The following is a 72,089-nucleotide window of genomic DNA, read 5'->3' as shown; positions in this document are numbered from 1 at the left end:
ATTTCCTGAATAAGGATCAATGGGAAATCAAACCAAAGTGACCAAATTCATTCTCCTGGGATTTTCCAATGACCCACAGATGCAGATTTTCCTCTTCCTGGTGTTTTTAATAGTTTATCTAATCACCCTTTTGGCGAACATGGTGATCATGCTGGTGGTAAGGACTGATCCTCACCTTCACACCCCTATGTACTTTCTCCTGTCTCATTTATCCTTTGTGGATATTTGCTATTCCTCGGTCATTGTCCCTAAGATGTTATGGAATTTCCTAGCAGAGCACAAACCATTTCTGTCCATGGCTGCCTTGCCCAGATGTTCTTCATTTTCCTGCCAGCTGTTACTGAAGTTTTCATTCTCTCGGCCATGGCTTATGACTGCTACACTGCCATCTGTGACCCGTTGCGTTACTTGGTGTAGTAAGAAGTGAGAGCTTAAGGCCTGTAAAACAGGCTAAGGCCTAAACGGAAAAAGCCGAGTGAACAGAAGTATGAGGGGTCACTCAAGTTAACTGAGACTGGTATAGGAAAGTGCTGATTCTGCAAGGTTGTAAGACTGCCAAAATATTACTAAAATATGTAGTAGGTATAAGAGGTACCAAGATACTAACTCTCTGAAATGACACTTTGATGGGTAGAAATGATACATGGAGTGGCGGTGCCCAAATCAGCCAATCAACGGAAAAAGGTGGCATTAGACTACGTCAGGAGGGTGGCAACTACCTACGTGAAAGGGGGCAGACCGAAAGTGTATGTAACAGTGTATAAAAAAGGGTGTCAGAGAGAATACCGGTGTCCGGTCTAGGGGATAACAGACAATCCCGCCTTTGGGCCAAGACCATTGTAACGCCGCCAATATGAAACTGACCCAGAGATACTCTGTAAGTCATTTCTCATTGTGCCGCATGCAATAAACCTGGCTTGGGCGCCTTCGTTACTCAGCTAATCTGTGGTCGTGTCGACTCATTCGATCGTGAGAGCTGTCTCAGTTTCCTGGCCAAGGCTGGGACAGCATCTACACAGGGACACATGCACGCAGCCTACACTGATAAACACTGGTGACCAACACACCGAGTACCACATGTAGCATTTTCCGTTATCCCCTAGACCTAATACCACCTTTTACTTTGGGCCAAAGCCTCAGTTGGTCTAAATCAGTGTGGCTCCCTTGTGCTCAGTAGGCCAGATCCCCATTGAGTAGAAGAGACACTGGAGCAAAGGGGACTGGATCCTGGGTCTCGATTTAGGGTGAGTGCTACAGGTGCCAGGTTCTAGAGCCATTCATGCTCTCTCTCTCTCTCTCTTTGCCAATATCTCTTTCAGTCTGGCCCACTGACTGCAATGGTGCTATGGTCTATTTATTCCACTGGAGGATCTGTCCAGTTCTATACAATGAACATTTTGGTCTATTACACTCTGTAATTCTTCCAGAGTATTTTGTTGAAAACCCTATTTAATATCTGTAGAACCTGATAGGATTCATTAATGCCTACGGATGTCTCTAGGATTTTCCAATGATAATAGTAAATTATAATAATAATAATAAATTCACAGCATCACAGCTTGTGGAAAGGAGCGTGACTACTCTGATATTTGCCAACTGAGGACCTTGCTTCAGCAAATGAAGTTATGACTCAGAATCTACCTCTTGTCAAAGTTGGATTTACAGAGCTATAGATGGGGGTGAATGAAGAGTCAACCAATAGGGTGGGATTTTCAAAACAATTTAGGGGAATCAGGTGCTAACTCCTATTCACTGGGAAAAAATGCGGTCCCAGTGACATGCCCAAGGTCAACTGGAAAGTCTGAGGAGAGCAAGACATTGAATCCTGATCTCAACCATCCCTGTCCCTGCCTTGACTCACAAGACCATCCATGTGCCCACTGGGAAGCTCTTCTAATGCCAGCCACTGAATGTGGCCCTGTCCCTGTTAAGAAGGACACCACCCTCCCCTCCGATTTTCACAGGGAGAGTTTCATCTTTCACATCCTTCACAAAAAATGAACAGAGCTGGTTGAAAATGGTAATGATTTCATGAAAAATATCACGTCCTTTTCATCAAAATTCAAAACTTTTGCAACCAGCTCATTGAATAGAAAATAGCAAGATTTAGCTACTGCCACCTGCAAATTTTGCAGGCTGTCCTGCCTACTGAATGTCAATCTGTCGGACTGTAATTTTTTTAAAACAGGAATGGTGACTATTTCTATGTTTGTTAATTCTGTTCAAAATTTTTTCCATGATTTTTTTTTTAAATCTGAAAGTGTGCTTACATCAAGATACTAATTTTCTGTGGTAAAATCTTAATTTTGAAGATAAATAATTCATTTTTATTGGGGGGGGGGAAGATTTCATTTCAATTTGACATCTCAAATGGAGGCTTTTTTTCAAAATGTCAGATTGAAATGAAAATTTCTTGTTTGAATTGACATTTTCACTAATTTTTTTTTAAAAATGACTCACCTCACGGGTCATTTTAAATAAAGATGTTCTTTCAAAATGATTGTTTTCATTTGAAATGGACATTTCAAGAGAAGATGTATCATTATAAAAAAATTTCCAAATGAAATGTTTCAACATTTCTGCATCCAAACCTTTTAATAATTTTTCATCTTATCAAAATTTCATTTTTTTGGCCTATGTTGCGATCAAAATACCAAGCTTCCTGTGTGGTGGAAAATCCTTTTTCATATTTAATGTTTTTATACTACCAAGTATAACAAGGAACTGATTTCATAGACAGAAAGGCCAGAAGGGAACATTTTGATCCACTAATCTTACCTCCTGTACAAAACAGGCCAGAGGACTTTCCCAAAATAATTCCTAGAGCAGATCTCACTCTACTGTACTATACATGTAAAAATAACAAGGAAGTGGTTTCTCCAGTTTCTCAGTTGTTATATTTAAACTCTTTGGATTGTAGACTCTTTCTGATCTCACCTTAAACACTATGATTGGTATTTTGTTTGTGCTTAACAGATAATTGATGGTAATAAGCCTCTATAATTTGGGGATACATAACCTCACCAGTGTATTTAATACATGTTGTAATAATCAGGCCTACAAATTTACCCTCATTATGTAAAACGTATGTGACAATTGTGAGATAGTGAGGGCAGAGGGCAGTAGGAGAGTGCAGGAAGGGAGGTATGTGAGCCCAAGAATGCTCAGGGCTCTGTTCCCTGCAGATTAGCTAGGTGCCATTAGGGGGCAATTAGGGGCAGCTGGGGCCAGTGAAGGATCAGCCAGGAGCCTCATAAAAGCCCTCCGCCCCAAACAGTCAGAGCACAAGCAGGAGGAGTGTGCTGTGCTGTGCTGTGCTGTGCTGTGCTGTGCTGTGCTGTGCTGTGCTGTGCTGTGCTGTGCTGTGCTGTGCTGTGGATCGGATTGAAGTGAAGGGGAGTGGTGAAGTGAAGGTGGAGGAGCAGAACGGAGTGCAGAGGCCGGTGGACAAACGGAGGTATCTGGCTCAAGGAGCCAGAAGGAGGGGGAAAAGTAGCCCAGGGGAAGACAGTGCAGCTGGGAACACGGTGCCAGCAGCACATAGCTGCCTCTTCTAGGGCCCCTGGGCTGGGACCCGGAGGAGCGGGTGGGCCCGGGTCCCTACACCCCTCCTTAGGGAAGACGGGGTGACTGGACACGTCTGGCCCACTAGAGACAGTACAAGCGTGGGACCCACCAGAGGGGAGCTGACGGCTGCCACACAATTCATAAGATGTCAGAGTAGCCTGTAATAGCAAATAGTGACAGAAAAAGGCACAAAAGCAAGAAAGAAAGAGAATGAATTAGTCCAAAGGAAAATGTCTCCTGATAGAGCTCACAAACTGTGTTAAGATTATGCCTCATGAGTAAGAGAGTGTGACATCAAAAAATCAGTGAACCAAAATCAGTGTATCAGAAACTAGGCCTAACTGGTGGACAAAGTAATGAGGAGATGGGCTATTGCACCCATCACGCCCTTTTGAGGTTCTTAAATAAAGAGACTTTGGGAAGAAAAATCAACTACTGGAGTGACCTTCCCCATCATGGCTGCCACACCAACCTTCTCATGGGAATGTGGATCTTCTTCATCCTAATCCTGAGAAACATCCCGACCAGACCAGCCCAGGGAGCAGGAGGCAGATGATACCTTCAATACCTCCAGCTAAATCCCAGATACAACCTGAAACTTTCTCTTGCTCCGTCTTCCTCGCCAATAGAGTCCATATTCTAAAATGATTTTGTTTTCCTCAGATTTCACTCACCATTGAGTGTGAAAGTCTGGTGTATCACTTAAGTGTGGAAACACTTAAGCTATAAACATAATAGGAAGTGGTGCTGGCAATCCGTTACCAGGTGAAATTCATCCTTCGATACAGCATCCCAGCTGATGGACAGCAGCATAGCTCTACTGAAATAAACAGAGCTACACTGATATATGCCAGCTAAGAATCTTGCCTCAGTGAATAAACCTATTGTCCAAGATGGCTTTATAGAGACATAGTTTGGGTTAAATGAAGAGTGAACGAACGGGCTGGGATTTTCAAAAGAGTTAAGGAAGTTAGGTATCCAACTGTTATTGCATGGGAAATAACTAGCCCAAGTGACATTCCCAAGGTCAGACAGAAAGTCTGTGGAGTGCAAGACATTGAAGTGGGAACTCTTCCAGCCCTATCCATTTCATTTAGCTATAATACCATTCATCTGTGCACTGGTTGTCCCATCACTTTTTCCATGCCAGCCTACTATTGATGGAATGCGCTTCTTGTCCCAGTTAACAAAGACATGACCCTCTCCTCCCATTTTCACTAGGAAAATATCTTCTTTCACATTCTACACAACAACAACGACAAAGAAGAGCAGAGCTGCTTGAAAAAGGGAATATTTTCATGAAAGAATTGTGTCCCTCTTTCTCATCCAAATTAAAATCTATTGCAACCAGCTCATTTGAATATCAAATTGCATGACTTAGCTACTCCCATCGGCAAGTTTTGCAGACTGTCCTGCCTTCTGAGCCTCACTGTGTTGGACTGTAAATTCTTCAGGACAGGAATGATGATAACGGCTCTGTTTGTTAGTTCTGGTCAAAATTTTTCTCATACTTTTTTTTTATATGGAATTTTCTATGGGAAATGCTTAATTTTGGGGAAAAAATGTATTTGATTTTCTCTTGAGAAATTTGCTTACTCAAAATGAAATTATTTTTTTAAATGTGAAAATGAAATGAAAACTTCCATTTTGAATTGATTTTTTCATTTATATTGAACATAAAATAACTTATCTCAATGTCATTTGAAGTCAATATGTTCCTTCCAAATGAAAGTTTTCACTTGAAATGCACACTTCGCGAGGAAATATTTTGTTTCAATCAAAATTGCCAAAAGGAAATTTTTGACAGTGCGGCAGCCACATATTTTACATTTTAAAATTTTTCACCTTTTGGCCCATATTGGGATTAAAACAAACTTCAAAATATGGAATTTCCTGTGTGACAGAATTTGTTTTCTTCCTAAATATTTGCAGACCACCAAGTGAAACAAGGCACTAACCTCATAGATTCATAGATCAAAAGGGACTATTCTGATAATCGCATCTGACCTTCTGTATAACACAAGCCAGAGAATTTCCTCAGCTCCTATAGTGTTTCTTGCCCTCTTATATTATAAGTTCTATTATATTACCTGGGACCACTGTAGGCCAAGAGCAACTATTTTACCAGTGTTCAGGAGACAGGCGCAATTGTGACATCCTAACATCCTAGACTATGGCTGCAATCACGTTTTCCTGTGTTTGGAAACTCTGTGCTTGGAATCGCTTGCAGTTCTGTGTGCATTGCGTCTGTAACCTCTCACCGTTCAGTTTGTTGCTTAGAAATATTTTGAGATCTTTTATTACACAAGCAACTGCCTTGCTCGTATCTGAGAACAGTCACCGTGAATGTGCTTTGTTATTTTATGTCAGTGGAACGATCCATATTGATGCCTAATTCCACCCTAGCATTTCTAGTATTAGAATAACTTGTACTCCCCTTTTTTGTAATATATATATATATATACATATTGTTTAGGGGGAATGCAGCTTTAATTGAAAGTTGTAATTTTTGTTTTAAGTTTGTTTGTGTGTTTATTGAAGTAGAAGTTAGCTAGTGTGACTGAGGAATAAATGGTGTGTGTGTGATAATGAGGTAAAAGGTGACAACTCTAAGTCTCCCTGATAACAGGAAGGGAGTGAAGCAAGATTTCATTGTAACAACGTTTATGGTCCAGATGGCCAAAGAACGCGAGATCAAGATAACCCTGGGTCCAAAAGGGTCGACCCCGCAAGGACAGGAACAAGACAAAGTGTGAAACAGGAATTGAGATAAAGGAAAGCAGTCATGTTTGCAACATGACAAGTGATTAATATGATAAAGCAACATAACACAGCAAGATCCATAGACCCGAATGGGGATGGACCACTATAAAGATGGGGTAAAAAGATGAGGACTTTGGGTTTGGTTCTACAATCATCCTCCAGGAGCATCGGTGTGCACCGGAAGACCCCTGCTCCCTCCCTCATGTCTTAGCCACCTGGCCTGTGGACTAACACGAGCAACTGAGGCTGGTAACTGCACTCTACCTCTGTAGAACTTTGTGTGTGTGTGTGAATGTATTAGAATAAATGTATTGCAAATTGTTTTTGTTGTAAAGAATTTTAGTATTCACAATAAATGTGGTGTATTGCCTTGTCCCCCTGAATAAGATCCTGCTGTTTATTTTACAAGTATAATACTACCCACCACGGGCAACACACGCACACCCCTCTTCAGGTTGCGAACCCTGACCAGTCTGAGTATCCCCCCGCAGTGTCCAGCACCTGGTCTAGTGGACACTCACAGAATCCCCAGGTCTTGTATCCCCAAAGGAACAGGACACCCCAGATCTGATTAACACACAGCACTTAGATGGGATGAGGGGAAAAGCAAGTATACATTTATTTAACAAAGATCAGAGATTCAAATGTTAGCCAGCCGAAGTGTTGGAAACAAAGGATGACACATATAACGAAACGTCAACAAATATAGACCATACACTTAACTAACACAAGACCATTCTGCCTATGAAGTTTAGCTCGCCCAAAGCTCTTCTGCCAGCATTTAACAGCCAGACTGGCTGTGATCCTTTTTTCATGAAGCAAACACATTGCCATCTTATCCCCTAAGTGAAGGACGTGGATTGAGTTTCTGTACCTGTTGTTATAGTCCAAAAGTCTATTGTCTTCGCTTGTAAATAGATCTCTTTCCCGCAGGTTTAAAACTCCCTTTTTCTGAAGATTTTACAGTCCCTTCCCTGGCATTCAGCTGACTGTAAATGGCAGTCCACTGTGAAGCAGGTCCTACTTAATGTACGTGTGTTCCAACTGAGTAATAACACAGCTGCCTGAAGGAAACTTGTTTATTGACTACTGGTGACTGGCCACAACTCACAGACCATAAGAACATAATTTTCAGTATAGATACATAACTCCTTACATATTATCCATACATACCACTCACAGTGTTTATGATAACCACTGGGACACAGGCTTTCTGGAGTAACCTTCCATAGCACGCTTTGGCACACTAGTTTGTGGGTAGTAGACCCAGGGGATCCATGCACCCTGTGACTTCTGCCAGTTGGCAACAAACAGTCCCCGGGTCACACTATGCGATGGGTAGGGAGAGAGAGATGACTGAGAATGGGACCCACCAAAGCCCGCACCTAGGCTGGGAGCTGCTTCCTCTACCCAAAACCAGATTCTGACAAGAGGAGCGTGTCCCAAGCCATGCCCCTCTCAAAGCAATAGGCACCTACATCTGGGCTGCAGGGAGGTGCTCTTCTTCATTGGCGATCCACGAATGGGAAACACAAAACAGTTAGGGGGGAGAAGCTCTCCTTTATCATTTGTAGCCTCCGCAGTCAAGGAACTTACCCGAGGTGTAGGAAACTCTGCTTCAATTCCCCTGACTGCCATAGCAACGTGTATGTCCACAGCCAGAAAGTTAGGCCCTTAGAGAACTTACAGCAAACAATTAGATGTCTAGTGAACTTAGGGTGAAGCAGCACCTGAGTGTGTGTGTGGGGTGGGCAGGGGGTTGTGGATCATAACAGTGCCTAAATCTGGGGCTTAGGGGCCTAAGTCCCTAGGTGGATCTCACCTTTAGTGACCTTCTCAGCAATTATGGAAACATCTGAGCACATGTCACTTCAAGTAACTCAGTAGGTGCCATTTTCCTTCCACCCAACTCTGATTTCTAGCACAAGCTTAGATAACCAGTCAAGTGACATCCTCATCACCTGTCACCCACTTTGAGCAAGTTACAATGCACACCTCTGACAAACAGACCCGCCAGATTCTGCTCCTCTGACTGATGGGCTGGGATCACTTGCTCTCCATTTCATTTCAACTCCAGCCTCCAGTGCCTTAATTCACGAAAGCCACACACTTCCTGACTGCTTTTCTCAAGGCCACCTTGACTTCCTTGTTTCTCAGGCTGTAGATGAGAGGATTGAGCAGGGGAGTTAGGACCGTGTAGCAAAGGGAGAATGTTTTGTTCAGCTCTTGTAGCACCTCGGTTTTTGGTAACAGATAGACAATGAGCAGGGTCCCACAGAAAATTGTAACCACAATAAGGTGAGAGGAGCAGGTGGAAAAGGCCTTTTGCTTTCCATCAGTAGATGGGATTCTCAGAATGGCAATTATGATATAAACATAAGATGTCATGGTCAACAGAAAAGGAGGTAAGGTGAATAAGACGGAACCCCCAAAAGTCACAAGTTCCATGTTATGGGTGTCACTGCAGGACAGTTTTATCATTGGGGCGAGATCGCAAAAGAAATGGTCCACCTCATTAGGGCCACAGAAGATTAATTGTGACATTAAAAATATTACAATGGTAACAGCCAAAAATGCACTTATCCAAGACCCAACCGCAAGTTGCAGGCAGAACCTGTTATTCATGTAGCTTGAATAATGCAGTGGCTTGCATATTGCTAAATATCGATCATAAGACATCACAGCTAGGAGGTAACATTCTGTGTCTACTAGAGAACCAAAGAAATATAATTGTACGGAGCAACCAGTAACAGAAATGGTTCTGTCCCCAGTCAGGAGACTGGCCAGCATCCGGGGCAGGATGGTGGAGGTGTAGCAGGTCTCCAAGCAGGACAGGTTCCCCAGGAAGAAGTACATGGGTGTGTGAAGGTGCTGATGAGCTACAACTAGTACAATAATGAGGATATTCCCGGCCGTGGTCACAATATAGATCACTAGAAACAGCAGAAAGAGAACAATCTGCAGTTCAGGATGATTCCCAAATCCCGGGAGGATGAATTCTGTGATGGACGTTTGGTTTCCCCATTCGGTGTTTGCCGCGGATTGCATCTAAGAGTCACAGAACAAATCAGAATGGAATTTGAAGATCACGTTTCATTTCAATGTGTGGCCTTGTATATCACTCTATAAATGTTCAAAACTTCGCTGCTCTTGCAGTTTACCTTTGAAAAAGTGCAATCAAGAGACCAGGCAATAGAAATGAATTGCCTCAATTTGGAGTAGTTTTTTAAATATTCTGGTGCCCTGCTTCATACAAAAAGAAATCAGACTGGTAATTCTCTAGTTAGAGACCTGACTGCTGCTATGAACTTTTAGAACATATCTTGATCTGCTCTTATGTACTACCTTTTGAGATGAAAATTATCCCTCTTTGTATAGGTTTCCCATACAGTGTAGACATACCCATATCATCTACCCCAGGGATTGTGAATTCCTTGATTTTCAAGGCACACCTAAATGTTAAGTCTTGTAATGGTGATGCCTATGTCCCTTTGTGGATCAGGGCCTACAGATGGGCCAGATTGTTAAAGGGCATTTGGATGCATAATGGGATTTTCAAAGGCACTTAAGTGCCTAATTCCCATTGATTTTAATGAATTTTATATCCCCGAGGTTCTTCTTAAAACTGCTCAGAACAAAACCTTTACCAATATGGCCCCACATACCTACTTGGGGCACAAATATTTGGCTCTTCAGTCTAGCAGGTACAACACAATCCAATGGTTGGTGGTTGAAGCTACATACATTCAGAATGGAAATAAGGCATACATTTTTAACTGTGAGGGTAATTAACCCTTTGGAGAACTTACCAAGGTTTGCTGTGTATTCTCCATCGCTGGCAATTTTCTGTCCCAGTTGGGTGTTTTTCTAAAAGTTCTGCTCTAGTTCAAACAGGAATTCTTTTGCAGAACTTCTATGGTCTGTGTTTCTACAGGAGGTCAGCTGATCACAGTGGTCCCTTCTAGACTTGGAAATTAGGAGTCTATGAAAGTTTGTCTTTGTATTTCCTCATCTGATTTCAAACATGAAAAATGAGGAAAGGCTGTGTTATCTCTACGGCTGATCTGGATGTTCTTGTATCTCTGATGTGACCCCTCTTCAGTCAAAGTTTTGGAAACCAGGATACTTGTTGCACTCTCTGCCTTCAGTAAAAGTTTTCTTCACTTGCTTCCATTCTCCCAGCAGACAGCCTTGTTTCTGTTAGAAAAAGATTCCAAATGAGGTTCGTTTACCCTGCACCAGATAGAAAAGAGTTCCACGCAGGTAGTTGGGCAGTCTCCAAGCTTTGTTTCTGCAGAGGTCAGACACTTCCCAGCAAGTGGTTAGTGTGAGACCCCGAAGGCAAGCTCTTTTGCATATTTATACAAACAAGATAAAGAAATTACATATGCATAAGTTCTTAATGCTTATAGGTACATTCAAATTATTACCAACATTGTTATTGGCTTATGCTTTTCTACTTCTTCTAATTATAAAGGTATGCATAACAAAAACATGTAGACAGACAATTTCAGCATATCTATCAACATTACCTGGTCTATCTCCCAAGGCTGTATAACTAGCTGAAACCAGTTGGGGCTATCTCCTTGCCTCTTCTAGGAAACCTGTCTCTGACCCTGGCACAAGATAAGCACTACAATATAAAAAGAGGAGGGGGTGGGAAAGCAGAACACTAAAGAAGACCAAAATGGAGTAGCTGTGGTCAAGCAAAAATAACTATGGTCAAGCAAACAATTATTTTTCTTCAATCCCCCCTTTGAGCCATAAATGTATTACCACTCCAGCTCACTTATGATAAGCCTGATCTACTTTCTGCTTAAGTTCAACAATTTTAAACTGAGTCAACATTTGCATGGCAGGAACTCTGGGTTTCAGAAGCTGGCAAAAGGCAGAGCAAACAGAGGGTAAAGTACCTAGGCATTGGAAACAACAACATCCACAAATACAAATTGCGACAAAAAAATAACATAAAAAAACAAATACTTAAGCCATTGCATATCCAGTAACCAAGCAGTTAGTCAACCCCACAAATCAAGTGTACCATCAGACTGCTTGATGTTTTCTGCTAAATGGTGGAGATCAGCTAATCGTTTTTCAATCAGTGTGCTGTGATCGGATAAATTAAAGCAACACATTCCTTGGAATTCTTTGCACCCATGATTATGACGAAGCAAAAGATAATCTATTGCAAGCCGATTTTGCAGGGTGGCGTGGCAAACGTCTTGTAAATCCTCAGCCATGGCTTGAATCAAAGTGGTTGTTAGATTAAAAGATTTTGCCAAGGCACATGCCACCTTGGATATTTCCCTGTAATTAATAACAGTAAGTCCGGGGACACCCACTAAGGATGTAGCCAGGGAAACGGCCTCAGCTTTAGAAAGCAAATCAACTGAATCATCACAATCAGGACCCAACTGCTGCAGGGTACGCCGTAGGCGAAAGGGATAGGAACGGTTAGGGGGCAGCACTGCCAAGGCAGAGGTTTTTCTGCCTATAGCACAGGGACCCCCAGTAGCGTTTGCAGGAATATAAGTATAAGCGGTTAAACCACAAAATAAGAGCCACCCCTTTGGTAAATAGAGGGGAGAGGTAAAATAACTACTATAACTAACACTAATACATTCTAATTAATTAATAGTGGTCATACTAACACACTTCTTAGTACAATTAACAAACTGGATACAATCGTGGGCTCGAGTTACATTATGTAGCTGAAAGGTGAGGCGATGGGCATTGGTCCATTCTGGTTTGGGCTTAAGAGTGGATCCCCACCAGGGCAGGTCCCCAGGTACCCAGGCTGGTTTGTCATAGCGAGCTAGTTTGGTGTGAGCACGGATATTGGAAAAATTACAGGCTACTCCAATAAAGCAAGTGGTCAAAGACAACCCCACATTGTCTCCCCCCGTCATACAGAAAGCAGTGGAATTTAAAGCAGTACGAGCCATTTCTACCCACCAATTGTTATAGGATGGATGGATCTGGCTTTGATAAGGAGTATCTGGGGTGGAGTCTGGGGTGGAGCTCCCATGCCTTGTAATCAGCAAGAAATGACAAAGGGTGAAAACCAGAGGGGAGGCAGAGGACTTGAGAGCCTGGAATTTCACCATTTTCTCTATTCTCCAGCACAGTAAAATGAAATGTCAATAATAAGCCCACTGATCACACAAACAAAAAAAATATCTCAGTAGTATTTCAGCTCAATACGCATATTCTAGGTTGGTTGAGTAAATAGAGCAATAGTCTATTCAATACAGTCAGGCTGTCGGGTTAGCTTCAAAGGTGGTACCACAGCTGGGATGCTGTCATCATATACTGCTGGCTTCACTTGGGAATGGTGGATCCAGGCGGACTTCTCTGCAACCTTTACTGCTGTATGGGTAGTTAGCAGCACCTGGAATGGTCCTTCCCACACTGGTGTTAGGGGACTGGAACGTCTGGGCGTCTTTATCCACATGCGGTCACTGGGTTGGTAAGGGTGCACCTCACAATCCAGGGGAACTGGCTGGAGTAGAGCTCCTGCTTTCTTTAAGAGTAAAAAACGCTTACGCAAGGACTTCACATACTCATATAATTGGTGATCCCCTCCCATAAGAGTTCTAGTGAGAAACTGAAATTGCTTTGCCATAGCAGGGGAATGTCCAAACAATATTTCATATGGGCTAAGACCAATATCTTTCCTTGGCCTATTTCTTAATTGAAACAAAAAGCAATAGGTAGGACCTGGGGCCACTTTAATTGTGATTCACGGCAAAGTTTTCCCAATAGGGTTTTTATTTCCCAGTTTACCCTTTCCACCTTTCCCGAACTATGTGGATGGTATGGGGTGTGTAGTTTCCTGGTAATTCCAAAAGCTGCATACACCTCATTCAGGGTTTCTTCAGTGAAATGGCTGCCTTGGTTTGAGTTCACCACCTGAGGGAGCCCGAACCTAGGGATGATCTCCTTTAACAAAAAATGTCTTACAACAGTTGCAGTTGCTTTTCTGGCAGGGATAGCTTCAACCCAGTGGGTTAACTGATCAACAATCACCAGTACGTATTTGTAACCATGGCAAGCTGGCAAGGAAATAAAATCCAATTGCAAGTTTTCAAACGGTAAAACTGTCCATGGCTGGGCACCTTCTTTTAGATCTTTCCGGGATACTGCATTAAAGGCTTGGCAAGTGGGGCAGGATTGGGTTACCCTTTTTGCTACCTGATGGACTCCAGGAGCGAACCATATATGCAGGATGGTATCTGCGATGGCCGCCGCCCCATAGTGCCCCTGGCTATGAATATGCTGGCACATGGGTCTTAACAAAAGAAAGGGTAAAATGGGCTTACCTTGGGGAGTCCACCATAATCCCTCCTTTTCCACTGCCTCATAAAGTCTAACCCACTGGGCTTTCTCTTCTGCAGTTATGGCATTTGATATTTCATTCTCTTGTAATCCTGGCACGAACACTGGAGCGCACACACTCAGGGGAAGTGGCTTCAGAGCTACTTCCTTGGCTGCATAATCAGCTTGTCTATTCCCTTGGCTGATGTCATCCGTAGCATTGGTGTGAGCTCCACAGTGCATGACTGCAATTACTTTGGGTAACACGATGGCATCCAGAACGTCTTCCACCTGTTTGGCATTAGCGATTTTACTCCCCGTAGAGGTGAGAAAACCTCGCTGCTTCCATAAGGCTCCTACAGCATGGCAAATTCCAAAGGCATATTTAGAGTCAGTGTAAATGTTGACAGATAGATCTTTGCTTAACTTACACGCCTTAGCTAGTGCTACTAGCTCTGCTGCCTGGGCGCTGAGTGACTTCGGTAGTGGTTCCGCCCACAGCACTGCGAACAGGGAGGTCACTGCTGCTCCTGTGTATTGGTGACCCTCCCGCATGAATGAAGAGCCATCTGTAAATAGAATCTGGTCTGGGTTAGAAAGAGGTACATCTGTTAAATCCGATCGTGGCTGCTCCACCACATCTACTACCTTGCAGCAATCATGGGACTCTTCTATCAGGTCAGGTTCCGGTAATAGTGTTGCTGGATTTAATATGGAACACCTTTGAAAGGTGATGTTTTCTGCTGCCAGTAAAATCACTTCATACCGGGCGATTCGTTGGTGGGAGAAAGCTTGGGTCTTCTCCCGTGTCATAAGGGCTTCCACCTCATGAGGCATAAACACAGTCAAAGAATAGCCCAACACAAGATCTTTACTCTTGGTAATCATCTCAGCTGTGGCTGCAACAGCTCTTAAACAGCCCACAGTTCCTTTGGCTACTGGATCTAGCTGGGCAGAGTAATAAGCTACAGGTCGTCTCCTGGACCTGAAACTCTGGGTTAGGACTCCGGAGGCCACCCCCCTTCGTTCGTGCACAAACAGCTGGAATGGCTTTCTATAGTCAGGGAGTCCCAAAGCTAGAGCTTCACTTAACACATGCTTTAGCTTATGAATAGTTAATTTCAGCTCAGCAGTTTGCTCAAGAGGCTCTGGGACAGAGGCTTTAGTTAACTCAACTAAGGGTCTCACAAGTTCCCCAAAGGCAGGAATCCAGGGTCTGCAGAAACCTGCGGCCCCCAAAATAGCCCTTACCTGTTTCTTGGTGCGTGGAAGAGGCATATTTTGTATGGCTTGGATCCGCTTAGGAGAAAGCTTCCTTACCCCTGGTCCAAAAATATGACCCAAGTATTCCACTTCTGATAGACAGAATTGTAGTTTATGTGGTGACACCTTGTGGCCTCTCAGTGCCAATGCAGCCAGAAGTGTAACAGTATCCAGCCTACATGCTGCTTCAGAGGAGGAAGCAACAAGCAAATCATCCACATATTGGACTAGTGTAGATTCTTCTGATAAAAAAATAGATGCCAGATCTTGTTGTAGGATCTGGGAAAAGAGGGTGGGGCTGTCGACATAGCCCATAGGTAATCTTTGCCAGGTGAGTTGACGCCCCCTCCAGGTAAAGGTGAACAGGTACTGGGAAGCCTCATCTATTGGAATGCTGAAAAATGCTGCACACAAATCAATACCAGAATAACAACATGACTCGACAGGGACAGCAGTCATGATGGTGGCGGGATTGGGCACCACAGCGTGTCGTGGAATGACATAGGCATTTATTGCTCTTAAGTCCTGAACAAATCTGTACACAGGATTTCCTTGGTCATCTAGCTTAGGTTTTTTAACTGGTAGAACCGGAGTGTTACAAGGCGAAATACAAGGCTTTATAATTCCTTGTTCCAGGTAAGCATTAATCAAACGCTCCAAGCCCTTCTCTGCCTCTCTGGAAATTGGGTATTGAGCCACCACAGGTGGGGGTCCACAATGCAAAGTGGCTGTCAGTTTACACAGCAGATCCCTCCCCAACAAAGTAACTGGAGAGGATTCGGTCAACAAAAACTGATGTTCCACAGTTAAAGGTCCCACAGTAACCAATGCTGGCGCAGTCTTAGGAACTTGCATAATTGTTCCCCCGACCCCCCTATAACTTCATTCCCATCAAGTTTGTACCCTGCTTCCTTTGCACCTACCGCCAGAACCGACTTTGTTGCCCCTGTATCAATTAAACATTTGTAGTTTGCATTCCCCACGGTTATGCTTACATATGGTTCCCCCCTCCCCCTTTTTTATAACTCACAGGTACACTTAAACAACACAAATTATCATCAAATGCACTCTCAGCATCCTGGAGCTCGAGGTTTCCCTTTGCGAGTCATTGTGAATAAGTATCCCTGGTCAGGCATAGTCGGTTGCCCTCCAGAGGGAGGTGGAGGAGGAGGTGGGGGTTCCCCTTGCTGGTATGGTGGGCTGTATGGAGCTGGCATGGCAGTGTAGGCATTAGCTTCCGAAGCTAGGCGAGTTGGGCAATCTCGCTTAAAATGTCCTGGCAGCTTGTACCAAAAACATACTGGCGTTTCTCTTGTATTTGCAGCTTGCCCCCCCCGCTCTTCCTCTTGCTCTGCCTCTGTCTCTAAGGAAATGTCCTCCTCTTCCTCTCTTGGTCAACATTGCATTATGCATGGTCACAGCTAACAGCTTGAGCTCATCTGTTTTCTTTTCCCTTCTTTCAATTGTTTTTTACCTTCCGTCCTTCGAACACATATGTGGCAATCCCCCTAATTTCCGATATACTTTTTCCATTCCATCCTGGACAAGATTTGTGAAAATAGTTTTGTATATCACTAGCTGACTGATTTACAAATGCTGCAGCAATAGCCTTGCAATCCCTTGCATCGTCAGGTTTTAGCTGGGCATATCGAGTTGCCCCTTCACAAAGTCGCACATAAAAGGCATCTGGGTTTTCATCAGGGGCTTGAACAATCTCATGAAATTTTTCCCAATTTATAGGTTTCTGCCCTGCTTTCTCCATAGCTTTAAACAAGGTTTTGCGAGCACGGATAAACACATTCCAGTCAGTGTTGTTGTTATAGTCCCACCCAGGGTCTATCTTTGGCCAAGTGGCATTGTTTGTATTGTCCTCCCCATCAAGCTTAATAGTTTCATCCACAATAGTTACCTGCTCGTCAGTGGTAAATAAGGCTTCCAATAATTGATCTATGTCTGCCCAAGATGGATTATGCATTCGGACAATAGTCCGGATTGTCTGATGACTGTAACAGGGTCTTGTTGAAAGAAGGGGGTGGTTTTTTGCCAAATAATCAGATCCCCAGGTGCAAAAGGTGTGTGTACCCTCACTGAACGCTGTGTGTGTCGATCAGGTATATATTGCATGCGTAATGGGGCAACGGTGGTGGTGTGCTCTGTAGGTGTCCCAGTTCTGCCATCGGGGCGGAATTGGAGACCCGTGCGGATATGGGGGGGGGCTGAAGTCAGAAGGGAAGTCAAGACTCCTTGTACTGTTTACTCTTCTCGGACCAGCCTTCTCCCTCCCCTTTGCTTCAGTTTCGCTGCCGAAGCTGTTTTTATCTGGATCATGCTTCCTCTCTCTCTCACTGCCGCTTTTCTCACCCTGGTTTCCACCGCCGCTTTCCTGAAGTGGTGAGGGAATGAAAGGGGAGGGGGTGGCTGTCTCTCCTGTGGCAGGTCTGCTAACTTGTGAGGCAGGGGTTGGTTGAACAATAGCTGGTAGGGAGGCAATACGGGGTAGAAGGGGATACAAAGGCTCAGGTGGTTCCTCTTGTCGGCTTTTGAATATCAAAGATCTTGGAATATAAGGGGGTGGAGTTTCTTCCTTAATTGCAGGCATTGTCGTTACAGGGCAAGCTCCATTAGAGAGATGCGCCCAGCAATACCAATAGTCCATCTGCCTCGGGGCTTTTTCTTCTAACTTAAGCCTTAATTGTTGTAGTTTACAATAATCAAAGGTACCGTAGGTGGGCCAAATTTGGGTATCCTTGTAGTAGTATTTCTGCCATTCTGTATTCAGTTCGAGGACTCGAGTTTTCTTCATTCCCTTTTGTACCGGTAGTTTACCCTCAGCCCATGCTGCTAACATCGTCCCTAGGGGACTGTCCTCAGGGATTTTACTTCCTCCGAGCCCCATTTCCCATCCACTACACTATCACTCCACTCTCTCTCTCTCTCTCTCTCTCTCTCTCTCTATGTTAACACAGCCTCGGCTTTTGTCCTCTTAAGGACAGGTCAGTGAATCTGATCCGAGCCCTTATCCTAGTACTTAAACTAGCACTTATTTCTCCCGTTCACACCCTGTGGACTACTTGTGCACTGAACAATTGGGGATGCGCTTATATCTTAAAAAAAGGAACACACCTCCGGAGCAATTTGCAAAATCAGAAACAAAGTGACAGAATAGAATAAGCTATGGTCTCTTTGCGGGAAAGGAAAACAAAGTCCGCCACTCAGTGTTTCTGGCCCTAGAGGACTTGCCTCGGACCAACTGGACTGCCTGCAGATAGGTCAGCCTGTGTGCCCAGTATTCAGAGAGACCAGGGAAGGACCTAATAATTGATCCTAGACAAACCAGATAGAAAAGCTGAGGAGATTCCATGCACGAAAGAACCTTGTGCCACCCAGGACTTTTGCGCTAAATAGCCCTTAGGCCCAGCGCATGGCCACTGTCAAGGATAGTGCTAGGGTGCCCGTTTTGGAATCTCCTAAGAAAACCTGACAGACACAACACAAAACATACAGGTACCTGAATCCCTTGGAGACTGTGAGACTGCAAAGGGTCTCAACTGCTTTACAGCCTTCCCTCGAGTTCTAAACCCAGTCCAAAAGCCTTCGGGGTGAACTCACCCTATTGCTGGCTGGGGCATTGGCTGGTGCAGAACTCAGGGTTGGAATGCAAGGTCAGTCCGTTTCGTCGTCGCCAGAATTGTTGGAAAAAGATTCCAAATGAGGTTCGTTTACCCTGCACCAGATAGAAAAGAGATCCACGCAGGTAGTTGGGCAGTCTCCAAGCTTTATTTCTGCAGAGGTCAGACACTTCCCAGCAAGTGGTCAGTGTGAGACCCCGAAAACAAGCTCTTTTGCATATTTATACAAACAAGACAAAGAAATTACATATGCATAAGTTCTTAATGCTTATAGGTACATTCAAATTATTACCACCATTGCTATTGGCTTATACTTTTCTACTTCTTCTAATTATAAAGGTATACATAACAAAAACACGTAGACAGACGATTTCAGCATATCTATCAACATTACCTGGTCTATCTCCCAAGGCTGTATAACTAGCTGAAACCAGTTGGGGCTATCTCCTTGCCTCTTCTAGGAAACCTGTCTCTGACCCTGGCACAAGATAAGCACTACAAAAGAAAAGAGGAGGGGGTGGGAAAGCAGAACACTAAAGAAGACCAAAAAGGAGTAGCTGTGGTCAAGCAAAAATAACTATGGTCAAGCAAACAATTATTTTCCTTCAGACCTGTACATTTGCTTTGTTCATCATAAGGTATCCTCTTTCCTTCAGGGTTCTGTGGAGGAGGGAGCCTGAGAAGGAGCTGTGAGAAAGGCCTAGGGACAGGTCAAGGTGGGAATTAGCTCACGGAGTAAGCAGTAGGTCTTTACAGACAGACCGGAGTTGCTTAAGACCTGGTACCTGGGCTGGAACCCAGAGGACTGGGCAAGCCTGTGTTCCACTATCAGAAAGTTGACCTGGCTGGAGGGCTGATTCACAGGTAGTAGCCCACCACATGGCCAGAGTGACAGCTGGCAGGGGGGTGCCAGAGAAGAAGACCCTGCTACGCCATGCCCAGCACCCCAGCTAGGGAGTCGCTCGTCTAGAGAAGATGATGAACCATTGGAATAAGCTCCCATGGGTAGCGCTGGATTCTCCATCTCCTGATGTCTTTGAATCCAGCCTAGTTACTTGTCTGGGTGAGATGTAATGCCCTGTTAGATACAGTATATTGGAGTAGAGGATTCAATGTCCCTTCTTGCCTTGAGGTCCATGCATCTATGAACCTTCTTCTAAACAGTTGGTACTAGCCACTTTAGAGACAGGAGAGCAGACAAGGGAGATGACTGGACTCCTCTGGAGTGATAAATCCTTAGCAGTTAGCAAAGAAAATATCTCCTTTGAGGTTAGGCATTTCTCTATCTCTACAACTTTCTCACTGAGTGTAGAAGTTTCCCTATTAAATTTGTTAGTCAGTTCCAATAATAAATGTAATAATAATCCCGCCTTCATGGTGGTTGCAAATTCCCTTTAGTAGGAATGTCCAGGGAGATGTTTCTCTCTTGTGTAATGAATGAAAGGAGGCATTCACTCTTTGGTATCAGGTAAAAGCCAGCTGTGAGAGGCAGGAAAATAGAGCACTCTGTCCTTTTCAGCACTCTCTGGTCTCATTACACAGGTCCAGGAAGAGGATGGTGATAGGATATAGACCCTAGATCCTGTATCCTGGTCTCTGAAAGGCTGCATGAAGAAGTCACATCAGTGATTCCAGCTTTTATTATTCCTGTTTTGGAGGAAGCACAACTTTTCTCATCAGATAAACAGAAGGTAAAGGAGAATGTATATTCTTATACCTGATCCCTCCTGTCCAGTACATAGTTTTCCAGGACACAGTAGGACCTGTTAGGGTTTGGTGACATTTTTCCATCATAACGCTTCATGAAGGGAAATTGGATTTTCAACACAACAAAAATGTTCATAGAAAGTGTCTGCTTTTCTTCAATTTTATTTTAAAAAGTTTCATTGAAAATTCAAAAACCCAAATACCAGCACATTTTCAGTTTTTTCTCTGATAAAAAAGAAATCAGATTTTGGCTTTACATTTGGGAGTTTATAGCTGCTTTTGCTCTTGGGATTTTTGTTTTTATAATTAAAAGTCAAACCTATCCATGGTGGAAATATAAGACCCTGAGTAGCTCTCTAGAACCTACGGTCATGAATGATGTGTGACAGAGACACTGTCTTTCTGTGAGACATGTCGGAGCAGACAGGTTCAGATGTATGTAGAACAACCTGGATTCCAGTTCTAGCCAGAGCTGAGCTGAGCTGGCCAGTCTTTGTGAGGATTTATGAGATTTTGAGCCTCCTCGCTCACTCACTGACTGAAAAGCATCGTTCAGGATTGATGGTGGTGAAATTCCAGAGGCAGTGAGACAGCAGAGACAGGAAAAGAGGGTAGAAACATGGACAGATACTGACAAAATAAACTTATTCCTAGGATAATGTAATTAATGCTTATCAGTAAAGAATTTAACACATATCCAGTGGGAGAAAAATATTTGGAATAGGAAATTTTCAATGAGGTATCTAGCTAGCTGACTGTCTGCCCATGTGTTGCAATCTAGCCTTCCCTCCACAATCTATCTTGCTTGCTTGTGTTCGTTATTTCTGCCTATCTGACAGTCTGTCTCTCTTTCCTTCCCTTCACAATATCTATCTATCTATCTTAATTTGTTATCTGAGTGCTATCTCAGTTACAGAAGATAAAAGCAACCCTACAGTACGTGAGGTTACAGTTTGATATGACTGCAAAAATGTGATTTCTAGCAGATTTCTAGCAGGAGAAATAGGCAAGTACTAAAACTAATATTGTATTGTCTCAGGTAAGTAACATGGCTAGAATTTGGAAACCTGCTAAAACTTCTTAAATAAAGACATTGTTTAAAAACACTACAACTAATTTTATAATGGTTAACTGAAAATTTCAGTTATGAGTGGAACAAGGAAATGGAATAATAAATCATAGTAAAGAAGAGCTGGAATGGACCTTGAGAGGTCATCTTTCCAGTGGTTCTCAACCAGGGGTACTTATACCCCTGGGGGTACACAAAGGTCTTTCAGGGGGTACATTACCTCATCCAAATATTTATCTAATTTTACAACTAGGCTACATAAAAAGCACTAGCGAAGTCAGTACAAACTAAAATTTCATACAGACAATGCCTTCTTTGTACTGCTCTATATACTAGACACTGAAATGTAAGTACAATATTTATATTCCAATTGATTTATTTTAGAAGTATATGGTGAAAATGAGAAAGTGAGCAATTTCTCAGTAATAGTGTCTGTGACACTTTTCTATTTTTATGTCTGATTTTGTAAGGAAGTAGTTTTTAAGTGAGGTGAAACTTGGGGGTACGCAGGACAAATCAGACTCCTGAAAGGGGTACAGTTTTCTGCAAATATTGAGAGCTATTGATCTATTCCATCCTGCCATGCTGACTGTCTAGACCATCGCTGACACGTGTTTTATTTAAGCTCTCTTAAAAACATTCAGTTAAGGAGAATTACACAACCTGCCTGGGTAACCTGTCCCTGTGCTGAACTGGATTTCATTAGAGTTCAAAACTCTTTTTTTTATACCTAAATCTCTTTTATTGCAGATTAATATGATTCCTTCTTCTGCAACCCTCAGTGGACATGGACAATAATTGATCACTGTCCCCTTTTTTATATGTTTGAAGACTGTTATCAGGTCCCCCATCAATTTTCTCGTCTCTAGATTAAACATGTCCAATTCTTTCCACCTTTCCTCACAGGGCAGGTTTTCTAAACCTTTTATCACTTTTGTTGCTCTCTGCTGAACTATCTCTTCAATTTGTCCATACTTTTCTTATTGTTTGAGTCCCAAAACTGGATGCAATCCTGCAGTTGAGGCCTCACCAGTGCTCAGTTGAGCAGAAGAATTACCTCCCATATCTTACATACAACACAATACCTGAACTGCCATGTATCCAGTCAAAATGGGGATGGTTGAAATCCCCCATTTTTATTGGGTTTTCTGGTTTTTTAGCCTCTCTAAACTCCCTGAGCCTTTCACAATCACCATCACAACCCTGGTCAGAGGGTTGGTAGTATATTCCTTCTCCTATATTCTTATTATTCAAGCATGGAATCATAAAATCATAGAATATTAGAGTTGGAAGGGACCTCAGGAGGTCATCTAGTCCAACCCCATGCTCAAAGCAGGACTAACCTCAGTTATATCATCCCAACCAGGGCTTTGTCAAGCCTCAGCTTAAAAACCTCTAAGGATGGAGATTCCACCACCTCCCTAGGTAACCCATTCCAGTGCTTCACCACCCTCCTAGTAAAAAACTTTTTCCTAATGTCCAACCTAGACCTCCCGCCCTGCAACTTGAGACCGTTGCTCCTTGTTCTGTCATCTGCCACCACTGAGAACAGCCTAGCCCCATCCTCCCTGGAACCCCCTTTCAGGTAGTTAAAGGCTGCTATCAAATCCCCCCTCATTCTTCTCTTTTGCAGACTAAACAAGCCTCGTTCCCTCAGCCTCTCCTCATAAGTCCTGTGCTCCAGCCCCCTACTCATTTTGGTTGCCCTCCGCTGCACTCTCTCTAACTTGTCCACATCCTTTTTGTAGTGGGGGGCCCAAAACTGGACACAATATTCTAAATGTGGCCTCACCAATGCCGAATAGAGGGGAATAATCACTTCCTGTGACCTGCTGGCATTGCCCCTCCTAATGCAGCCCAATATGCCATTAGCCTTCTTGACAACCAGGGCACACTGCTGACTCATATCCAGCTTTTTATCCACCGTTACCCCCAGGTCCTTTTCTGCAGAGCTGCTGCCCAGCTCGTCGGTCCCCAGTCTATAGCTGTGCATGGGATTCTTCCTTCCTAAGTGGAGGACTCTGCACTTGTCCTTGTTGAACCTCATTAGGTTTCTTTTGGCCCAATCCTCCAGTTTGTTTAGGTCACTCTGTATCCTATCCCTACCCTCCAGGGTATCTACCACTCCCCCCAGCTTAGTGTCATCCGCAAACTTGCTGAGGGTACAATCTACCCCATCCTCCAGATCATTAATAAAGATGTTGATGGAATCTTGCAGGAACTCCATCTCCGCAGAGAGTCTATGGTACAGTTTGATTCATTGAAGAGTTGTACTCCATTTGACTCTCTGACATATAATGCTACACCCCCATCCCTGACACCTGCTTGGCCATTCCTATATATTTTCTGCCCTCTTATTACTGTGTGCCATTGATTATCATTGCCCCACCAAATTTCTGTGACACCTATTATATTGCCTCCAAAACCAGAACTAAACAACAAAAATAAGGTGAGACCAGAAAATAAAATGAATCTGTTTTATATCGTATTTCACAGGTTGTTCTTGTTACTGCTTTTTTAAAATGAAATATTTTTCTCAGTAGAACCCATGGCAGACCCAGAACGGGGAAATCAAACGTCAATCATGGGATTTATCCTCCTGAGCTTTGGGAATTTCCATGAACTGCAAATTCTTCTGTTCCTGCTGTTTCTAGTGATATACGTTGTGACCATGGCTGGGAACACGGCCATCGTGGTGATAGGTGTGACTGATCAGCATCTTCACACTCCCATGCACTTCTTCCTGGGGAACCTGTCCTGCTTGGAGGCCTGCTACACCTCCGCCATCCTGCCCCAGCTGCTGGCCAGTCTCCTGAGTGGGGACAAGACCATTTCATTTGCTGGTTGCCTCATACAATTTTATATGTTTAGTTCTCTGTTATGTACAGAGTGCTGTCTCTTAACAGCGATGTCTTATGATCGGTATTTAGCCATATGCAAACCACTGCATTATGCAGCCCGTATGAACAGTGGCTTTTCCCTCCAGCTAGCGGTTGGATCTTGGCTCAGTGGCTTTGCAGCTGCAACCATCCCAGCATGTTGGGTGTCACAGCAGATTTTCTGTGGGTCCAATGAAATTGACCATTTCTTTTGTGATTATATCCCATTAATAAAACTGTCTTGCAGTGACACCAGCCGGATGGTTCTTGTGGTCTTCCTCATCTCCTGCATATTTGTTCTTCCCCCTTTTGTTTTAACCCTCACATCTTACATGTGTATCATCAACGCCATCCTGAGAATCCCTTCCAGCACCGGGAGGAAAAAGGCCTTTTCTACCTGCTCCTCTCACCTCATCGTGGTGACAGTTTTCTATGGGACCCTGATCATTGTCTACATGCTCCCAGACACAGCTGCACTGCGCGACCTGAACAAAGTGTTCTCCGTCTTCTACACCGTGCTGACGCCCATGGTCAATCCCCTGATCTACAGCCTGAGAAACAAGGAGGTCAAGGAGGTCCTGAGAAAAGCTCTGAGTAAGACTGTGACTTCCATGAGCATTTGCAAACGATTTTGTGCGCATTTACTGTATGTTACAATAAAATGTGTAGAATGGGAGTTCATCATGTGGTGCAATGAGGCAAACCACAGCGTATGTGGGCAGTCCTGAAATAGTACAGCTGTTCTAGTACCTAGAGTGAGACCGGTGCTTGTACCGTGGCCCCTATCCCTGCTCCACCCTTCCCCTGGAGCCCTGCCCTCACTCCACCCCAGGAAACAATTCCACTTAACCCCCTCCTCCAAGATCCCCTCACCCACCGCTTGTGGCTCTTGGGGATGCCAGGGACTATGGCCCTTCAAGTGCTGCCCAGGAAGGGGATCGGGGTGCTGGGGGCTGCGTTAGAGACAGCAGGGCTTGTGCCCCCCCATCTGGGCAGAGGCTGGGCTGGGGAGCTTCCGGTGTCTTTATTGAATCCAGGACTTTTGCTCTCTAGCAGATTTGTGAATTGAAGTATCATTAAACAGTTACCACCTGTACTCACTGGGGACACAAGCTGAAGGAGAGCTTTCCCTACCCTCTTTTTCTGTTCTTCAAACAACCACCCAACCTCACCAAGTTCATCATCAGACATAAGCTGGCCACAGACCGGCAGCCACCAGCACAAAGTGACACCAGCCCCTCCCCTAAGAAGAGATGCAAAAGCTGCAGGCCCATCTCCACTGCTATGATGGTCAGTAGCCCCACAACACACCTGTCAGGATCCATGAGTCCTACACGTGTCTATCACAACATGTGCTGTACCTCATCTGGTAGCAAGTCTCAGAGCAAGTCTAACAGGTCATGAAATGGCCAGGAGAGAAGGAAGCGTCTCGTAAGCTGTAGTCTACTGCTTAGGGCATTCGGAGCGTGGGAGAGCGCAGTTCAATTTCCTCCTTTTCCTGGGAAGAAGGGATTTGAACATGGTTTTTCTACCTTTTAACCACATGATCTAACCACAAGTTGGAAGGAAGGATTGAAGGATCATATTTTTATTAATAAAACAGACAGTAAACCTGAATTTCATTGTACACACCGAAAATGACAAAAATATGTCAGTGTCTGAGAATAGAAATGTACACAGAGGCAAAGTAAGAAAAATGGAGCTTGAGAATTTATTTGTGTTTGATTTAAGGATTGTCGTGTAAAGATCATGCAGCTTCTCTTTTAGGTTTAGATCAAGCAGAGCTTTATTCTGACAGAAACACACACAGAGCTATGACCATAGGGGACCCCTGGACAGCACAGGGTTTCTGTGCTGCTATCAGGAGACCCCATACAGATTTGAATGCCTACGGCTTATATGGGATAGCTCTTCACATATTGATCGCATAGTGGAGTTTTCTATTGCAAAACAAGTCTGACACACACTTCCTTATCTATTACACAAGTCTAAAGGCTATCCCCTTATCTGTTACAAGAATAGCTAGGAGTGATTACAAGATCAGATAGTTGCAAAAACAGCTTTCAAAAAACAGCTTAAAGCGCAATCAACAGTTTTCAGTGGATTTTTCCATCCATAGTTATGCTAACTTACATTTCCATCATTCATTTCAGTGTAAGGCCCACCAGGCCTTGCTTTTGGGCTTCCACATTTCCCCCCTTTGGTGCTTGTAGTACCACATTTATAAACTCATTTGCATTAATCCATTTACCTCTTCATCTTCTTCTTCCTTCTCTCTTAATACTTCTGTGTACATCTGTTGGACCATCTGTCTAATTTCTGTTGTCTTTATACTTTTCTGGGTTTGAGTTACTATACATTGACAACAACAGTTGAATAACATGAACAGTACATATATTCCTATTATTATGCCAAGGAATAATAGTAACCCTTGAACCCTTGAACAATTTTGGAGCCTAGATTTCCTAACAAATCTCCAAACCAGCTCCAAAGACTCTGGTTTTCAGTCTGGTGTAATTTGGCAGTGGCATCTTGTATCTTGGTTAAGGCATTATAAATTCCTTCTTCATTATCAGGGATATAGGTACAGCATTCTTTTCCGATTATGGCACATACTGCTCCCTTTGCTGCTAACACCATGTCTAGAGCCATTCTGTTTTGTAAGACCATTTGCCTTATTTCTGAAACTTCAGTGGTGATGAATTTAAAAGCTTCAGTAGTTCCATTTGCTACCTCCTCTAATACTAATGCCACCCGTCTAAGTTCTCGTATGGTTTGTCCTACACCATAGCTAGGGAAGGTTATGGCAAAGAATCTATCAGTCTCAGTTATTGCTCTTTTAGACCAGTGAGAGTTTGGTGATTTAACAAGGTGTCCTTGAACATGCCTTATGGCCGGATTTAAATATGCCCCATGGCCAATATTTATAAGCCCGAGTGCCACATACCCAATACTGTCCTAGCGTAGGATTTTGAGTATAACAAGCACTTGGGGTTGTACTCTCTATGGCCATCTCACATTGATGGTCTGGTACCTCTCCTAAGGTTTTAGCTGTTGGATTCGTTCCGACTATAGCTCCACACACATAACACAGAGGAACCGAGGGAGGTGATGTAATCTCCATCCTTAGAGGATTTTAAGGCCCAGCTTGACAAAACCCTGACTGGGATGATTTAGTTGTGGTTGGTCCTGCTTTGAGCAGTGTGTTGGACTAGATGACCTCCTGAGGTCCCCTCCAACCTTAATCTTCTATGATTCTATGACTGCTGAACAGCTGTGTCCCCTTAATTCTCTAGCCTGGGGTGTCTTTTACACTGCTTTGTGTCAGAACATCCACTCTTGCCCTGTTCATACAGCCTTCAGCATGCAAAATCAGTCCTAGCTATGTTACATGAATGCTTCAGGCAATCATTCAGGAATTAAACTGCTGAGCTATACCAACAAGCTCTCTAGTTCATGGTGTTCCCCCAGAAATGTGTGTATTGTGTTATCCAGTACATTACAGAGCAAGTTCATAGAAATTCTGTCATTTCTTGAAAGGAGAATGCTATGTACCTGTTTTGTTGTCTCAGCTGGACTTTCCCACACACTTTAATCCAAACATATTGGTTAAGATAAAATAATAAGATAAGTTTATTAGGTACAGAAAGATAGATTTTAAGTGATTACAAGTAATGATGCATAAAAGTCAGGATTGGTTACAAAAGAAATAAAAGAGTAAAACACAAACTAATACCTAATTTAGTAAGCTAAGTGAATTTAAAAGCAAAAAGTCTCACCATATGCTTCCATAGCCTGTACCAGCTGAAAAATCTTCCAACCAGAACCACTCCTCTCCCAGTTCAATGATGCTTTCTTTGTCTTTCAAGTGTTGTAGATTCTGTGAGTGGAGATGCAGGGAGAGAGAGGTGATTTGGAGGCCACTGTCTTTCATTCTTACACCACTCTCCCATCTTTAAGGATTACCCCCTGCTGGGATGGAAGCGATAGGTAGTCTCTTGTGGATGTGAGGTTTGAACTGTCCCTGTGATGAAATGTAAATTTCTCTTTCACACCTTCCAGTTGTTGGAGAATGGCTGCTTCAGCCAGTGATAATTCTCTGACACCTGATTGGGATGCCAGTGTACAGCTTTTCTTAAACTTGGAGCATGTTAAAGCAATGTTGTAGAGTAGAATCTTGTAACTTTACATATAATACTGATACACATATTTTCTCAGGACAATAATGCCCAGCAGATTATGACTTTTCAAAAGATACCTCACAAGGCACTCTTTGAACAAAATGTATCATTGTCTTGCAAAAGTGGTGAACATAATAGGATAGACCATCACACCTTTGAAAATTATTGCAAAGTTCTAAAAAATTAACTCCGCCTACTGAGGGTGAAGAAAGAATTGCATGGCATTTTCAAGTTCCTTTACCAAATACAGATTTCTGTCATTAACTTTTGGGAAGAAAAATATTTAGGAAACTCATAAAATGCCAACCAACTCTAATTAAAATATGGGGGATCTTTCTATGAAATGCAGATATACTTAGTCAGAACTGCTCAAGGAGGAAGGAACAATATAATTTATTTTTTTATTATTATTATTATTTTATTTGTTGTTCTCTTGGTTATGTTTAATTTATTTTGGTTTTCTACAAGTTTCACAGATTTTAGGCTAGAAGGGGATTGAAAAAAATCCTCGTTTATTTTGTTGAAATTTGAAATTTTTATGGAAAAAATGTCATTGAAATGCAAACTTCAAAATAAGTTGACCAGCACTACATTTGATGCGATGAATTTCTTTCTTATGCTCAGATATCTCTTGGTCTCTTTAGCAATATAGAGTCTCTTGAGAGTTGAGCCAAGGGGTCATCCAGTTGAAGGAAATGTCTATTTTTGTGGATGAAATACTTTCATCCCTCTTCTCCTCAAAGCATTCTTCACCTCCTTGTTCCTGAGGCTGTAGATAACGGGATTCAAGATTGGAGTCACCACTGAATAGAACAGAAAAAGTAACTTGTTCACATCTGGAGAGAAGCTGGACTTGGGTCGCACGTACATGATAAGGGCTGTCCAGTAGAACAACCTTACTATGTTGAGGTGTGAGGAGCAGGTGGAGAAGGTTCTGCGCCTGCCTTCGGCAGACTGCATTTTCAGGATGGTGTAGATGATACAGATATAGGACACCAGGATCAGCAAGAAGGGCATCATGAGGACAAAGGCAGCAGCCATGATGATCTGGATCTCATTCCAGTAAGTGTCCCTACACACCAGTTTCAGCACGGGCTGGATCTCACAGAAAAAGTGGTTGATCACATTGGACCCACAAAAGGAAGTGTGAAGACAAAGGTTGTATGCCCCAGGGCCACCAGGATGCCACAGATCCAGGAGCTTGTAGCCAGCTTGATGCAGACTTTCTTATCCATGATGGCCATGTAATGCAGTGGGTTGCAGATGGCATTGTAGCGGTCATAGGCCATAGATGCAAGGAGGAAGCACTCAGTAACAGCAAATAATAGAAATACATCTGTACTGCACAACCAACAAAGGAGATGGTTTTGTCTTCTGAGAGGAGGTTGGCCTGCATCTTGGGTAGGGTGACTGAGGTGTAGCAGATCTCCAGGTAGGACAAGTTCCTGAGGAAGAAATACATAGGGTGTGAAGGACCAGATCGACATTGATGAAAATGATGATGAGGATGTTACCCAGCTCTGTGATGACGTAAACGCACAGAAACGCCACAAACTCTACTTTTAACTGAAGGAGAGTTACTCGTTAAATTTATATGAATATGAGCTAACTATTTATGCTAAACTATCTGTTTGATCTCATATTTAGCTGTGACACTCAGAGTTTCTTTCCCAGACCTAAAGAAGAGCTCTGTGTAGCTCAAAAGCTTGTCTCTCTCACCAACAGAAGATGGTCCAATAAAAATATTATTAACCCACCTTGTCCCTCAACAGTGCAGTTATGAAAAAGGTTGCCATCATTCTGGGGTGTATGTAAGACACGGGAGATAATTGTCCCACTCTATGCAGTATTGGTGAGGCCTCAGCTGGAGTACTGTGTCCATTTCTGGGCACCATATTTTAAGAAACTGGACAAACTGAAGAGAACCCAGAGGAGAGCAACAAATGATACTAGGCTTAGTAAACCTGACCTATGAGGAAAAGTTAAAAAACACTGGGCATGTTTCGTCTTGAGCAAAGTAGATAGGGTGAGGACCTGAGAATGGTCTTCAAATATGAGAATGGTACTCAACTGTCAACTGATGGTAAGACAAAAAGTTATTGGCTTAATCTGCAGCCAGGGAGATTTAGGTTAGATATTAGGAAAAAAATGTGCTAACTCTAAGAGTAGTTAAAATCTGGAACAGGCTTCCAAGGGAGGCTGTGGAGTCCCCATGATTAAAGATGTGTCAAAACAGGTTAGACCAGCACTTGTCAAGGATGAACGTAGTCATTCCTCAATGCAGAGGGCTGGACTTGATGACCCCTTGAGGTCCCTTCCGGTCCTACACATCTATACAAACACTTAGGTAACATAAACATTTGAGCTGGGAAGTATGCGGCTCAGGCTAGCCATTCAGATACGTACCAGGGGTCAAGGGAATCACATTTCCTTGCTCAAAAGTAGATATACCCTTCATCTGCAGCAAGCAGGACTGTAAATCTGTCTTCCGCTAGCTGATCTGTGCTAACTACCTATGTAACCTTGCTACTCGATGATAAAATTTCCTTTGACCATCCTCGGTTATGAAACGGGAGTAGATGGAAATGTGCTATGGAATTTTTAGGGTGTGACCACTTGGTCCACACGGGCAGTAGTACATGGGCAGGCTAGTGCAAGGTAGATCTACACTCCAGCTGGCCATGAATGAAGTGTTCGTATAGACACGCCTTCACTGTGACACACGATTCAGGGCTACAAACTAAAACAGTGCATGTGTCCGTTCAAGCAACAAAAGGAACACAATAAGGCTCATCTAAAGTCATCCTTCAGAATAATCCAAAGGAATTCAGCACCATTTTCCTAACATAAAGAAATTTTTCACCAACCTCTGCAACCCACAATGGTCTCATCTCTCTGTTTACCAAATAATTCAATCATGGATGGAACTGGTGTATTTAACAGCTTCTTTGGCAGAGCCTAGGGAACTGGTCTTGAGACATCTCAGACACCCCATTGTACAAATTCATAACATAGCTATTAAGGGAATACTCTCTCTCCCCTTGAAATCAGTGCCAGAACATCTATTGTTTTTAGTGGGAGTAGAATTGGCATTTAACTTATTTTTCTCCCTTTAGGCCAAATGCCCAGCTGGTGTAAACAGTGTACAGCCATCCCTTAAAGTCAATAGGGCCAGATCCACAAATGCTGTAAATCTACATAGATCCATTGAAGTCAAGAAGCCACATCCCCATCTAGTTCAAACTGGTGTACCTTCATTGAAGTCACTGGGGCTGATCCACAGTTGGTGTAAATTAGTTCTTTATTGGAGTCAGTGGGCCAAATATCAACCAACAGTGCCGGATAATGCGTATCAGCTGAAGATATAATGTGATCGCTGGAGAGCCTCATGCTTGCTTAGCTTTATTCCTGTTTTGTACTGAAGGAAGTCATAGAATCATAGAAGATGAAGGTTGTAAGGGACCTCACGAAATCATCTAGTCCAATCCTCTACTCAAAGCAGGACCAGCCCCAACTAAACCATCCCAGCCAGAGCTTTGTTAAGCCACATCTTAAAACCTCTAAGGATGGAGAGTCCACCACCTCCTTAGGTAACCCATTCCAGTGCTTCACCACCCTCCTAGTGAAAACTGTTTTCCTTGATAGTTTCCTCAAGGCTCCTTTAAACTCCTTATTGCACAAGTTATAGATAACAGGGTTCAATAATGGAATCAGAACATTACAGCACAGGGAAGGCAGCTTGTCAACAGGTAGGGAGTAGGTGGATTTGGGTCATAAGTACATGGACTCTATGACACTCTGCCAAGTGTAGAGAGGCCACAAACACAGACACTTTCCCTGCAAGGGAGAGGAGCTGTGGGTCGGGCTGGCTTGGCCATGTGGGCCCGGCTCGCTGGGTGGTTTTCAGGAAGGGAGGATTTGAGCTTTCAGCTGGACACCCGCCTGGGGATCCTCACACAGAGGACACACGAATCGCTCGTCCCCGCCCCCCACCAGCAGCCTCCCCTCTGCAGCCATCGCCAGCCCAGCCATGCCCGTCTGCACGGTGCTGCTTCGCAGCCCGGCTGTCCAGCCTTTCTGCCCCTCACCCCCTCTGGTCCCGTGGGCGTTAGATTCCCACATAGAATCATAGAATCATAGAAGATGAAGGCTGGAAGGAACCTCAGTAGGTCATCTAGTCCAACTCCCTGCTCAAAGCTGGACCAGTCCCCATAAAGTAATCCCAGCCAGGGCTCTGTAAACAAGCACCTTAAAAACCTCTAAGGATGAAGATTCCCCCTCCCTAGGTAACCCATTCCAGTGTTTCACCACCCTTCTAGTCAAAATGTTTTTCCTAATATCCAATCTAGAAATCTCCCACTGCAACTTGAGACCATTGCTCCTAGTTCTGTCACCTGCCACCACTGAGAACAGCCTAGCTCCATCGTCCTTGGAACCCCCCTTCAGGTAGTTAAAGTCTGCTATAAAATATCCCTTAATTCTTCTCTTCTGCAGAGGAAACAGGCCTAGTTCCCTTAGCCTCCCTTCATAAGTCATGTTCTCCAGCCCCTAGTCATTTTTTGTTGGACTTGTTCCAATATGTTCACATCCTTTCTGTAGTGGAGGGCCCAAAACTGGACACAATACTCCAAATGAGGCCTCACCAGAGGTGAATAGAGGGGAATAATCACTTCCCATGATCTGCTGGCAACGATCCTACTAATGCAGCCCAATATGCCGTTAGCCTTCTTGGCATCCAGGGCACACTGCTGACTCAGATCTACCTTCCTATCCACTGTAACCCCCAGGCCCTTTTCTGCCGAACTGCTGCCTAGCCCGTCTCTCCCGAGTCTGTGCTTCTGAAGCATGTTTTTGGAGATCCCACGAATCATCGAAATACTTTTTAAAAAATCTTGCCCTTAATGCATAAACTTAACTCAACCTCTTCTTCTTCCATTGCCTTCTAAAGGCTACATGGGCCTCTAGATTAGTAAAATGTTCAACTTAGGAGTTAGGGGTTCTGATCCCACCTCTGCTGAATGACCTGGGGTAAATATTTTGGGGCCAGACTTTTAAAAGTATTCGTACAGCTAGTGAAACTTTGAAAAACACCCAGGCACTTAACACTCACTGAGTTCAGGCACTTAACACTCACTGAGTACTCCCTAAATATGCCTCAATCTTATTTTGGTAGGACCCTTCCTCAGCCTCTAAGTCCCTGCCCACCATATAATTTCTAATACAGTTGGTGGCCTGTTACTTGAGTTGATAACATGGATGTTTTGAAGTATGGTTTGTGCCTGCATGAGCCATGCTTAGGCTGGGATTTTCAATGGAGCCCAAGGGATTTAGGAGTCCGACTCCCATTGGTCTTCAGTAGGAGCTGGGCACCCGCCTGTTGTCGTCATTTTGAAAATCCCACCCTAAGTATTCAGAAGTGACAAGGGATTTGGAGTGCCTTAGTAGGCACGTTAAAGGCTCACTAGTCACTTCTGAAAACCCAGGCCAATGGTTGCTAAGATTATGTCAGCCCAGACAGAGTCATAAACTGGTCAGTGCTTTTCTTCCCCGTAAGTGATCCGTCACACTGATTTTCTGCAGCGGAGAAACCAACCCATGTGTCCAGTCCTTCTTCCTTCCAGTTTTCTGCGCACTAGGCCATCTCATAGGGGTTTCCCCTATATACAGACCTGCGTGGATGTCCTTCTGGAACACTGCTCCGATCTCAAGCCTTATGGGAGAGTTGTACAGATTTTTCCCAGAATACATTGCTAAGCATAAACACAGTTGCAATGGCTAAAGTCTGGACACAAACTGAATCATGTAACTGGTGTAACTGGCTCCTCAGCTAAACCTGCACACAAGGCTGTTTAATTAGTGTTAACTATGATGTTGAATTAGTCTGGGCTTTTCCAAGAGGCCTAAAGGAGTTAGGCCCCTAATGTCATTGCAAGTCAATGGGAACCAGATGCTTAATTTCTCTAACTCACTGGAAAATCCCACTCTTTTTTTTTTTTCATGTGGATACCTTTATAAGAACATAAGTGATGCCATACTGGGTCAATCTATGGTCCCTCTTGCACAGTATCCTGTCTCCTTCTGTTGGCCATACCAGAACCTCATGGGGAGTTTACATAACTGGACAATTATGAATGAATCAGTCCTCTCTTGGCTTCTGGTAGTCAGAAATTTAGGGTCACCCCACCCTGGGTTGCATCCCTGATTCTTGGCCAATAGCCATGGATGGACCTATTCTCCGCGAACTCCATCATTCCACAGCGGACTAGTCTGAGACCCCACAATTCATCTCACACGAGCCACGGTACAGACTTCACACTGCATCGCTGCTGCCGAGCCCTGTTCAAGTGACAAATTGGCATTCTCTTGAGCCACACAGCCTCAGAGATAATGACTCTGCAGTCAGCTTTGAAACAGAGACTGGTGTGCTGGAGAAAGGCTTCTTATCCATCTAGCTTAGGTAGATCTAATGTGCCCATCTCCTTGGTATCTAAGCTTGGTCGCTACCTGATCTAGTGGTCATATGAACTTTTATTACAATAATGTTATTGATCTGTAATTTGTATTGAAGTATCCATTTGAAATTAAGCTCTGCTGATCAGCTAACCGTGAATTGAAGTTCATTTTAATGGATCCCACTGGGCATTACTAAAAAGTCATGGAACAGAGTTTCAACTTCAAACAGATCGCAGAGGGGATTGTTAAAATACAGCAGACTCAACTGGCGTATTGCTACTGGAGTCCTCAAACGTACACCCAGGATGAATTTGGCCCATGGCATTACGTGCCTAGCAACAGAAGGTGCTTATGGATTTCTTGGTGATAATGAAGGATAAAACAGAATTGATGTTTCATTGAGCAACTCGGTGAGACCTTGTGAGAAGCAGGAAGAACAAAACTATCTGGTCACTCTCCTCAGCTGGTGTTGACATTGCCCCATGGAAGTCAATGGAGCTATGTTAATTTTCACCAGCTGAGGACCTGGCCCTATTAATTGTAGTAGATGATGGATGACTTCATTCTCACAAGAGGACTATCCCCAATGCACTGCCTCCCTTAGTCCCAGAGTAGCAAGTGGTGGAGCTGTCTTTGGAGACGGCCAATTTGACTTCAGGAGAGCCAAAACAGCTATTATCTACAGATAGTCATTATTCCAAACAGCAGCAAGGGGAATCCAGGCAGATCTATGTAAGCATCAGGAGGCCAAAACCATTCCTGGAATGATGCCATTCTAGCTGGTGGGATTATGCCAAGGATGTGTTTGGGCTCTCGAGTTATTAGGAGAATCCCCTGATCAGCTAAAGTGTTGCGCGGCTCAGGGGAATGGAGTCAGATTGTCTTTTAAATCTACTGTCACACTAGTTAATATCTGTCCTCTAGGAAACTGGTGACCAGTTGTGGGTGCTAATTGAGGGTAAGGTTGTCAACCCCTTCCCCACACTAGAGAATACTTACTCAAGCAAACAGTCCCTTTGAAATCCAGGGAGCTAATGATGAGAGTAATTGTTTGCCATTTGAGCAAAGGATTCACAATATGGCCTTTATTTAGCAGTGCAGCCACTAGCAATTTAAAAGTCCAGTCCAGTGCACCCGTACCCACACAGAATAGTACCTAGCACTGTGATTAGTCCGACTGATTTCAACAGACCTACTGATGGAGTAAGATCCATGTGAGAAAAAGGGGCAACCACTGGCTGATGGTTGTCACAGTTTTGGTACCCTTTGTGGGATGGAGGCTTGACTTGGATGTCATGTAATTCTTGTGGGACACTTATTCTGTACTTCTGGGTTAGCTTCCAAGCTCTGATCTTGCATCCTGGCTTGCTACATGATGAGAGCTTATTATTATTCATTCACATTGCAGTGGTGCTTAGATGTTCTTCCAGACACTTGGGGGAAGGATTGTCCAATGCTTCAGACACTGGTATAGGATTTGGAGACCTCAGATCAAGGCTTTGTGCTACCAGAGGCTCCTTCTTTGATCTTGGGCAACTCATGCATGAGACAGATTTTTAAAGGTATTCAGATGCAGACAGATGCCTAATGGGATTTTCAAAGGCACCTCGGTTTCTAGCTCCCTTTAAGGTCAATGAGATGGGAAGCTGGATGCTTTTGAAAATCTCACTAAGCACCTAAATATCTTTAAAACCTGGCCTTTAGCCTCAGTTCAACACATGTACAATAGGGATAATAGCACTGCCATAGCACACAACACTGTTGTGAGGATAAAACAAAAAAAAGGCTGTCCCGTCTGCACACAATGCACAGTCAACCTGTGGAACTCCTTGCCAGAGGATGTTGTGAAGGCCAGGACTATAACGGGGTTCAAAAAAGAACTAGACAGGTTCATGGAGAATAGGTGCATCAGTGGCTATTAGCTAATATCGATATGCCTCTGCCAGATGCTGAGACTGGATAAAAGGGGATGGATCACTTTATAATTGCCCTGTTCTGTTCATTCCCCCTAAAGCACCTGACATTGGCCACTGTCAGAAGACAGGATACTGGGATAGATGGACCATTGCTCTGACCCAGTATGGCTGTTCTTATGTAATCAGGTACGGTAGTAGCTCTATGCACATTGACACTGCATTCATCATCAGAGTAGCTGAGAACAATGGATTGTAAACTCTTTGAGGCAGGGACTGTCTCTTTGTTAGTTGTTCATGCAGTGTCCCACACAACTGAATAATAGTACGTACTTCTGTATTCCATTGGATTGGACATCTGTGCAAGTGAGAGGACAGCTAGGGCACCATTATCAGGGTGACAGAGTGGAAGAAGGGTCTAGTGTTTAGAACATTCAGTGTGCACTTAGGACATACAGCTTCAGTTGCCTGATCTACTACTGAATCCTGTGTGGCCTTAGCCAATTTGCTTAGCTTCTGTGTGCCTCGGTTCCATGTCTGTATAATGGGGGTTATAGCACGGCCTCTATTCAGCACTGGTGAGGCCACATTTGGAGTATTGTGTCCAGTTTTAGGCCCCCCACTACAGGAAGGATGGGGACAAATTGGAAAGAGTCCAGCAGAGGGCAAGAAAAATGATGAGGGAGCTGGAGCACATGACTTATGAGTAGAGGCTGAGGGAACGAGACTTGTTTAGTCTGTAAAAGAGAAGAATAAGGGGGGCTTTGATAGCAGCCTTCAACTACCAGGAAGGATGGAACTAGATTGTTTTCAGTGGTAGTAGATGGCAGAACTAGGAGCAATGGTCTCAAGTTGCAGTGGGGGAGGTCTAGGTTGGATATTAGGGAAAAAAAATCACTAGGAGTGTGGTGAAGCACTGGAATGGGTTACCTAGGGAGATGGTGGAATCTCTATCCTTAGAGGCTTTTAAGGCCTGGCTTGACAAAGCCCTGGCTGGGATGATTTAGTTGGGGTTGGTCCTGCTTTGAGCAGGGGGTTGGACTAGATAGTCTCCTGAGGTCCCTTCCAACCCTCATCTTTGATTCTATGATTCTAATTCAGTGCTTCCTATTGGTTCTTGCAAAATGTTTGCTGAAGCAAGAAAGAAAAGGCTGTGACATAAAAATATATGTTTCATCTGCTGGAAAAGCAACACACTGCAGTTATTACATGAGTAGATCACTATGGTTCTTTTCATTTATTTATTGTTATAAGGTTTTTAGATAGCACCCAAAATGTCACTGGACACATAACAGATACGGTGGAGACAGCAGACCAGATTTCAATCTTGGTTGGACAGTTGAAATCTGTAGCCCTTTTGGTCCCAGGATATGAGAAAGACAAGGTAGGTGAGGTAATATCTTTTATTGAACCAACTTCTGCTGATGGAAGGCATACGTTTTTGAGCTATACAGAACTTTTTTTCAGGCCTGGGGAAGGAAATTACAGCTGACTTTTCCAAACCTAACATGCCTCTCTGTTTAAATCTGGCATATGCCGGCATTAACTGAAATCAGAAATTTCACAAAAGGTCTCTGTCTGAATTGCTTAGAATCCAATGAGCGGAGTTTGATATACTGAACCATTTCAGGCCTAAGACCATGGAAAACACTGCACTGACCCCTCTGGACTTTGAATCAGGATTTAAGGAGCTCAGATGAAACGGAGAACCCTGGAGTCAACTCATCATCCCATTGGAAGGGGAAAGATTTCCCAGTCTTCAGTTGCTAGCTTGGGACGTGCACATAGGATCACAGAAGTGCAGGCCAAGAAGGGACCTCGATAGGTCAGCTAGTCCAATCCCCTACACTCATGGGCTAAATAAAAACTAGACCATGCCTCACAGGTGTTTGTCTAACTTGTTCCTAAAAACATCCAGTAAGGGAGATTCCATGTGACAGCTTAACTGCAATCAGAATTTCACAAAAGGTAGCTGCCCGAAATGTTCCTGAAAATCCCACTAGGCCCCTAAATATCTTTACAAGCCTTGCCCATGGACGCAAATCAGTCTGTGGTAGGCACTTTTCAAGGTCCCACTAGGCACCTACCAGCATTGTTAGGTAATACCTTACTATATATGGCCCACTGTCTCAGAGCCCCATCTGTAAAATGGGGGTAACAGCCCTTCCTACTTCAGAAGGGTGTTGTGGGGTTAAGTTTATTAAAAGACTCTGGGTGCTCCAATGCTATGGTAATATCCAGTTTTGGGCCCCCTAGTACAGAAAGGATGTGGACAAATTGGAAGGAGTCCAGCAGAGGGCAACAAAAATTATTAGGGGACTGGAGCACATGACTTATGAAGAAAGATGAGGGAACTGGGCTTGTTTAGCCTGCAGAACAGAATAGTGAGGGGGGATTTGTTAGCAGCCTTTAACTACTTGAAAGGGGGTTCCAGAGAGGATGGAGCTAGGCTGTTTTCAGTGGCAGTAGATGGCAGAACTAGGAGCAATGGTCTCAAGTTGCAGTGGGGGAGGTCTAGGTTGGATATTAGGAAAATCTTTTTCACTAGGAGGGTGGTGAAGCTCTGGAATGGGTTATGTAGGCAGATGGTGGAATCTCCATCCTTGGAGGTTTTTAAAGCATGGCTTGAGAAAGCCCTGGCTGGGATGATTTAGTCAGGGTTGGTCCTGCTTTGAGCAGGGGGTTGGACTAGATGACCTCCTAAGGTCCCTTCCAACCTTAATCTTCTATGATTCTAATGAAGGCCAGATCAAGGCCTGCACAAAATACACATTCCAAGCCCTATCCACTCATTCAGAACTGTTATAAGGAAATTTCCCTGCCCAGTGTCCTTCTCAGGGCCCACTTTACTTCCTTGTTCCTCAGACTGTAGATGATGGGGTTTAACATAGGCGTGATGACCGTGCATGAGACCAAGAACAGCTTCTTGGTGTCTGGGGAGTAGGTGGACTTGGGCCAGAAGTAAATCAAGCCGGCCATGCTGTAGAACAAATCAGTCTTGTCCATGACAACTGAGTAGTGCAGTGGTTTGCATATGGTGACATAGTGGTCGTAGGTCATAGCTTCTTGGAGGAAGCACTCTGAACTCCCTAAGAGGAAGAAGAAATACATCTGCAGCATACAACTGTAGAAGGAGAAGGCCTTATTCTCCGAGAGGAGGTTCACCAGCATTTTAGGGACGATGACAAAGTTGAAGCAGATCTCCATAGAGGATAAATTCTGGAAGAAGAAGTACATGGGGCTGCGAAGGGCTGGATCCACAGCTGTAATTAGGATAATGAGGATATCTCCCATCAGGGTTATCATATAAATAACCAAGAACACCACAAAGAGCAGAAGCTGGAGGATATTGGAGAACCCAAAGAGAATGAAGTCAGTGACCACAGTCATTCTTGTAGGAAAGACATTAAAGCAAATTCTGCCCTTTGTTATGTAGATGCAAACAAAAGGACTTCACTGGTGTTGCATAGGGTTGAAACTGGTCCATGCACAATCATGGAGCCTAAGGGATCCACTTCTGTTTCCAAGAAGGAATTCAATGTTATCCAGGGGAATCTGCTCTGCTCCTGTTAGGGCGCGCAAGACTTTGTAAAGCGAAATCAGTATAGTTTGACAAGAGCAAGGCCCTGAAAGCAATGCTAAGCTTCTGCAGCCAGAAAAGTAAGAGTTAAGACCTCTCAGGAGCAGAGCCCAGACGCTGCCCTCTGCCCGACAGGCCAGAGGAGGAAGTGCCTTGGGGTCTGGAGCATCCTGAGACGACCACAGACATTTGTTAATGCTTGATAAGCTAAAAGGTTCCTATTTTAGTAATAATAAAGGGGAAGTGAGGCTATGGCTAAGTTCTTTTTGAAGTAAACAACTAATGTCACCTTATTTCAAAAGGTCCCTAGCTAACTACCAATAGACTAATAGCAACTAAGTGTTAAGGCCCAATACTTACTGGGATTGAGATATACGTATGTATTACTGGGTAAGGCTTGCTGTAAGGTGAGGGGGAAAAGGGGTATATCAGTCCCCCGGGAGCCTCCCCAAGGGGAGACTCTCCGTGGATCCGTGGAAGCGCTAGCGGATACCTCGGTCAGGACGGTTTCCATACGCCACCCGTTTATCAGAACGAAGTATGGGTCTCCTCGTTCTTGCAGTGGTAAGCGTCCCTGCACACATTTAGATAAGGCTAGCTCTCTTACATCGATGGGCCCGCAGGAGTATATTGCTGTAGGTATCCTCTTGGCAGGTCTCTTCCTTGCTTTATAGTTCACCTCTTTGTTCACTAATTGTTGCTGCTGTTGCAGTTGCTCAGCTCATGATAATAACAATGCATAAGCATGGGGACTTCCCTTTAGTATAATATGCCCATGCAAATCTGTAAGTTGCCATTTTATATCCTTGTGGTTAATTGTACTTTCACTGTACTTTTCACCTTAAGACTTGTGCCGGAGCTTCAGTTCCTGTATGGTAAAGGACCCCCGCTCCTGTCTTTCTTATGCTATCTCATGTAATAAATAAGCACTTTTGACATCTTTTTGCCAGTGTGCTCCATCCCGCCACTGAGATAAAAATACCGAACACTACAGCTCCCAAACTGGAAATTCTACGATGAAGATGTCTTCTTTCAATGTGTAATCAGAAGTGCCACCTTGTCTATGTTCCCACTTAGTCCTCTTCTGCTGTTCAGTCTTCCTTTACTCGGTATGGCCAAGGTTGGTCAAAGAGCCAAACTCTGTAAGAACTTCAGCAAAGTCTGTGTGATGTTTAATTATCTGCCACTAACCTGAGATAAGACAAGAGAGAACAGAGATGAAGCCACTCAGAAGACTTCATTCTGCAATTTAGAAATAGAAAGGATTATTATATATTGGCCTCTGGGAGATGAACTGGGACTCTAATTTGACTAGAGTGGTTTGTTTTTTCTTATGGAAAATTTCTAAGAAAAAAGAATTTGTTTGCCTCAAAATTTTCACTGCAAAATTTTATTGCCTTTTTCATTTCTGGCCAAACATTTCTGGTTAGCCAATGAAGAGTGATTTTTAGGGGGGATGAAAGGAGACATGGACTGTGGAAGTTTTCATTTACTCGAAAACCCAATTTTCCTTCAAAAGAAGTTTCAATGGAAAACTTTTGACCAGCCCTCAACAGGGAAGTCAGGAAGCCAGAGTTTCATTCCCAGTACTTCCACTGCAACCCTGATATGTGATTGCATAAGATGTTGTACCCAATAATATCTACACATCAGCTAAATCTCATACAGTTCATCAAGTAATAAAGAACGAACAGTGAGTACTATAACAAAGGCCAGTCCACAAGGTTTATTGTAAATAGATCCTGTGAGACTAATTGGATATCATTTTTGGATGAGATTACAAGTTTGGCTAATAAAGGTAATAGTGTGGATGTAATACACTTAAACTTCAATAAGTCATTTGACTTAGTACCGCAAGACATTTTGATTAAAAAACTAGAAAGATATAAAATCAGCAGAGCAAACATGAAATGGATTTACAGCTTGCTCACTGCTAGGTTTCAAACTGTAATTGTTAATGAGAAATGATCACTGAGCAGGTGCATTTCCAGTAATGTCCTGCAGGGATCGGTTCTTGGCCCTACGCTATTTAACATTTTTATTAGTGATCGATAAGAAAACATAAAATCGTCCCTGATAAGGTTTGCAGATCACACAAAAATTGGGGGTGTGGTAAATAAAGTAGAGGTGAGGTCTCTGATATAGAGCAATATGGATAGCTTGATAAGCTGAATGCAAACAAACAATATGTGTTTTAACGTGGTTAAATGTAATGTAAGAACAAAGATTATCAGACAAAATTATAGGGTGGGGGACTCTATCCTGGGAAGCAGTGACTCTGAAAAAGATTTGGGGACCAGGATGGATAATCAGCTGAATGTGAGCTCCCACTGAGATGCTGTGGTTAAACAGTTAATCCATAAAGAGGGAATTTCAGGTAGGAACAGATGAATTTATTTTTAATCTTGGTTTGGAACTGGTGCGACAGCTGCTGGAATACTGTGTCCAATTCTTGTACTCACAATTCAAGAAGGATGTTGATAAATTGGAGAAGGTATAGAGAAGAGCCACTTGAATGGTTAAAGGAGTAGAAAACATGCCTGATAATGATAGACTCAAAGAGCTCAAACTATTTAGCAAAACAAAAAGAAGGTTAAGGATTGACTTGATCACAGACTGAAACTTCCTACATAGGGAACAAATATTTATAACGAATTCTTCAGTCTGGCAGGAAGTTGAAGCTAGGAAAATTCAATCTGGAAGTAAGATGTTAAATTTTACAGTGAGAGTAATTAATCATTGGAACAATTTAGCAAGTTTAGTGGTGAATTCATTGTCACTGGCAATTTTCAAATCAACACCGGATATTTTTTCTAAAAGATCCGCTCCAGGAATTATTTTAGGGACGGTCTATGTCCTGTTTTATGTGGAAGGTCAGACTAGATGATCACAATCTCCCCTTCTGGCTTCAGAATCTATGAGTTTATGTATTGTTGTTTTCCCCTGTTACAGGAATGCTCTACTGCTGTATATCTGTAAATGGTGAATAGATCAGGTGCTAGTGGATTGTGCTCAAGTATATGCAACATAAATCCTTACTTTTCTAGTATCAATATAATGCACATTAGTGACTTCTTCTGTGAGCTCTTTGTCCATGTGCAGCTGAGGGGGTCAAATGAGGGCACTTCTCATTATTTCACAGATGGGGAAAATGAGGCTGAGGGATGGGTTTGGGTAACACACAGAGACTCACACAGTGTAGGAAGCATTTGGGAAAGGCTGAACTAACGTGCTGGTTTCCAGCCTTCCATCACTGTACTTCAGCCAGGAGACATTCCTCACTTAGCAGAATGTGCTATATTATCTAGGGAAGTCTGTGAAATTCTGTTGAGATCAGATGTCCTCAGGGGGATGGGGAGCTGACAGTGGAGTACAAAACACTTCCCTTCATCTGATCAATTTAAGCTGCAGTCCATAAACGAGGTAGGTAGGGGTAAAAGACAGTTGGAAGGTCAGTGATTGAAAGAGATTCTAACCGATGTAGATATCTACTGATTTTGCCAGAATTTTTTGGTTTTGAAGTGACAGATTCTCTTTTATATCAACAGTACTTCACGCCACCCTAGCAGTGTAAGGGATCCATACAATGGAAATGATTCAAAATGATCACACAGAATTTAGGTCCCCTTTGACACTGCTACAGTGGTGGAAAGTGACCTTCTTGGAAATACAAATCAGGTATGAAATCTTTCTGTAACAAATATAAGTCTGGGTGAAGGAAAAGCAAAATATACAACTTTACAAAGCGCCATTAATCAGCAGCTATTGTGCATCCTCTGGAGAAAAAAAGGTTGTGAATGAAGGGAATTTATATTGGCAAACTCCATCAGCAAAGCTGGTAAATTAGATCCACTAGCCAGATACAGCTAGAACTGTAATTTAAAGTAACTGTATAGGGAAATAGCTTCAACTTTCTTCGTATAGTGAGCTACCTGAAAATACCCCCTGCCATTCCAAACTTTGCCTCATTGAAGACCAACTGTGTCTGTACTGGAAGAATAAATATAACTCATCCTTTGGCTTTAATATAGTATATCATTGTTATGCCAGGCACTGCTGCTCACAGCTGCCTGCAGGTTCTGGATACCAGGTGAGGAATAAATAGACGCCCACACCAGGTAGGTACACTTATCTTTAATCACGGCTTACACGCCAAACAGCAATGGGAGACTCTAGGGTGAGATGCGAAGCAGGCTGCCAGGGGATTTTGCCACGCAAGCCAAGTGGATTCATGGCCAAGTCTCATTGCGCAATTTGCATTTCAAGCTTTTATACAGCATTCTCTAGGGAACAGCAAGCATTGCTAATTTACAGCATCTGACCTTTCTTCCTCACTTTCCTCCTCTTTTGGCACCACAGACAAATTCACACGGCCTTGCACAACCTGGCTGAGCAGGCTGAGCAGTGCCTTTTATCAAACCGGTTCTGACCAGACCCGTCAAACCCCTATCTCTGTCCAACGTGTTACAAACATCTACCGCAGCCTCCAATCCACCCCTTGGCGAGGCAGGTATGGTCTGACTGTAAGTGATGCACTGCAAATGCAAAACACCACTATATACTTTCTTCAGTCTGCAACAAACATAAATATTCCAAATACTAACCACTACAATTACCACTAACATAAATACAACTGAAAAATTTGCTGGTCCCAGGGGACCAGTTTAAAACCATATCATACCAATGACGTACTGTTAACTGTTGGACATGATATGCTAAGCAGACCACCCCTTGGCTGTCATTTGTCATTCTAACTGTTGCTACCCTGGCCAAATCCTTGGCACGGCCAAAAAGATGCCGCACTCTTCGCCCTTCTAGTTGTAATTCGTGGGCCCGGTGCAGGAAGATGTGATACTCCTGGAGCCAGTGGTGTGGTAGGGTAACCTTTAAATTCTGTACCTGGATCTCATAAGCAATGAGTGAATAGCTCCGCTCGGTATCAAAATCCATCAGGGAGGTAACCTCATCCCTGCAGTCTACCCCTGGCCCTACATAGATTGGCCCAAATGACCACCACACCGTGCTGGCTGTAACCACGCAGGCCGAGGACGGACTGCATTGATAAACATTGATGCCATTTATGATGTATTGATGCCACATACATTCTCCAGGCACAGGTTGAAGACATGGGGTCAATTCTTGTCCTGATAGGAGACATACCCAGCCTTGCTGCCAACGGGTGCAACAGGCCACGTTTACTATAAAATCCTATAAATCAATCATGCGGGAATCTATTTGGGGAAGCCAAAACCCTGCTCCCATCTGGATGGGAAGTATAAAAATTGGGCATCAAATATCCTCTCGCCATGGAATTGCCACGCGCAGGCGGGCCTGGCACAGGTGGTGCTGGCAGCAGAAGTGTTTAGGCTCCACCCACCACAAAGGAGACATTTGTAACTGTTCTTCCCAGTGGTTGGCACGGGTTACCGAGGCGTCCTAACAAATTAGTGGCATACACCACCAATGTTTCATTGGGGGACAATATTCCAGTGGTGCCCGCTGCTGGGCAACTTAAAAGCCATACTCGGGTGGCCTCCAGCTCGGCCCAAGTGGGTTCACCCCTCAAAGGGGCTTCCCTGGCTTCCTCACAATGCTTAAATCCAAGGCCGGGTCAAGTATCCAAGATATATTCCCGTTCCCCACCACTCAAATATGCCCCTGGTTCCGTCTGGTGGTCCAGTTGACACACGGGTAACTTGTCACTGTAGTATTCAGGTGGGAGACCATCTGGCTGCACATGGCGTAGACAAGATATGGACCCTGCTGGCAGGCTGATCATTGTTGCCACGCGAGGGTTTCTCCCTAGATCACGTTCATGAGGATAATCTGGTGGCAGGAACATAAACAAGCTGATTATCATTTTTCAACAGAACTGCAAAGGTAACCTCTGGGACCTCAGCAAGTATCTCCCCCTCTTTTGAGGCTTTCCCTGGATTGTGGACCCATACCTTTCGCCCTGTACTCCCAAAGCCGCTGTGTCCCCTCCTGGTAGGGGGCCCTGGACAGTCGCCCACCCAGACCTGTTGGAAAAATATTCCAAATGAGGTTTGTTTGCCCTGCACAAGAGGAAAAGAGATCCACGCAGGTAGTTGGGCAGTCTCCAAGTTTTTATTTCTGCAGAGGTCGGACACTTCCCAGCAAGTGGTCAGTGTGAGACCCCGAAGGCATGCTCTCTTGCATATTTATACAAACACAAACAAAGAAATTACATATACATAAATTCTTAATGCTTATTGGTACCCTCAAATTATTATTATTATTGCTATTGGCTTTACACTTTCTACCTCTTCTAAATGTAAACATATGCATAACATAAAAGATAAGGGCAGAAGATTTCAACTTACCTATCAAAATTGACTGGTCTATTTCCCAAGACTGAAGAGAAAGCAAAAACCTACTTATGGCTGACTCCTCATTTCCCCTGTTAATCTTTCTCTCTGAACTTGGCAGAGATAAGCACCATAAACATAGAGAAGAGGAGGGGGGTGGGTGATTTCAACAGAAAGCAGAACACTTAAACAACTAAAATGGAGTAACTGTGGTCAAGCAAACAATTATTTTCCTTCAATCCCCCCTTTGAGCCATACTGTATCACCAGTTTGGCTCACTAAAAAAGCTTGATCTACTCTTTGTTTAAGTGCAACAATGTCAACCTGACTCAACATTTGCAGGGCAGGAGTGCTGGGTTTTACAAATTGGGTAAAAGCAGAACACACAAAGGGCAAATTACCTAAGCATTGAAAAAAACAACATCCAAAAATACAAATTACAACAAACAAAACAATATAAAAAAATAAAGACTTAAGCCATTGCATATCTGGTAACCATGCAGTTAACCAACCCCACAAATCAAATTTACCATCAGACTGCTTGATTTTTTCTGCTAAATGGTGGAGATCAGCTAGACGTTTTTCAATCAATGAACTGTGGTCGGATGAATTAAAGCAACACATTCCTTGGAATTCTTGGCATCCATGATTATGACGAAGCAAAAGATAATCTATTGCAAGCCGATTTTGCAGGGTGGCATGGCGAACGTCTTGTAAATCCTCAGGCATGGCTTGAATCAAAGTGGATGTTAAATTAATAGATTTTACCAAGGCGCATGCCAACTTGGATATTTCCTTATAATTAATAACAGTAAGTCCGGGAACACCCACTAAGGATGTAGCTAGGGAAATGGCCCCAGCTTTAGAAAGCAAATCAACTGAATCATCACAGTCAGGACCCAACTGCTGTAGGATACGCCGTAGGCGAGAGGGATAGGAACAGTTAGGGGGCAACACTGCCAAGGCAGAGGTTACTCTGCCTATAGCACAGGGACCCCCAGTGGCGTTGGCAGGAACATAAGTATAAGCAGTTAAACCACAAAATAAAACCACCCCTTTGGTAAATAAAGGGGAGAGGTAAAATAACTACTATAACTAACACTACTACATTCTAATTCTTTAGTAGTGGTCACATTAACACACTTCTTAGTACAATTAACAAATTGAATACAGTCATGGGCTCGAGTTAAATTATGCAACTGAAAGGTGAGTCGATGGGCATTGGTACACTGTGGCTGGGGCTTAAGAGTGGATCCCCACCGGGACAGGTCCCCCACTACCCAGGTGGAATTGTTTTATCCTGCTAATTGGGTATAGGCATGAATACTGGAAAAATTACAGGCTACCCCAATAAAACAAGTGGTCAAAGACGACCCCACATTATCCCCCCCCCCCCGTCATACAGAAAGCAGTGGAATTTAAAGCAGTACGAGCCATTTCTACTCACCAATTGTTATGGGATGGATGGATCTGGCTTTGATAAGGAGTATCTGGGGTGGAGTCTGAGGTGGAGCTCCCATGCCCTGTAATCAGCCAGAAATAACAAAGGGTGAAAACCAGAGGGGAGGCAAAGGACTTGAGAGCCTGGAATTTCACCATTTTCTCTATTCTCCAACACAATAAAATAAAATGTCAATAATAAGCCCACTGATCACACAAACAAACAAAAATCTCAGTAGTATTTTAGCTCAATAAACATATTCTAGGTTGGTTCAGTAAATAGAGCAATAGTCCATTCATTAGAGTCTGGCTGTCGGGTCAGCTTCAAAGGTGGTACCACAGCCGGGGTACTGTCAACATGTACTGCTGGCTTCACTTGGGAATGGTGGATCCAGGCGGACTTCTCTGCAACCTTTACTGCTGTATGGGTAGTTAGCAGCACCTGGAATGGTCCTTCCCATACTGGCGTTAGGGGACTGGAACGTCTGGGAGTCTTTATCCACACGCGGTCACTGGGTTGGTAAGGGTGCACCTCACAATCCAGGGGAACTGGCTGGAGTAGAGCTCCTGCTTTCTGTAAGAGTAAAAAATGCTCACGCAAGGATTTCACATACTCATATAATTGGTGATCCCCTCCCATAAGAGTTCTAGTGAGAAACTGAAATTGCTTTGCCATAGCAGGGGGATGTCCAAACAACATTTCATATGGGCTAAGACCAATATCTTTCCTTGGCCTATTTCTTAATTGAAACAAAAAGCAATAGGTAGGACCTGGGGCCACTTTAATTGTGATTCAAGGCAAAGTTTTCCCAATAGAGTTTTTATTTCCCGGTTTACCCTTTACACCTGTCCCAAACTTTGTGGATGGTATGGGGTGTGTAGTTTCCTGGTAATTCCAAAAGCTGCATACACCTCGTTCAGGGTTTCTTCATTAAAATGGCTGCCTTGGTCAGAGTTAACCACTTGAGGGAGCCCGAACCTAGGGATGATCTCCTTTAACAAAAAATGTCTTACGACAGTTGCAGTTGCTTTTCTGGCGGGGGTAGCTTCAACCCAGTGGGTTAACTGATCAACAATCACCAGCACATATTTGTAACCTTGGCAGGCAGGCAAGGAAATAAAATCCAATTGCAAGTTTTCAAACGGTAAAACCGTCCATGGTTGGGCACCTTCTTTTAGATCTTTCCGAGATACTGCATTAAAGGCTTGGCAAGTGGGGCAGGATTGGGTTACCCTTTTTGCTACCTGATGGACTCCAGGAGCGAACAATGTACGCAGGATGGTATCTGCGATGGCCGCCGCCCCATAGTGCCCCTGGCTATGAATCTGCTGGCACATGGGTCTTAACAAAAGAAAGGGTAAAATGGGCTTACCTCGGGGAGTCCTCCATAATCCTTCCTTTTCCACTGCCTCATAAAGCCTTACCCACCGGGCTTTCTCTTCTGCAGTTATGGCATTTGATATTTCCTTCTCTTGCAATCCTGGCACGAACACTGGAGCACACACACTCAGGGGAAGTGGCTGCAGAGCTGCTTCCTTGGCTGCATAGTCAGCTTTTCTATTCCCTTGGCTGATGTCATCCGTAGCATTGGTGTGAGCCGCACAGTGCATGACTGCAATTTCTCTGGGTAACATGATGGCATCCAGCACGTCTTCAACCTGTTTGGCGTTAGCAATTTTACTCCCCGTAGACATGAGAAACCCTTGCTGCTTCCATAAGGCTCCTACAGCATGGCAAATTCCAAAGGCATATTTAGAGTCAGTATAAATATTGACAGCTAAATCCTTGCTTAACTCACACACCTTAGCTAGTGCTACTAGCTCTGCTGCCTGGGCGCTGAGTGACGTTGGTAGTGGTTCCACCCACAGCACTACGAATAGGGAGGTCACTGCTGCTCCTGTATATCGGTGACCCTCCCGCATAAATGAAGAGCCATCTGTAAATAGAATCTGATCTGGATTAGAAAGAGGTACATCTGTTAAATCTGAGCGTGGCTGCTCAACCACATCTACTACCTTGCAGCAATCATGGGGCTCTTCTATCAGGTCAGGTTCTGGTAATAGTGTCACTGGATTTAACATGGAACACCTTTGAAGGGTGATGTTTTCCGCTGCCAGTAAAATCACTTCATACCGGGCAATTTGTTGGTGGGAGAAAGCTTGGGTCTTCTCTCGTGTCATAAGGGCTTCCACCTCATGAGGCACAAATACAGTCAAAGGATAGCCCAACACAAGATCTTTACTTTTGGTAATCATCTCAGCTGTGGCTGCAACAGCTCTTAAACAACCCACAGCCCCCTTGGCTACTGGATCTAGCTGGGCAGAGTAGTAAGCTACAGGTTGTCTTCTGGGTCCAAAATTCTGGGTTAGGACTCCGGAGGCCACCCCCCTTCGTCGTGCACAAACAGCTGGAATGACTTTCTGTAATCAGGGAGTCCCAAGGCTGGAGCTTCACTTAACACATGCTTTAGCTTATGAATAGTTAATTTCAGCTCAGCAGTCTGCTCAAGAGGCTCTGGGACAGAGGCTTTAGTTAACTCAACTAAAGGTTTCACAAGTTCCCCAAAAGCAGGAATCCAGGGTCTGCAGAAACCTGCGGCCCTCAAAATAGCCCTTACCTGCTTCTTGGTGTGTGGAAGAGCATATTTTGTATAGCTTGGATCCGCTTAGGAGAAAGCGTCCTTACCCCTGGTCCAAAAATATGACCCAAGTATTCCACTTCTGATAGACAGAATTGTAGTTTATGTGGTGACACCTTGTGGCCTTTCAGTGCCAATGCAGCCAGAAGTGTGACAGTATCCAGCATACATGCTGCTTCAGACGAGGATGCAACAAGCAAATCATCCACATATTGGACTAGTGTAGATTCTTCTGATAAAAAAATAGATGCCAGATCTTGTTGTAGGATCTGGGAAAAGAGGGTGGGGCTCTCGACATATGCCATAGGTAGTCTTTGCCAGGTGAGTTGACGCCCCCTCCAGGTAAAGGCGAACAGGTACTGGGAAGCATCATCTATTGGAATACTGAAAAATGCTGCACACAAATCAATACCAGAATAACAACATGACTCGACAGGGACAGCAGTCACGATGGTGGCAGGATTGGGCACAACTACATGTCGTGGAATGACATAGGCATTTATTGCTCTTAAGTCCTGAACAAATCTGTACACAGGATTTCCTTGGTCATCTAGCTTAGGTTTTTTAACTGGTAGAACCGGAGTGTTACAAGGCGAAATACAAGGCTTTATAATTCCTTGTTCCAGGTAAGCATTAATTAAGGGCTCCAAGCCCTTCCCTGCCTCTCTGGAAATTGGGTACTGAGCCACCGCAGGTGGGGGTCCAGTTTTACCTGTATGGTCACTGGCAGTGCTGATCGAAGGAGTCCGATGTCAGTAGTATTCCATCCCTACAGGGAATCAGGCAGGCTCTGCAATTCTTTAGGCAAAGTTAGTTTCCTGACTCCAGCACTACATACCATCACAAAGTTCTCCAACTCATCTAGGGGCATATCTAATTTCACAGCACCAGAGGAATCACAATGCAAAGTGGCCTTCAGTTTACACAGCAAATCCCTCCCCAACAAAGTAACTGGAGAGGATTCGGTCAACAAAAACTGATGTTCCACAGTTAAAGGTCCCACAGTAACTAACGCTGGTGCAGTCTTAAGAACTTGCATAATTGTTCCCCCCACCCCTACTATAGCTTCATTCCCATCAAGTTTGTACCCTGCTACATTGGCATCTACTGCCAGAACCGACTTTTTTGCCCCTGTATCAATTAAACATTCATAGTTTACATTCCCCACGGTTATGGTTACATATGGTTCCCCCCCCCTTTTTATAACACACAGGTATATTTAAACAACACAAATTATCATCACATGCACTCTCAGCATCCTGGAATTCGAGGTTTCCCTTTGCGAGTCATTGTGAATAAGAGTATCCCTGGTCAGGCATAGCCGGTTGCCCTCCAGAGGGAGGTGGAGGAGGAGGTGGGGGTACCCCTTGCTGGTGTGATGAGCTGTATGGAGCTGGCATAGCAGTGTAGGCATTAGCTTCCGAAGCTAGGCGAGTTGGGCAATCTCGCTTAAAATGTCCTGGCAGCTTGTACCAAAAACATACTGGCGTTTCTCTTGTATTTGCAGCTTGCCCCCCCCCCCGCTCTTCCTCTTGCTCTGCCTCTGTCTCTAAGGAAATGTCCTCCTCTCCCGCTCTAGGTCAACATTGCATTTTGTATGGTCACAGCTAACAGGTTGAGCTCATCCTGTTTTCTTTTCCCTTCTTTCAATTGTTCCTTTACCTTTTGTCCTTCAAACACATATGTGGCAATCCCCCTAATTTCTGATATGCTTTTTCCGTTCCATCCTGGACAAGATTTGTGAAAATAATTTTGTATATCACTAGCTGACTGATTTACAAATGCTGCAGCAATAGCCTTGCAATCCCTTGCATCATCAGGTTTTAGCTGGGCATATCGAGTTGCCCCTTCACAAAGTCGCACATAAAAGGCATCTGGGTTTTCATCAGGGGCTTGAACAATTTCATGAAATTTTTCCCAATTTATGGGTTTCTGCCCTGCTTTCTCCATAGCTTTAAACAAGGTTTCACGAGTATGGATAAATAAATTCCAGTTGGCATTATCATTATAATCCCAGCCAGGGTCTATCTTTGGCCAATTGGCATTGTTTATATTGTCCTCCCCTTCAAGCTTCATAGTTTCATCCACAATAGTCGCCCGCTCGTCAGCAGTAAATAAGGCTTCCATTAATTGTCCTATGTCTGCCCAGGACGGATTATGCGTTAGGACAATAGTCCGGAATTTTCTGATGACTGTAACGGGGTCTTGTCGAAAGGAGGGGGTAGTTTTTTGCCAAATAATCAGATCCCCAGGTGAAAAAGGAGTGTGCACCCTCAGTGAGTGCTGTGTTTGCCCGTCGGGTATATATTGAAGGCGCAATGGGCAACGATGGTGGTGGTGGTGTGCTCTCCAGATTTCTCAGCCCTGAACTTGCATCCTGTGCGGCTATAGCCGGGGCTTGGCAGGGGAGGGGAGTCACCATTCCTTCTACTGCTTCGTTTTTTCCTCTCAGCCTTCTCTTCCCCCCCCCCCATTTCATCTTCATTGATATTGCTGCAGCTGCTGTCATCCTTATCTAAATCTCGCTTCCTCCCATGGCCGCTTTCCTTGCCTAAGTCTCTACACTCGTCTGCCTGAAGCGGAGAGGAGACAAAAAGGGAGGGGGTGGCTGTCCCTCCTGTGGCAGGTCTGCTAACTTGTGAGGCAGGGGTTGGTTGAACAATAGCTGGTAGGTAGGCAATAGGGGGTAGAAGGGGATACAAAGGCTCAGGTGGTTCCTCTTGTCGGCTTTTCAATAGCAAAGAGCTTGGAATATAAAGGGGTGGAGTTTCTTCCTTAATTGCAGGCATTGTCGTTACAGGGCAAGCTCCAGTAGAGATATGCGCCCAGCAATACCAATAGTCCATCTGCCTCGGGGCTTTTTCTTCTAGCTTAAGTCTTAGTTGTTGTAGCTTGCAATAATGAAAGGTACCATAGGTGGGCCAAATTTGGGTATCCTTGTAGTAGTATTTCTGCCATTCTGTATTTAGTTCTAGGACTCGAGTTTTCTTCATTCTTTTTAGTACCGGTAGATTACCCACAGCCCATGCTGCTAACACCGTCCCTAAGGGACTGTCCTCGGGGATTTTACTTCCTCCAAGCCCCATTTCCCGTCCACAACACACACACACACTACACACTCTGTGTCAACACAGCCTCGGCTTTTGTCCTCTTAAGGACAGGTCAGTGAACCTGATCCGAGCCCTTATCCTAGTACTTAAACTAGCACCTATTTCTCCCGTTCATATCTCGTGGACGATCTGTGCACTAAACAATTGGGGATACGCTTAGCTCTTTAAAAAAAGGAACACACCTCCGGAGGAGTTTGCAAAATCAAAAACAAAGTGACAGAATAGAATAAGCTATGGTCTCTTTGCGGGAAAAAAAAATCCGCCACACAGTGTTTCTGGCTCTAGAGGACTTGCCTCGGACCAGCTGGACTGCCTGCAGATAGGTCAGCCTGTGTGCCCAGTATTCAGAGAAACCAGAAAGGGACCTAATAATTGGTCCTAGACAAAGCGGATAGAAAAGCTGAGGAGATTCCGTGCACGAAAGAACCTTGTGCCACCCAGGACTTTCGCGCTAAATAGCCCTTAGGCCCAGCACATGGCCACTGTCAAGGACAGTGCTAGGGTGCCCATTTTGGAATCTCCTAAGAAAACCTGACAGACACAACACAAAACATACAGGTACCTGAATCCCTTGGAGACTGTGAGACTGCAAAGGGTCTCAACTGCTTTACAGCCTTTCCTCGAGTTCTGACCCCAGTCCAAAAGCCCTCGGGGTGAACTCACCCTGTTGCCGGCTGGGGAGTTGGCTGGTGCAGGAACTCAGGGTTGGTTTGCAAGGCCGTCCCGGCGGAGTAGCCAGAATTGTTGGAAAAATATTCCAAATGAGGTTCGTTTGCCCTGCACAAGAGGAAAAGAGATCAACGCAGGTAGTTGGGCAGTCTCCAAGTTTTTATTTCTGCAGAGGTCGGACACTTCCCAGCAAGTGGTCAGTGTGAGACCCCGAAGGCATGCTCTCTTGCATATTTATACAAACACAAACAAAGAAATTACATATGCATAAATTCTTAATGCTTATTGGTACCCTCAAATTATTATTATTATTGCTATTGGCTTTACACTTTCTACAGATCATGTCTGCCTACTAGAGCTGGGAAGGATGCTCCAAGCTGCAGTGTAGATATACCCACAGGAGATCAATGGGATGAGTATCCAGACCTCTGGGTCTATCATCATCTCCCGTCTGCTGCCAGCTGAGCACAAATGCTGTACAAATGTTGGCAGCACATACACACAGTAAGACACAGCCCATCCCACACAGAGCTCACGAAGCAGAGAAGGGGGGGAAGGGAAACCGAGGCGCAGAGAGAGAAAGTGACTGGCCTGAAGTTCCACAGCGGGTCCAAGGCAAGGCCAAGAAGAGAACCCAACTCTCCTGACTGCCAGTGATCCATACAGCACAGACATTGAGTCACATATGGAAATGATACAACATAGAAGGGCAAACAGATGCTACTAATCCATCATTAGCGAGAGATGGTATTGTTGCCATAAAACATTTTGTAACCAGGTTGCAGGTCATCCATACACAGACTTGGGGAGGAATAATTCCAGACAAGCTGACACTTAGGACGCTGGGTGAGTCCGTTGCATTTCCCCAAAAGTGGGAATCAGACTGTATTGACATTTTAGTATTTTAGTTTCATGCCCAAGTTTTAAGTCTCTTGCTTGACAGAACTCAGGGACCCTCTCCGCTACATCTGCTGGGTCTGACTTATAATATTTACCCTTTTTTAATGCATTTGATCAAGGCATATATTAAGACAGATCCTCAGCACTGGAATGCGTTACCTAGGGAAGTAGTGGAATCTCCATCCTTAGAGGCTTTTAAGGCCTGGCTTGACAAAGCCCTTGCTGGGATGATTTAGTTGGGGTTGGTCCCGCTTTGAGCAGGGGTTGGACTAGATGACCAGCTGAGGTCCTTTCCAACCCTAATCTTCTATGATTCTATGAGATGGTGTAAACTGATGCAGCCACATTGAGTTTAAGGGAACTATGGCAATTTGCACCAGAGTGATAACACACCTGACTAGTCAATGGAAGTGAAGAGAACGGTAAGACTTTGACATTCACATCATAAGATATTATGGAAGGAATCAGGGTCATGCCCTCCATCTCTCTAATGCTGACCATTGCCCTTCTCCTTTCCTCCACAGCAGGACACTATATCCAACAAAACCACTGTGACGGAGTTCGTTCTCCTGGGATTCTCTGATCTTCATGAAATGCAGATTTTGCACATTGTGTTTTTTCTAGTGATGTACCTGGAAGCCCTATTGGGGAATCTTCTCATCATCACAGCCATAGCCCTTGATCACCAAATCCATGGTCAATTCCTTCTTGAACAACAAGTCCATTTCATATTATGGATACGTCACCCAAGTCTTTCTCTTTGTCTTCTTCGCTTCAGCAGATATCGCCTTACTGACCGTCATGGCGTATGATCGATACGTCGCCATCTGCCAACCATTGCACTATGCGACTGTGATGAACAGGAGAGCTTGTGTCCAGATGGCCGCCGGTGCCTGGATCAGCGGCATTCTCAATTCTGCAATGTTCACTGGGAACACGTTTGCACTTTCCTTCTGTGGAGACAACATGGTGAATCATTTCTTCTGTGAAATCCCCCAGCTCCTCAAGCTCACCTGCTCTGTATCATATCTCAGTGAAACTGCAGCTATTGCCTGGAGTGCATGCTTAATCTTGTGCTGCTTTGTTTTGTTAATTATGTCATATGTAAAAATCTTCAAAACAGTGCTAAGAATCCCCTCTGAGCAGGGCCGGTGTAAAGCCTTCTCCACCTGCCTCCCTCACCTCACTGTGGTCTCCTTGTTTATTTTCCCTGGCATCATTGCCTACCTGAAACCCACCTCCAGCCCAGTGTCGGTTCTGGATCTCATGGTGGCTGTTCTCTGTTCGCTGGTCCCTCCGGTGATGAACCCCATCATCTACAGCATGAGGAACAAGGAGATCAAGGCTGCCCTGGGGAAACTCAGTGCCTGGAGGTTATTCACCAAGAATGAAATGTCTGTCTTTCTCCCTTAACCGTTTCATTCATTGTTTAGAGCTATAAACAACCAAGGAGAAAATTGTCTTCATAACAACGTAGTGTTCAAACTTGTTTATACAATAGTAAAAATCGAGACTGCCTCCTCCAAACTGAGTGGCCTTACTACCGGGTTACATCAGTGTAAATCAGAACAGAATCTATCTCTCCACATACACATCTATCTGTCTATCTTCGAGATGTGTGCAGTCACTGTCATGCTACCACAGAGCTTTGCATGTAAAATCAGTAGCTACAGCGGAGTCCCTAGTGGACTTCATGAAGTATCCGTCTCTTCTCCTACTTCAGGATGAAAAATCTACTTGGGGTATGAGAGGCTTTTTAGTTTGCTTGCTTGCGTCTTCCTATGTTTTGTCTGGTTTATTGATTTGTTTCCTTTTCCAGATTTGTTTTGCTGTGGGGGTATGTTTGATTAGATGGCATTATCTTCATCTTTCTTTCTTTGGTCAGAGAGAGTTGAAATTTTCCTTTGCACAAGGATGAAAGAGGGGGAAAGAGTTTCTGTATGTGTCAGGATGGCTGCATTCCTGCGTAGGTGATTATTTTAATGCAGCTGGGATTTGATCATGTTATTAATGATTTGTCAGAGCATCTAGAACCTTGAAGAGGCATTTTAAAAATATATTTATCTAAATAAATAAATAAAATGTAACATTCTTGCTATGATATAAAGGGATTTGTGAAGAAAAATGTTTTGCCGTTTCCTGCTGATAATCTGTCTCTTGATAACGAGGTGAAATTTTTGATCCCATTGAGATGTTTGGTGTGATGGGCATGGAGTTGCTATGCAGTATTTTCTCTTTTTGGTTTGTGTTTTTTGTTCATTTGTTTTTGTTTTGATTTGTTCCTCTTTCTGTGGTAAATGGGGGGAAAAGGCTGTCTGGTCACACAACTCAGAACCGGTTACAGCTCCAGAGGGAAGAACTGCAGGCAGCAAACCCAGTTAGACCTGTTGGGAAACCACAGCTGGTGCATACAGCGCTGTGACCCAGGACCCATTTTGAGAGGGGAGAATCATGTAATTTGACCCTGAGAGGGGCAGGCATGAGGCCAAGAAGGGTGCACTCAAAGATACCAGGAAGGGGGCAGAGATGCAGCTAGCCTTGTAAATATAACAGTTGGGATTTACACTTTCACATCAAAGGGAGCTGGATTTGACCAATGGCCACCCATCCGCACAAGGTTCTGAAAGTGTCTAAAGGTGCTCTGGATCACAGACGTTGGTTGTTGTTGTGGTTGTTGTTATTATGTTAACAATTAATGATTAATAATTGATATTATGATACCATGTTTGGACACCACAGTATATTCTAAATATGTGCTAGATAAAAGCAAAGCTGTCTTGAGTGGTTACATTTTAACATGCTCTGTTTCCCTTTCCTGGCTGGATACACTGATGCATTATAAACAAGTTTCCTAAAAACGAAGGGGCAGCTCCTCACTTGGTCCAAATCATCAGTGCTTCTTGTCCAAACACAGCGATTATGAATTTAAAACTCAACCCCTTTGAATATTCTGAACTAAGGCACTGATCTGGAAAAACCCTTAAACAAGTACCTAACTTTAATCACGCGAGGCTTAAATTAAACATGCTAAAATGCTTTCTTGGTTTAGGGTGTATGAATGAGCTGTTCATCTGGGCCTGTGGTAACTAGAAAGCATCTCCTCTTCATTTTTAGAGGAGTTCAGCAAGTCCCTTGTGCTTCTTTGAAAATCCCATCCCAGGTGCATCAAGTTCACTGCTTCGATGAACATTAATGTTTGCTTTGCTGGAGTATTCAGGGAATGTACATACAAAGGGGACATCCATTCAGCTGACTTAAATATATTTAAAAAGTAAAATGACTATTCAGAAACATGTTTTTCCTGTATTCATTCAGTGCTTCAGATGCCAATGCGTAGGAGCTCACTCAACTTTCTGGGACACATAAAGGTGCAGCTCACAAATTTTGTATCTTGTAATGCTGTGCTATGTATTTCAGTAAATACCAATGTCCATTCATCACCTATCAGCCAAACTCCTGCCTGCACAACTCACATGTCTAGAAGTTAGTCATCATTAAAACCATCAAGGTCCCGAGTCTCTCGTCTTCTGTTGGTGGAGGAAGGAGAATGTTTTGGTCAATGAATGTGCAATGTTCTGATGGTGGTGCCATGGTGGTGGTCCTGTGGGGTTCTGTGACTGGTGAGACATAGAACATCACTGTGCTGCACAGCCGTGATGGGTATCAGCAACCCTTCTTTGACCTGCCGTGGAATCAGCTCTGGTGCGTGAGTTGCTCATGCAGACAGTCAGGGAGGAAGAATGTTCATATGGTTAAAGACTAGCACATGGTATCTGAAGACGTGGATTCCGCTCCTCCTTCTGCTACAGAGTGACCTTCACCTTACCTTTCTGTACCTCAGTGCCCTGTCTGTCACCCCGGTGACCATACAGTGTTGTTGTAGCCATGTTGGTCTCAGGATATTGGAGAGACAAGGTGGGAGAGGTGCTACCTTTTACTGGACCAACTTCTATTGGTGAGAGAGAGACAAGCACTTGAGCTACACAGAGCTGTTAATGTCTGGGAAACTTACTCAGGGCAGGACCATACTAGAAGCGCAACTGAGTTGCAGCTAGTCTGGTGAAGATGCTGTCTGCCGACGGGACAGCACTTAGGTCACTGTAACTTGTGTCACTCGGTTAAATCAGTTTAAGCAGTAGTGACCTGCCCTCAGACTTAACTGGAGGACACACAGCATTTCCTCCTATCCATGGAAGGACAGAAGGAATACATCCCATCCTATGTGTATCTCTCTATGTATACATCCATCCATCTATCCATCCATCCATCCATCGTGTAGTAGATAGCAGCAATATGTGCATAAGCATGCTCAAAAATATAAACATGGATATGATCAGGGCCCTAGTTTAGAAAAGGAGAGTGCAATGGGTTCCCCTGGGGTACAACTTGGGACCGGGGTTCCACTGTGCCTTCTTAGTTCTCCAGTCTGGGCTGTCTCTCACAATGCTTTCCCAGTGTGAAGGAGCGAACCCCTCTGAGTGCTGTTATCACTGAAGCCAACAACCAGCTAGATCATATCATTGCTGCCTGAGCCACTCATGAATCTCACAGAGAGAGACACCAGCCAGTCCACCCCAGCACCCTGCCTTGAGCCCCGAAGTTACACCATCCTGCTCTTGTCAGAAACCTAACCAATATAGATTTGCCACGGAGACCCAGTTTGACTCTCTTTCAGTGTAGAGAAGATATACACATGCTTTTGTTAAAGCAGGACCAAACCCAACTAAATCATCCCAGGCAGGGCTTTGTCAAACTGCACCTTAAAAACCTCTAAGGATGGAGATTCCACCACCTCCTTGGGTAACCTATTCCAGTGCTTCAACACCCTCCTAGTGAAAAATGTTTTCCTAATGTTCGACCTAGACCTTGTCCACTGCAACTTGAGAATATTGATCTTAGTTCTGTCATCTACCACCATCGAGAACAGCCTAGTTCCATCCTCCCTGGAACCCCTTTCATAGTTAAAGGCTGCTATCAAATCCCCCCTTCATTCTTCTATTCTGAAGACTAAACAAGCTTAATTCCCTCAGCCTCTCCTCATGAGTCATGTGCTCCAGCCCCCTAAACATTTTTGCTGTCCTTCGCTGGACTCATTCCAATTTGTCCACATCTTTTCTGTTGTGGGGAGCTCAAAACTGGAGCCAGTACTACAAATGCAGCCTTACCAGTGCCGAATAGAGGGGAATAATCACTTCCCTCAATCTGCTGGCATTGCTCCTACTAATGCAGCCCAATATGCTGTTAGCCTTCTTGGCAATAAGGGCACACTGCTGACTCATATCCTGCTTCTTGTCCACTGTAGGCTCCAGGTCCTTTTTTGAAGAACTGCTGCTTAGTCGGTCAGTCCCTAGTCTGTAGCAGTGCACGGGATTCTTCCATCCTCAGTGCAGAACTCTGCACTTGTCCTTATTGAAACTCATCAGATTTCTTTAGGCCCAATCCTTTAATTTGTCTGTCACTTTGTATCCCACCTTGCCCTCCAGTTTATCTACCACTCTTCACAGTTTAATGTCATCTGCAAACTTGCTGAAGGTGCAATCCACCCCATTCTCCAGATGATTAATGAAGATGGTGAACAAAACTGGCCCCAGGACTGACCCCTGGGGCTCTCTGCGTGTTATCAGCTGCCATCTAGACATCAAGCCGTTGATCTCAACCCTTTGTACCAGATGATCTAGCCAGCTTTCTATCCATCTTATAGGCCATTCATCCAACCCATAGTTCTTTAACTTGCTGATCTTGTGGGAGACCATATAGTATTGACCAATTCTAAGATCCATACCATCACAGCGAAGAGAAAAGCCTTCTCTACTTGTTGTTAGTTTTTTCTATAAGATCATTATTATTATCTATGGCATCTCAAGAGGAAACCAATCTTCAGGTCTAAACGGAATCTTTTCCCTGCTCTACAATGTTCTGATTCCCACGGTCAACCCCCTCATATACAGTCTGAGAAACAGGAAGGTCAAGGATGCCCTGAGAATTTTGCAATGATGATAATCACTTTCTGGTGTCAATGGTTATCCCTGAGGTAGGATGATTGGCATCAGGTACATTTTTGTCATTTGCTGTCAGTGTAGAGAGTTGGCAAGTTAAAACACTGGGCTGTCGGTGAGAGATAACAGGATATTTCTTAATTTAGAGCTGGTCATTTCTCAATCCCTTCACTTGTTTCAAAGATCTCAGGAATAGTCGCATATTATTTCATTGGGTTTTTCTTCCCCCATAATCATTGTTACAGAAGATGTTTTCTGTTGAAGAATCCACAGGGAATAATCATTACAAGAGTGCTTGGGTGAGCTTATGTGGCCTGCAATGTGCAAGAGATCAGACTAGATGATAACAATGATCACTTCTGGCTTTAAAGTCTATGAATCTAGAGGTCCCAGTCATGAATCAGGGAATCAATGTGCGACAACATAACAAAGAGACAGTCCCCTCCTCCAAAGTCCTGACTGCCTAAGTGTAAGACATCAGACCTCGGGAAGATAAAATGAACAGGCAGAGGGAGCAAAAAGAAACAATGAGACAACTTGGATCAGCATGAAAAGCATAGGCTCATCACGTCAGCTACGTAACTACCTCAAATATGGCTGGTCAGCAATTTTCTAGCAAAACTGTTTTTCAAACAAAGATATGAAACGTTTCTTCATTTGATGGAACATTGCAGTGAGAACTCATATATCCCGAAGCTGGAATATTTTGGATCCGATATCCTTCTGCAGTGCTTCATGGACTATGTAGCTCGACATCTCACATTTTAGGCGAGTTCCACCCCACCAGCTATGGTTCTCTCCACCTCGCCCAATGACACTGTTCCACTTGTTATAAACCAGTTATCTCTTCACTGCAGCAGGGACTTGAACATGACTCTCCAATGGCCCTAAAAACTTGCATTAACAACCAGGCTACAGACTCAGCCCTGATTTTATTTAGGCCCCAAGAACATGTAAATATTCCATGCAAAGAGCAATAGCTTAACTGGGCCGAATGAAAAACCAATACACCATCCTAGCCCATTCCCCACTTGTCATTGCATTCTCTTGGGCAAGGCAAACAGAGAGTTCAAGTCCATTTTCCAATCAGGTACAATGTATGGGTGGAGTCATGTTTTCCCACATCCAAGCTGAGTGCTTGAATGAGTGGGATATAGGATAAAGGGGGAGCACTGATCTCCCAGCTGTGTTTGGTAAAGGGCCCAGTAGGTGTCTGGTGACATCAAGGCACACCCATGGGATCAGGCCCCGCAGACAAGATTGAGGGCGGGTATACCTAGTTTGGATTCACCCCAGGATTTAGCAATCACTGTGCAGGCCCACTGGTTGAAATTTAGGCACCGACATGGTTAGGAAGCAGCTGAGTAGGGGTTTTAAGGATCTAAATTTTGCACCGGGGTGGTAGTTTGGTGCCTAAACCTGTTTGTGGATCTAGCCCCCAGTGGGATTTCAAAAAGCAGCTCAGGGCATGTTGGAGAGACTCCCTGACCCCATCCACAGACTAGGGCTAGGAAGCCTCACTCTATCATGGTAAAAATAGCTGTGCGGACATGGCAGCACGGACTGGAGCATGGGCCCTCAAACCTAATGTCAAAGCACTGTCCTCACAGCTATTTTTAGCTTGCTAGCAAGACCCTCACTACGATAAGTCTGGAGACTTATTTAGATTTAAATTTGCCAACATTTAGATTGCTGTGTAGACACTAAGTGTGTTAGGTAACTAAATACCATTGACTTTCCATGGGAGCTAACCTGTTTAGATGATTTTTTTTTATTACCAACGGTGACGTGTGTGATACGACCAGTGCTCAGGGTTGCCAACTGATAATGCCAAGGTCAGGGCAGGCTGCAAAAGGAGAGTAGATTCTTCCCACGCTGGTGGGTGACACTGAAGCCCGGCTTCCCAACCAGCCACGAACTGCTTCTGATTACCCCACACTGGATATCAAGAAGCCAGTCCACAAATGCCAACAGCCCCCTTTACTGCATCTCAGCTCCAGGCTCCCAAATCGGCACTAGGTCCAGCAAAGAGACCAGTTATTAGAACTAGGTGCTCTTTACTAAAAAGGTTCCCTCTGACCCCAAGGGGTCAGCCACAGCACCAGACCAATATAAGTTTGGACCTTACCTAAAACATCATGCTGCCAGCCAATCCTTTAGTATCTTAAACTAAAAGTTTATTGTACAAAGAAAGAAATAAACGATGAGAGAAATGTTAAAGGGTTAAAGTAAATCACAGATATACAAATGATTAAAAGTCCATATACTTCAGGTTTCTGGAAGATATGTGGATTTGCAGGCTTGTGTAGTTTTCTCTGGTTCACATTCAATATCTGGATGGGTCTGAGTCCTTCGGTTCAGTTGCAAGATGAATTGGTCCAGAGATAGGTGTGTGTCTGCAGACTGGACAGGAACAAAGACAAGATGGTTTCTCTGGCTTGATCTTATAAACCCCTCCTCCGGCCATGCAGCCTGTGGGCAGTCACAAGACCCAAAATGGAGTCCAGTCACATGGGCCAATCCAGGTGACTCCTCCGGTGTGCCTGGGGTCCATAGTCACATGGGACAGTCCTGTAGGTAGGCTGCCTGCAATGGAGTCCAGAGTCACGTAAGCAGGTTCTGGTGACTCAGTGGTGATGCTGGCCTCTCCCTCAGGGCCCCTTGCACCTGGGAATGCCTTAATGGGCCATTATGCAGGCCATTGTTCTGCAGCCTTCCTATCTGGGGTGTTTCCCAGGCAGAACAATTTGAAATACAGACATCTCCAATACATCTATAACTTCCATTTCAAATATCACACATGAACATAAGTATTATTATCTTAATTAGCACATTATAACCTTCCTAACAGTACCTGACATGGCATATCCCACATGGATTATTATGATTCTGCCATACTGATGTCACCCAATATACTAAATGCCCCCCCACTCAAGCCAGCCTGCATGACAACGTGTCTGTGCCACTCTGCAATGCTGTTATAGCTAGCATTTACTGACCCTGTTTATGAAATTCTAAGCAGGGTTCATAGACAGAAGGGACTGTGGAGAATGAATTCTGCTTTCTGTCCCGGAGGACTTTCCAGTCAATGTAAGCTCTGTTGGAGCTCCTGTCCATTCTGGAGTTATGGATAGAGGTCCCCAGGGCCCCCAAGGCAGTATTTCTTCTCTAAGTCTAACTTAGAGATCACAAACACTTTTTGCTTAGGGAATCTTCTCTCTTTTGACCATAAAATCCCCAGTGTGGAGAAAGAGATTTTAAAAGCTCCTTTTCAGTGCTTAATTACTCAGAGGCAGACGTAGAGAATGAGAGAGAAATTCTTTCTTCCAGAGGTAGGAGTGGATAGAGTTGGTTCCATGTTGTACACACTAGGGGACTGATAGGGGCAAAGAAGATGGTGTGGTTTTTGGAAGCTCTGTGGCCTGTGTTATGGGTGAAAATCTGAATCAATGGAAGTCAAGGGCAAAACTCGCAAGGAATTATGAACAGTTGTGCTTTCAAGTGTTTGCTTATCCAACAGATCAACAGTCCTGGAAGAACTTAGAAGATCCTCATTTTCCAAAATCAGCACTCGTCTAGCTCTTCTCTTATTGAAGTCAATGGTAAAACTCCCCCTGTCTTCAGTGGGAGCAGAGTTAAGCCAATGTCTGGTGTTTTTCAAATTCAGACCGTACAAGCCTTCAAGGGGGTGACAGGTATTGGGGGTGTCCAGGTATTTCTATTTACTGATTTTTCTAAAAAATTCAATCCAGGGGACGAAGAATGAAAGGTTCAGTGAAGGCAGAAGAAAGAGCCAAATGTTTGGTTTGGTCATCTTTGAATTGTGTTGGAAGGGTGAGTGTCTGCAAATCCAACCAAGCAAAATCAACATCATCATCCCCTGCTTGAGAGGCAGATCGAGAAGTAGGGATGGCCTCTCTCATCAATAGAATTGTTCCATCCATCTCAGTAAAAACTATTTTGATTTGTCTGAGCAGGGAGTGCTGCCTCTGTTTTGCTCACTCTAAAGACTTGAGGTCAGTCTAAGAAAGGCTGCCAATGCAAGTGTTACGAAATGAACAGAAGAAGATGAAGCATGAGATCACCACTCATTTTTGCTCAGTGTTTACTCCAGTTTAAATCAGGAATATGTAAAAACTGACTCATTGTCAAAGGATTACAGTAAGGCAAAACCATACACATAGAAAAGAGTAAGGATTGAGTAAAACTTGGAGAAGATCCTTTGGATTTTGCTAATGGACAAGGGAGATGTGAGCTATCAGTTAATGCAGCATTGCTTGCTAAGACATGCTATTAGTCTGGCTGCGGCCATCACAAAGAGGACTGTATTGCAGCTTATTGCAGCTATTGTTGCTCATTGCAACTGTATTTGAGAGAAAGTGAAGGAGAGAAATTATGCTTTATTCCACAATGCTTGTAAATATATGCTTATTTTTTCTTTCTCTCTCTCAGTCTCTCTCACACACACATATACATACACAGAGTATCTATGTAGCAAGCACATTTTAAAGGGAGTGGATCTTCAGTTTGCTAAATCTCATGATCCCCTTTTTCAAAAACTTGGAAGTTTCCACAAAGAAGCTCTTGCTTGCGCAATTCAATTGTCAGAAGTATCTGACTTCCCCTGAGGGTTGCAGAGAGTGGACAAATTTGGTTTGAAATAGAAACATCTTAATCTGTCGCATAATTACTGTGTCCACTATTAGCCCTGAGATGGATCTCAGTAAGCGAAAGCTTCATTCATTGATTCACTTTCTTTCCATGATGCACTGACAGCCTGCTCTGCTGCTTTATTTGGCATTTTGGAGCCTCAGTTTACACCAGATTACAAACCTCCGCAATCTGTTCTTCAGATTTTAGATTCAACTGAAGGGCCATCTCTGTCGTTAAGATTAATTTATTACATGATGAAAATATTGAACTAGAGGTGGTTGGAAAATGGAATTTCTATCTTCTGGGAAATATGGACATTGGCTTTTGTCCTCAATTGGAATATTTTTAAATTTTCATGAAATGGATATTCTGAAAAAAATTAATTCAGATACATCAAAGTGACATTATTGAAATATTTCTTTTTTTATCATGTTGAAGTGTTTAATTTCAGTAATTTCAACCCATTACAAATATAATATAATGTAAAACATCATAGAGAATACTAAATAGAGTATTGGATATAATATATAATATTTAATTTCATATTAAATTTTAATTGTTTATAATGCAATGTGTCATAAAAGTCAAAATAAAATAAGAAAGCTGGAACAAAATGAAATGGTTATGTCTGTAAACAAAGCACTCCATTTTGATTGAAATGATTACACATTTTTTCTGTTGAATGTTTTCTCAAACTTGGCCCACTCTTGCAACATATTTTGATTTCAGCAAAATGGCATTTTGCAAAGGAGAACAGTTCCATCATTCTCCTCCCGCTCCCACTACCTCTACATCAAATTTTAACAATTGCTTCCCGCTGTTTTCAGGTTCCAAGATCTCTGCTGAAATGTGTTGATGGTATGGAGAAGAACAACCAGACCTGTGTGACTGAGATAGAGCTGCTGGGATTCTTTGATTTCCAGTCACTGCAATTCTTGCCCTTTGTGCTCGTCTTCACCTTCTATGTGACAGCCCTGGTGGGGAAGACGCTGCTTGTTATTGTCACGATCGCTGACACGGCCCTTCACACCCCCATGTATTTCTTCCCCAGGAATTTATCCTTCCTCGAGATCTGCTACACCTCAGTCACCCAGCCCAAGATGCTGGTGAACCTACTGTCACAGACCCAGACCATCTCCTTCTCGGGCTGCAGTGCTCAGATGTGTTTCTTTGTTTTCTTTTGCATCACGGAGTGCTGCCTTCTCCCCGTCATGGCATATGACTGATACATGGCCTTATGCCATCCTCTGCAATACACCCTCACGATGAACCAGATGGTTTGTACTTGTATGGCAGCTGGTGCCTGGACCATTGGTGCCCTGGTGGCTTTTGGACACAGCCTTTCAATATTTACTCTGCCTTTCTGTGGGTCTAATAGAATCAGCCATTTCTTCTGTGATGTTTTCCCTGCTCTGAAACTGGCCACCACAGACACCTACAAAAATGAAGCTGCTGTTACCACCACCACAGTTCTCTTCATCCTGCTCCCATTTTTGCTCATCCTCTTGTTCTATGGCCTCGTCATCTCCACCATCCTGAAGATGCCCTCAGCTGAGGGATGGAACTTTTATTTATATGCAGCCCAGTTCAATGCAGTCTTAGGGCAGTGGCAGGTTCTTTTCCCTCGTATACACGGTGCTGACTCCAACATTCAACCCCATTATTTACAGCCTGAGGAACAAGGAGATAAAATCTGCTCTCAGGAATACAATAGGCAGGATTTTTTTTCCTAAGGTAACATCTATGGGATGATGCTGTTGATGTTGTGGCGTGTGGGAGACTGGCAGTGGGGAAATTGTGCATTTCCATTTTTGTCTGAAATGTCTTAAATATTTTCCTCTCACCCAGGCACTAATCATGCGTAACTCCACTGAAATATTAATTCTCTTTACACACACAGTAGTGTAAATGCGTAAAACACTGGTGAAACCATTACTGGAATTCTGTTCCCAGTTCTGGAGTCCCTACATGAAATTCACATTGAGTAACTGGAAAGATTTCAGAGAAAGGCTAGAGGTTTGATTCATGTGCAGGAAAGGTGAAGGAGCTATATCTATTTTGCTTATTGAAAGGATGGTTAAATAATGGCTTTATCACAACGAATAAGTAACTCGGAATAAATAACTCTAAAATTGAGTAGACAAAGTCATGACAAGATCCAATGGCTTGAAGCTGAACAAAGCAAACATCAAACTACAAATATGATCCAATATTTTACCAGTAAGAGAATAAAATCATTACTGATGAGGATTGCAGATGACACACATATTGGGTCGGTGTAAACAATGAAGAAATCAGGCCACATGAATTCAGAGCCACCTGGATCGCTTCGTGAGCCAAGGGCAAACAAATAGTATGTGTTTTAATACAGCAAAATGTAAATATATGCATCTAGGAACAAAGAACATGGGCCAAACATGCAAGGTCTGGAATTCTGTCCTGGGAAACAGTGATTCTCCACCACTGTCAATTTTAAAATTAAAATTGTGTATTTTGATAATTCTGCTCATGTTGAAAACAAATTATTTTGGGGACGCTCCATGGCCTGTGTTCTGCAGACTATATGATCACAGTCATCCCCTATGGCCTTGGTATCTATAAATTATCTCTAGGAACAACATCCAGTGGGATGTAAAAGATTCTCCATCATTTGGAGTCTATAAATAAAGTTTGGATATCTTTCTGAAAGGTACCCTTGTTTTCACCTTAACTTTATGGTATTCATTCAGGAATCACCAGCTGAGGTTCCAAAGATGAATTTGAAGGAGGTGATTACCCTAATGGCCTCTTTTGGTCTTAAAATGTTTGAATCTATGAACAGTTCACTAAAAGCAATAGTCCAGATTCCCCTCTAACTTAAACTGGTGTAAAAGAGAAGTAATGTAGTTGAGGTTAATAGATTCAAGTCAGTGTAAACCTCATCTAGGTAAGAAATATTGGGCTCTTTATCACATATGTATCATATGATTAATGGAGTTTTGATGTGTCATTATTTGGGATTGATGTATAATTGTTATGGAACAGTACTTTTGTGTGAAGCTTTTCACATACTTGTGTATTCTATAAAGTAATAATGATACCCTGAACAAAGTTCTTTCAGATCATTGTATTTGCTATCCATATAAACACTGAATACACTGTTAATAAACATAACATAATGTTTACCAACCAAACTGACTTGGATTTTAAAGTGAAGTTAAGGTTTTAAATGAGAGTTAGAAGTCCAATTCCAAGTGATTTTCAATGGCAGTCAGGCACCTAATTCCCTTTGGTTGCTTTGAAAATCTTAGCCATAAAGAATCATGAAGTTCTAAGTGTCTTCTGGAAGAAAATGGCATGATTCTTAACAAGCATACTTGAGTGTTTAACTCAATTTTTTGGAGGCATTAATTAGTTAGTTAGTCATGCTAAAAACTTAAATTTCTGTATCTACTCTGCATATATTCACTCCTACCCCAAATAAGGGAATAAAGTGACAAAGAATTTAATGATGGACGGATCAAACTCCACCAGAAGGCATCACTGCCCCTCCTATTGGATTAACACATAACTCCCATATTCTTGGTCTGGAGCTGTAGTCAGGGTTTTGACATGCGTCCACCAAAAAATGTGCCAAGGCTCCCAAATTGTCATCACATTTTATCAATGTTTAGATAGCAGCAAATTCTCTGGATTCATAGCAACACCTGAGATGAAAATCCCATTGACTCTTCCAAGACCTTTGCGCTAGCCTGTTTTCAGCTACTGAGAAATTTGGGAGTTAATTAACCGATGTATAAACACAACACAAGAACTCTTCAATGAACGGATTCTAAACTTTGTCTTTGTTTAATATATCCCATTGGTGATGGAGGATCTATAGTTAGTCCCTTTGGGTATTAATTCAAAACAACATTTATTACATCATGTCCCCTGAAATGTTGCTAGTTAGTTTTCAATGGCATGGACCAAACTGCTCCTTGGTGCAACTCCTCTCATTTCACTGTGGTTGCACCAGCGATGTATCTGACCAGCATGCTTTTATCACAGAAATTTTGGGCCAGGTTCTGATCACACATGCACAGCTGGAGTAAGCGGAATTAGTCCATATTTACACCAGAGTGACTGAATTGAGAATCTGGGCCATTGTGCACAGTCAAAGTTCTCCAGCATCTCAAAATAGGAATGTGTCATAAAAAACGAATCTCAGAAGGAGAACACAGAAGAAGTGGTGCCTGTTGTGCTTCCATTGTAACCAAACTGTGCTGCACTTGGACTAGAGGCAAACGCACCAGACACTGTACATACACACACAAACACAAACACACACAGTCCTGGCATTTCATTTCCAAACACAGGGCCAGTGTTCTAAAGCTATTTATTTGCCTAAAGATGCATGTAGTAACCTAGTGAGATTTTCAAAAGCAATGGGTGGGGGTAGATTTAGAAGAGGACATAACCTCCTAAGTACTACTCTAAGTGCCTAAATCCCAGAATCAGGCCCCAATGGGATTCTCTAAACCACTGATCAGCTGCCCCCAAACTCTGTAGGTGACGAGGCCAAAATTTTTGCAGTAAAAGTTCCCTAGGTGCCTACATTTCTGCTTCTGGATATGGGCACTGCAATCTCAGGCCAGACATCCTGACATGTATCCCGCAGAGCAATGCATGAACCATGAGAAGATAGATGTTCCTCTGCCTATCTCCCCTGCAGCGTCCGAGCTCACCTACCAGTTTGGGTCCCACAAGTCAGCTCTCCCAAAAAGGTGGGGACTTCCTCAGTCTCTCCAGTTGGAGCGGTTCCACTCTAGATGAAAAATGGAACAGTCATTGGGCCAGAGAGAAAGAGAGAAAATATAAGAATGAATAAGAACAGCCACAGTGTGTCAGACCAATGGTCCATCTAGCCCAGTCTCCTGTCTTCCGAGACTGGCTAGTACCAGATACTTTAGAGAGAATGAACAGAACAGGGCAATTTTGAGTGATTGACCCCCCTATCATCCAGTCCTAGCTCCTGGCAATCAAAGGGTTAGGGACACCCAGAGCATGGTGTTGTGTCCCTGACCATTGTGGCTAATAGCCATTGACGGACCTATCCTCCATGATATTAGCTAATTCTGTCTTGAACCAAGTGATATTTTTCACCTTCACTACATCCCCAGGAAACAAGCTCAAAGGCTGACTGTGAGTGGTGTGAAAAAGTGCATCCATGTCTTCATTTAACCCTACTGCCAATGAATTTCATCAGGTGACCCCTGGTTTTTGCATTTTGTGGTTGGGTAAATGCCTTTAGGGTCTGGTGGTTAGCCCACTTCCCTGGGAGATAAGAGCCCAGAGTTCCAGACCTCCTTCTTCAATGACTTTTTTGTTATTTATCTTGCCTCTCTTATAGTTTGAAAATCCTTTTTACTCTAAATCTTTCGTTTTACTGCTGAAAGTTAACAATGCTTTGGGTTAAGAAGGGTGTCAGGGTTACTGTATTTGCCACTGGTCACTGAAGGAAAGAAGTACAGGTATTGAACCAATTTGGGCCCACTGGGTAAGCACGGTGGATGCATGGAGTGCTGTACCCTGGGGTCTGGGCTAAGATACAGGCACCAGAGTGGACACACTTGGAGAGGGGTGACAGAGGTGCAGCTCACCCTGCAACTATGATAACTTGGCACCCTTGTGAGTGTCAGTGACGGTTTATGGCCCTCCATGGGACTGAGCCTTGCAGGAGAGCAGCTCGGGGCATTGTACCGGAAAAGGTCACTCTTCAGTGCTTTTGTGGTCTTCCTTCACCTGGTCCAGCGTCCATTGACCTGAGTGGGTGCAGAGTTAGGCCAGCACTGAGCCGTTTATAAAATAGGCGTTAGGCAGTAAATGTTCCCCACGGTATTTTGTTTAACCTTTTCATCCAGAAAAGGGGTGGGCTTTTCAAAGAAGGCTGAGACAGTTAGGATCCTAACTACTGTTGATTTCAACGGGACTTCAGCATCTAACTTTGTCAACAGTGTGCCCATAGTGACATCAAGGGTAATGGCATATCAAGTTGCATTAGTAGAAACATT

At 43.7% G+C, this 72,089-nt stretch overlaps 3 protein-coding genes and 1 pseudogene across 3 annotated transcripts; 2 read left to right on the top strand and 2 right to left on the bottom strand.

The window, feature by feature from the left end:
* Positions 1 to 8,418: 8,418 nt before the first annotated feature.
* On the bottom strand, positions 8,419 to 9,378 carry LOC137142834 (olfactory receptor 10A7-like). Its single transcript, XM_067532299.1, has one exon. It carries the CDS (start codon positions 9,376 to 9,378, stop codon positions 8,419 to 8,421), a length of 960 nt encoding a protein of 319 aa, XP_067388400.1.
* Positions 9,379 to 23,863: 14,485 nt separating this feature from the next.
* On the top strand, positions 23,864 to 24,922 carry LOC137142833 (olfactory receptor 6F1-like). Its single transcript, XM_067532298.1, has one exon. The coding sequence runs from the start codon at positions 23,864 to 23,866 to the stop codon at positions 24,920 to 24,922; it is 1,059 nt and encodes a 352-aa protein (XP_067388399.1).
* A 4,152-nt stretch (positions 24,923 to 29,074) lies between these two features.
* Positions 29,075 to 40,131, bottom strand: LOC137142832 (olfactory receptor 10C1-like; annotated as a pseudogene).
* A 15,970-nt stretch (positions 40,132 to 56,101) lies between these two features.
* LOC137142831 (olfactory receptor 14A16-like) lies at positions 56,102 to 56,821 on the top strand. The gene has a single exon (XM_067532296.1). It carries the CDS (start codon positions 56,102 to 56,104, stop codon positions 56,819 to 56,821), a length of 720 nt encoding a protein of 239 aa, XP_067388397.1.
* The last annotated feature ends 15,268 nt before the right edge of the window (positions 56,822 to 72,089 follow it).

This window comes from Emydura macquarii, unplaced genomic scaffold, assembly GCF_026122565.2.
Source record: "Emydura macquarii macquarii isolate MOO-44397 ecotype Brisbane River unplaced genomic scaffold, CSIRO-AGI_Emac_v2 contig_3251, whole genome shotgun sequence".
Lineage (NCBI taxonomy): Eukaryota > Metazoa > Chordata > Testudines > Chelidae > Emydura > Emydura macquarii.
Note: the sequence above shows the minus strand (reverse complement) of the source record. Positions and strands in the feature narration are given on the sequence as shown.

Bases quoted from the DNA above. Each gene is read 5' to 3' on its own strand.
- LOC137142834 (XM_067532299.1), bottom strand. From the start codon at position 9,378: ATGCAATCCGCGGCAAACACCGAATGGGGAAACCAAACGTCCATCACA.
- LOC137142833 (XM_067532298.1), top strand. From the start codon at position 23,864: ATGGCAGACCCAGAACGGGGAAATCAAACGTCAATCATGGGATTTATC.
- LOC137142831 (XM_067532296.1), top strand. From the start codon at position 56,102: ATGGTCAATTCCTTCTTGAACAACAAGTCCATTTCATATTATGGATAC.